Here is a 72,089-nt window from a genome sequence, read left to right as displayed (position 1 = left end):
ATTCAGGCCAGAAGAATATTATACTGAAAAAGAGGTTCTTTAAAAATAGGGGTTTTTTTCTCAAATTCCGTGTGACAGTTCCCTTTGCTATGTGACATATTTTGTCATATTAGGAAGGATGTCCTCTTTTACACGATATCATTCAGCTATGTCTTAAAAATGACTCCTCACGGAAGAACTAAAATTTCTCTGAATTTTGACACACAGTGAGAGATACTTGGAAAGCTTAAGCCATTCTTTGCTTCTAATTCTGTCTATAGTCATTCAATATTGAATAAAAACAAAGGATTACAAGAACCAAGATAATCAAGGTATCCGAAGCCAGAGTTTAAATTTTCATCTGTATGTTCCTGATATTTTCAAGAGTTGGTCTGTTGAGACTTGCACTTCATTTCCAGGGAGTAATTCTTCTCATGCTCATCAAGCATCAAGTGGTGAAGTCTTAACATCCTATCTGACTTATATGGACCCTCACAGAAAAGGTAGAATTTTTGCTATGCACTCTCCACAGTCCAAAATTCTAATTGATATTCTGTAGTAACATAAATAATCTTTTCAGCTGCTAGGGCATTCAACAACAAAAGCTACTGAAAGTTAATTACTGCTATAATGCAGGGCATTTAATAACCCATCTTTCCTTCCACTTAAAACAAAAGGGAAAAACTGATTAAGGAAATCATGTAGTGGTTTAATAAAAAGGATAAAATTATGCCACTTACTAGGATGAGACTGAATGGAGAAGAACTCAGGAAGCCTTCAATTTCATATCCTGGTACTTACATAAAAATGAGACATACTTAGCTTGTAAAAATAGGAGAATGTAAATGGTTGTTGAAAGATGTGGCAAAGTGACAATGTTTGATACTTCATTCTGTGACAGACATCTACCTATTGATTAAACAAGCACAGAGCACTTTCACCTGCCTTGCCCTTCCTTCTCCATTTTTTATTTTTTTTTTTTTTTTTTTTACATTTTGCAGTTCAAGTAATTCACTTTCTATCTTTCTAGAGAAAGAATCAAAGACATTACTGAAATATCCTCAACGAGGGGAACTTTTTGAAGATGATAGATTCAATTTTAGATGGCCCTAATTTCTCACACATAGTGGTACCTAGGTGCACCATCCCTGTAAAGCAAGTAATACTATTTGTTCTGTGGTACCTTTACATGAACTTCTCCCTTATGAGGAGAGGCTGAGGGAGCTGGGTCTCTTTAGCTTGGAGAAGAGGAGACTGAGGGGTGACCTCATCAATGTTTACAAATATGTAAAGGGTAGGTGTCAGGATGATGGAGCTAGGCTTTTTTCAGTGATATCCAGTGATAGGACAAGGGGCAATGGGTGTAAACTGGAACATAGGAAGTTCCACGTTAACATCAGGAAGAACTTCTTTACTATAAGAGTGACAGAGCACTGGAACAGGTTGCCCAGGGGGGTTGTGGAGTCTCCTACACTGGAGATATTCAAGGCCCGCCTGGACAAGTTCCTGTGTGATGTACTGTAGGTTACCCTGCTCTTGCAGGGGGGTTGGACTAGATGATCTTTTTAGGTCCCTTCCAACCCTTGGGATTCTGTGATTCTGTGTGAATGGTTTCCAAGTGGTAACAAAAAATTAGTTTCACACTGCTCCTTTGAAGCAGCAACACGAGAGATGAAAATTTTGGTAAATAAGTTTACCAAGCACAGTGTATGATAAACTGAGCTCATATGACTTGCCCAAGGGTACACAGAAAATCAGCGGCAAAGGTAAAAAAAGCAATTTAGTCTTCTTAACTTTCAGTTTTGTACTATTAGCACAAGATCATCTTCCTCCACTGTAATTAGTATTAATACAGTTCATGCTATCATTTGACTGATTATAGCACCAGTCAATTATTTTTAAGAGATGCTGCGTTGTCTGCCTTCAAAATAATTCTGTCCAGAAAGATAGGGTCCTGATTCCCCTGGGAATCTATGTGCCAAAGTAGTGAAGCAAGCTAGTGAGAAGCCAGTTATTAGTTAAAGTACTTGACCTTCTCATACACATTCTTTTGCCTTGCTTTTATACTGCCTATATAAAAAGCCAGGTTAACAGCTTGTAAATCAGTGTAGCAACAGAGGATTTGGTAAAGCTCTATTCATTTATCTCAGCTGGAAATTTCTTTTTCACTGTTGTGGTGGTGTTGTTTCTGATAATACATTTCAGACATCAGTAATATAACAAAACCTACCTCAGATATCCAAATTTGTGAAAATAAAGAAACATGAGGCCATTTCAGTTTGCCTACCAGTTTAGAATCATAAATGCTTTGACTGACAAGTTGAACAAAACGGTTTTCCCTGATAAGGCATGTAAAGAGTTTTTAGCAAAAAACCAAAATTCTCCCTGTTGCTGAAAACCTTCATTATTAGTTAACAGAAATTTGATCTATTGAACAATGAGAGTTTTGTTATCCCACTGTATACCAGATGGCAGGATGTCCAAATCAGGAGTCCTCAGAGCTAAAAACTGTACTTGGTTTTCCTACTTGCAAGTTCTCATATTTTGTCACTGAATCTTTTCTTTTCTTTTTTTTTATTTTTCCCACCACATCTGGCAACATGCTACTGTGCGTGTCTCTCGTGTATATTGGAATCATCACACAGTTTATCCCACCAATCAAAACAAATTCCTACACATCTGACCATAATTGACTGCAGTATTTTCTCTTCTGTACACTTGCAAATGAAATGAATGTACTGTTCTGAAATCAAATTACAGGAACTCAGATTCTCAGCATGATGTTCTGCTTCACTCAAGTCTCAAGTTCAAAGTGTAAGTAAGTATCTTGATATTTCAGAGGGAGAGACATGTTATGTAGCTCCACTATTTAGGTGAAACCAAATTACTTTGCAGCTTTCATGTAATTGTCTGAGCCTTATGCAACTGGGAGCTTTTCAAATTGTGTTGAAGTGGAGAAGAAAGAGAAAATAAAGAATCTCTCTTAAGCAAAATTATAAAAGATAAAAGTGTTATTAAATTTATCGATTCCTGGTCCATACCTCTCACATGCTCTAAGTTTCTCTTGAGTTATAAATTGCCTGATAAACATAGGCAAACATTGATATCAGGGTTAACAACAGGATACTTAAATGTTAACACAAGATCATGAAATGTCGAATGATATTTATTCCTCATTCACAGCTCTGTCTTACTTATCCTACTGGCAAACCCAAGGGATAGAGAAGAAACCTAGGTGCACAAGAACTGGAAGACACAGCTGAGTAGATATCTACTTACTTTTGATACTTAGGTGATTCAGGTGGAATGTGGACAAAACTACAAAAAGGAGGAGATGAACCAAAGTTTGGAAGAATAAGGCTTCAAAATCCTAAAGTTAAGACCAGTGCAGATCCAAGACCTGGAAAAAAAATGCTTTCATTCACTCCTCCACATATCATGGGGTTTAATATGCCTACAAATACGTGCTTCTATAAAGCTTCTCAACAAATCCCAAGAAAAAACAACAAGGAATAGTTCAGATTTAACATAGGCAGACATGTTAAATATCTGAAGGATAAATAAATAAATAAATGAAACTCTCTGAGTAATGAATTCAGAGAAAAGCAAGCTTGTGTTGCCACTGACTGACTGGAGCTACAGCTGTGGAATTACATTGCTAGTTTAATTATGAAATATTTTGTAAGATATAGAAGATGTAGGCCCTGTGATGTTATAAAATTCACAACTGTTATTTCAGTACATTTACAGTTTAAAACTAAACACATGAAGAATGCAATGAGCTTGAAAAGCATAGCAATGTGACAGGTGATGTTGGGTTCATTTGAGACATACTTTTGTAGGCAATTTAGTGGGTCCTCTTGACTAAATCCAACTGTAAGTTTTAAGATTTCGTGGTTGTTAGCTAAAAAAAAAAGCAAATAGCCACTTATCCCTGGCTTCTGCAGTTCTTATTTAAGTTCTGGGTGTCAGAGCAGAACTGGTTCTTGGAGAGGCGACTTATCCAACAAAGAAGTTACTGTTCTATTTTTCTTGCTTAATTTCATGAACTTCTGGTTTTAGCTGTAGACCTTCACTCAGGAAACTTCCATTTGATAAAATTGTTTGAGCTTGGTCTCTAAGGAACTGGTCACTACAGCCATTTGTTGAAAAGTTTAATGGATGGAATGATTCCTATACCCAGAATCTGCAGAATATTCCAAGTAGCACTGATCTGTTTTTCTTTTCATGCAACCTTCCACCCTCTGTAACATTTGGATATTTGAAGCCACTAGATATTTTTGCAGGTGGGCTAGGAAGAGCTCTAATTGAAGTCCAGTATTAGCTGGAAGTGATAGAAGGAACAATTCTCTAGATTACTAATTCTGATGTTAATGACCCAGATGTTAGTGGTAGCTGCCAGCTGGTAACACAATGGCCAAAAGCTTTTCATGAGTAGTCTAATGCTGATGAGTAAATCGTTTGACCATAGCTAGCATATCTGGTTTGTGTGATTTTTATGCCTTGTAACCTTATTACTTCAGCCTACAGCTTAGTGGAGAAATTATGTGAACCAATAAGACAAAAATGGATGTATGTTAGCTTTTCTGCTATCCTGTGGTTTCTACAAATCACCATTTTGCAGTATGTAACTCAGGATCTTAGATTTAAAAAAAAAATCTTTTCATGTACATAGCAGCGTATTTGTGCAAAGCTGCTGGGTTTTGTGCAAAAGAAAAATTTTCCAAGTCTGTGTATTTTTTATCACCATGTCTAATAAAATTATATATTTATAAGAGAAACACTTTTTAATTATCAGACAGTATTTTGTGAGTCTGATATTTCCAGATTATATAAAAAGAATTATAGCTGGTATATTCTGTGTCATTTCAGTTCTATATGTCAAGTTTAGCACCTTCTGCAATGTCTTTGGATACACAGAATTCCTTGTAAAACAAGAGGGACAAGAGTGCTTGACACTTTCTAGATATTCAGTGGCTTGCAAAACCTATACACTTATACAGGGCAATAGGTTTCCCATTGAATCCTGAAGAATTGCTCTTAGCATATTCATTTAGGCATTTTCATATGTATTAGATTTTTTTCAAATAACATATTTCATGAAGCAAAATGCCTACATGGAGAAACAGTTATAGAAATGAGAACAAAATAGGATGACAATCTCATACTTCTATGGTCCTTTTAATTTAGCTAGCATCATTACATACAGATGATCATGTGGTCGAAAGCAAAACATATGATTACAGACAATAAAAGAAAGGCCAAAACAGTAGCAGAGAGGAAGAGTTGCAATCTAGACAGACTACCATAAACATCTAAGGATTCTACACCTGGTAGTCTTCACTAATATATTTTAATACACTTGCATTTCAACTATGCCTGCAAAAAGCCAGTGTTGAATTCAGGCCTATATTAGCATTATGTGTGAGACTGAACAAATGCAGTCCTCCACTTTCAGGTGTGCTTTCCCCATGCTGTTCCATGGTAACAATTTCTCTGCAGCATGGAGGGAGGTTCCTCCTCGGAGAGGTAAGCGAAAACCCTCACAATCCCTTCCTCCCTCCCAGTTGCCCTTGAATAACAGGTACGAGGTCTTGGAAATTCAGGGCCAGGTGAATGGAGATGGTGAGGCAAATCTATCTAGTGAGTCACCCAGGGCTAGTCACTCACCCACATACCTCAGAACTTCCCCAACCAAGAAGAAAAGAAGAGTAATTGTGGTGGATGACTCCCTTCTGAGGGGAACAGAAGGGCCCATTTGTGGACCGGATCCACCCCACAGGGAGGTCTGCTGCCTGCCTGGGGCTCGGATTAGAGATGTTAAAAAGAAGCTCTCTGAACTGGTGCAGCCGTCTGACTACTACCCACTGCTGGTTTTTCAGGTTGGCAGTGATGAAATTATTACGAGGAACGTAAGGGCAATGAAGAGAGACTACAGGACCCTGGGACGGCTGGTTAAAGGGTCTGGAGCGCAAGTGGTGTTTGCCTCCATACCTGTTGCAAGCGAGGGTGAAGGGATATATAAGAAGACTCTGCAGGTTAATGTATGGCTACGTGACTGGTGCCAAAGGCAGGGGTTTGGGTTTTTCAGTCACGGGCTGCTGTATGGGACACCTGGTTTGCTGGTGACAGGCGGGATACACCAGTCCCAGAGAAAAAAAAGGGTTTTGGGGCAGGAGTTAGCAGGGCTTATTGACAGGGCTTTAAACTAGTTATGAAGGGGGGAGGGGATTTAACTGGGCCTGTTGGGGACAAGCCCAAGAGGAACATGCTAGGGATTGAAGGATGGCGGGCTAAGGAGGACTATCAATCTCTTGTTTCACTTGTGGGAAAGGATAGCTCTTTAGACACTGTCCCGCAGGGGAAAAAGGGTACTAGGACTGGCTCCCTGAAATGCCTGTACACCAATGCACGCAACATGGGGAATAAACAGGAGGAGTTAGAAGTCTGTGTGTGGGCTAAAGGTTATGATCTAGTGGCGATTACAGAGACATGGTGGGACAGTTCACATGACTGGAATGTGGTCATGGATGGCTATGTCCTTTTTAGGAAAGATAGGTCAGCAAAGCGAGGTGGTGGAGTTGCTCTTTACGTGAGAGAGCAACTAGAATGTATTGAGTTCTGTGCGGGGTCGGATGAGGAGCAAGTGGAATGTCTGTGGGTACGAATCAAGGGGCTGACTGGCACGGGTGATACAGTTGTGGGGGTCTATTACAGACCTCCTGATCAGGACGAAGGAGTTGATGAGGCTTTCTACAGGCAACTGGAAGTAGCCTCGCGACTACATGCCTTAGTCGTCGTGGGGGACTTTAATTACCCCGATATTTGCTGGAAGACTCACACAGCCAGTCATTCACAGTCTAGGAGGTTCCTCGAGTGCATTGATGATAATTTCTTAATGCAAATGGTGGACGTACCAACTAGGGGAGCAGCGCTGCTAGATTTAGTACTTGCCAACAAGGAGGGTTTGGTCGAAGTGGTGACGGTCAATGGCAGCCTTGGCTGCAGTGACCATGAGATGGTGGAGTTTAGGATCCTGTGTGGGAGGAATAGAATACCTAGCAAAGCCACAGTTCTGGATTTCCGAAGGGCCAACTTTGGCCTCTTCAGTCAACTGCTAAGGGAAGTCTCATGGGAAAGGGTACTAGGCGGTAAAGGGGCTCAAGATAGTTGGTTAGCATTCAAGGACCGCTTCTTCCAAGCTCAGGATCAGAGCGTCCCAATGAGTAGGAAGTCAAGTAAGGGATCTAGGAGACCGGCGTGGTTAAACAAGGAGCTGCTGGGCAAACTCAAGTGGAAAAGGAGAATCTATGGATTATGGAAGGAGGGGCTGGCCGCTTGGGAGGAATATAGGACAGTTGTTAGAGGATGTAGGGAGGCAATTAGGACAGCTAAGGCCTCCTTGGAACTCAGTCTTGCTAGTCGGGTTAAAGACAATAGAAAGGGCTTCTTCAAATACATAGCAAATAAAACTAAAACAAGAGGCAATATAGGCCCACTGCTGAACGAAGTGGGTACCCTGGAGACAGAGGATATAAAGAAGGCAGAGGTGCTGAATGCCTTCTTTGCCTCTGTCTTTACTCCTGCAGACTCTCCCCGAGGGCCCCGGATTTCTATAGCCCCAGAAGGAGTCAGGACAAAGGAGGAGCTTGCTTTGGTAGATGAGGATTGGGTTAGGGATCAGCTATGCAAACTGGACATCTGTAAATCGATGGGTCCGGATGGAATGCACCCACGGGTGCTGAGGGAGCTGGCGGAGGTCATTGCTAGGCCACTTTCCATCATCTTTGGTAAGTCGTGGGAAACGGGCGAGGTGCCTGAGGATTGGCGGATGGCAAAGGTCACACCAATCTATAAGAAGGGCAAGAAGGAGGACCCGGGTAATTATAGACCGGTCAGCCTTACCTCCATCCCTGGAAAGATGATGGAACAACTTATTCTTGACTCCATCACTAGGCATATCAAGGATGAGGGGGTCATTAAGAACAGCCAACATGGTTTTATGAGGGGGAAGTCATGTATGACCAACCTTATAGCCTTCTATGAGGAAGTGACTAGGTGGAGGGATGATGGTAGAGCGGTAGATGTATTTTTTCTTGATTTCAGTAAGGCATTTGATACTGTCTCCCACAGCATCCTCATAGATAAGCTAAGGAAGTGTGGGCTTGACGATCAAGTAGTGAGGTGGATCGAGAACTGGTTGAAAGGAAGAAGGCAGAGAGTTGTGGTCAATGGCGCAGAATCTAGCTGGAGGTCTGTGACTAGTGGAGTTCCTCAGGGGTCGGTGCTGGGACCGGTGCTGTTTAATATTTTCATCAATGACCTGGATGAGGGAACTGAGTGCACCCTCAGCAAGTTTGCTGATGACACAAAACTGGGAGGAGTGGCTGACACACCAGAGGACTGTGCTGCCATTCAGCGAGACCTGGACAGGCTGGAGAGTTGGGCGGGGAGAAACTTGATGAAATTTAACAAGGGCAAGTGTAGAGTCTTGCATCTGGGGAAGAACAACCCCATGTACCAGTACAGGTTGGGGGTTGACCTGCTGGAAAGTAGTGAAGGGGAAAGGGACCTGGGGGTCCTGGTGGATAGGAGGATGACCATGAGCCAGCAATGTGCTCTTGTGGCCAAGAAGGCAAATGGCATCTTAGGGTGCATTAGAAAGAAGGCAAATGGCATCTTAGGGTGCATTAGAAAGGGAGTGGTTAGTAGGTCAAGAGAGGTTCTCCTCCCCCTCTACTCAGCCTTGGTGAGGCCGCATCTGGAATATTGCGTCCAGTTCTGGGCCCCTCTGTTCAAGAAGGACAGGGAATTGCTTGAAGGAGTCCAGCGCAGAGCCACAAAGATGATTAAGGGAGTGGAACATCTCCCTCATGAGGAGAGGCTGAGGGAGCTGGGTCTCTTTAGCTTGCAAAAGAGGAGACTGAGGGGTGACCTCATCAATGTTTACAAATATGTGAAGGGTAGGTGTCAGGATGATGGAGCTAGGCTTTTTTCAGTGATATCCAGTGATAGGACAAGGGGCAATGGGTGTAAACTGGAACATAGGAAGTTCCACGTTAACATCAGGAAGAACTTCTCTACTGTAAGAGTGACAGAGCACTGGAACAGGTTGCCCAGGGGGGTTGTGGAGTCTCCTACACTGGAGATATTCAAGGCCCGCCTGGACAAGTTCCTGTGTGATGTACTGTAGGTTACCCTGCTCTTGCAGGGGGGTTGGACTAGATGATCTTTTTAGGTCCCTTCCAACCCTTGGGATTCTGTGATTCTGTGATTCTATGTGGCTTGGATGCATAGGAAAGATAATATGTACTGTGGTTCATCTTGAGCAGCTCGTTTTAACTAAATGGACTGTCTACGGTGCTTGGCCAACTAGCTCTTTCCAAGCAGTTTTTATAACCTACAAATACTCACAAGCAAAGATCTACCTGCTATTTCTACCAAAAAAAAAAAAAAAAAAGTAATTTAGTTCTCTTGTCTATTTGGCAACTTCTGGTTTTCATGTTTTTCTGTTTTCAGATTACTTCTCCTTTTTTTTAAGATTTTATCAAAGCTGGCCAATAGTTTAGTTAAAACACAGAAGAGACAAGAAGGGAATAGGAAGACACAAAGCTTGTCTTCTTATGAAATCAAACTGAAAATATGTGGAAAATCGTTTGAATTGATATTGTCATAGTGCTGTAATTATAGTCTAAAAATGGTCATTCTGCCAGCTTGAATGCTGCATATCTCAGCAAAATAATGCTGCTTTGTGTGGGGTTTACCTCATACAATAGAATGTGAGCCGTGTGTACTATGGCATGATGCAATGGGCCTTTCTATTTGCCACTTTATCTTGGCACTAAGACTGCAGGGCATAACTATACATAAAATAAATCACATGTGAAATCAGAGTACTAAAACTAAGAGTTTTGGATTTAGGATCATCTGCAGCTGGAACCAGCAGACTTGAAGCCTGTGAAACCCCCCTGCTCACTCCAGAATGTTTGGTATGTTGTAATGAGCTGTAACATGCTGAGTGAGCAGGAAAATCTGAATGTATGAGTAATATGCTGAACAGATTTTGAAGGAGAGGGTTGCCCTCTAACCAATATGTTTCTGGGAAAAAAAAAAAAAAAAGAAAAACAAAAGACTTGCAATCACATTTAAATTGCTGGTCTCAGCTCATACAAGGGAGAAATCAGTGTCAAAATGTCGTGTTGCAGCTTTTCAACTTCTTAGCACTCTGCATGACCCAAAGTTACACTTTGAGGTCTCTCCATGTCTAGAAAGTAAACTACTTCAGATTGAGAAAATCATACACTAGAAGGACAGAAGGAATCCTCATAAGCACCTCATAAGAAATGCTGAGAAACATTCAATTTTAACTGCACTCCACAAAGTCATTGATAACATTTGGTTAAAAGATAGCAGAAATTGCATCTCTACTTGTGAATCATAGCTGTAGATGCCCTCTGCTTGTCACTTTCTTTAGAAAGTGACTTTCTGAAAGAGATGTTTCTGCTTTTCTTTCTTCCCTTACTCAAGTGCTCATATAAATCTCCTGGGATGAATGTTACTTCAAGTCAGGCTTTTTCCGAATCTTAGACATTTGCATTTATAAGGTTTTGACAGAAGTTATGAAATTACAGTAGTCAACCAGTTGGCATTTACTGGAGAGAAATCTGGTCTGCTCAGTTACTGAAAGCAGAAGACCAAGTCATCTTGCCTCCCAGAAGAGAATTCTAAGCAGCCAACTGTTGAAACATGCTCTGCTCCTGCATGGCTTTTGTTCAAATGCAGATATAGTTTCCATTTTCTTTCCATACCTTTGCTTCCTGGCAATATCATACTACTGAATTCCTTAGTGGTTGAAAGATTGCCAGCATTCAAGCAGTAAAGAATTTTACAGGATATGTCACCATACGTTTGACCTATCTTCTGCAACTGCTTTCTGTTCGTACTTTTTCTCATTAAATTTTTTTGGAGCATTGACTCTGAAAAAAAGTTAAAAAAGAAAGGGAACATAGAAAAAAAGTTCACCCAGAGCTGTTGAGATTCATTTGTACTACAATCTAACCATGTGTATCACCAGTTTCATCCCTCAGTGTCTTTTGTCTAGTGTCAATTGTGTATCTGTCTTATCAAGATGACACATATATGCCATTAAAAATGAAATTATATAATGCACTTAGGCTGAAACTGTTCTACCAATAACTCAGCCCATGAGGTAAAATGGAGGGCAGAATGAGAACTTACATTTATCTAAGAAACAGAGCAGTGATTTAACACTCTACTCCTCGACAAAATCCTTATTTTACCAACCATATTGTGAACCGTGCTTGCAGGTCAGAGGGCAGCACTAAGCTCTGACTGTAAAAGGGTAAGGGACAAATTCTAACTTAGATGGTTTAAGTCATTACTTCTGTCATTTTATCTCACAACCTTGACACTGCATCAGCTTAGTTTAAAACTAAGAGTTAGTCTGGAATGAGGAGTGACTATCTAGCCTATTAGTTTGCCTGAATCACAGTCTTTTCAGGACTATTTGCTCCACAAAGAAGCAGCGTGTATGGCAAAACACAGCACATTTTTTGTTCCTTTTCCATGCATTCCTGATTTCCCATCAAATATTCTTTATTTCTCCATATTCCGGCTGTATATTTCATTGAAAAAGAAAAGCTCTGAAGTAGAACATTTTCAGATTTAAAGTAAGAGCAAAGATTTATTTCAAATTCAAATCAACTTATGCAGTAACTTTCTTTGTCTTTAGTTTCTCTTATCACAATTGCTTTTCATTTGTCTACTGCTAGGTATTATTCCTGAATTAAAGAGATTTAAATAGAAGAAACTCTTAAGAAAATATTTGCTTTTTTCCTCTCCTAGGGAGTGACTTCCAACAAACACATAATTTTGTTAGTGGTAGTTAGTAAAGCAGAATTGGATAAGAATCTTTTTCCTAGACACATTGTTTTTTAAAGTAAAAAATTGAAAGCCAATACACAAAAGAAATAATCTCTGTGTGTATCAGTTTAAACTATGTTACTTTGATGAGGTTTGGGAAAGGGTTGGGAATTCATTCAACTGTCATGTTGTATATTCACTTATGTGCCTTAATTTACACCATTAAACTGATTAAATCAGTCTGTAATGTTTCAACTGTAGACTTAACTTTAACTTTCTTACGCATTTAGAAAAACTGCTGCTCTGGAATTGAAGCCTTACCATGAAAGCAGAGGTTTACATATCTGACAGCTGAACTGGAGAATCCTGTGGAAAGGGTAAGTAACAAGTAACAGTATCTTTAATAACGAGTCAGAAGCAGTACCTAAAAACTCCAGGCACTGAATTAGCCTTGTGTTCTATAGACTTGAGTCTTGTAATGTTTAAGAGCACTTCATTGTGCTGAGACCTAAGCAGAAGCACAAAAGGATCATGGAGATGTTCCCTTACTTGTAAGCAGTCTTTCTGGACATTCCAGATACACAGATCCAGCCACAGATACTTCTTTTGGAGAGAAGTCTTAAGATATTCCCTCTCCATCTGTCTGAAAATATCTAGGAAAAAAAAGCAATCTCTCACTGTCCTTAAAGGGCAGAGAATAGCAGCATTTAGTAGGAGCTCTGGGAGAAAAATGACCTTGGGGCTTTTCCTTGCATGATGTTCCTAATACATAATTAAGACTTTACATGTAACAGGAGAGGTTTGCTTTTTTTTAACTGTCAAATGTGTTATGTTTGTATACATTTCCCTAGTTCCTTTTCAAATCATTACCAGTTAATTCTTGCACATTTACATCATTAGCGTAATTACACCTAATTGCCTGTTTTAGTATAAATACTTCTCCTTGCATAATTAGAATGTAATTGTGACTCTAGTATATGATGTAGAATCACATCATTACAATTTGTGATGATGTCACGAAAATTCCTAGAAACTCAAAATTCATCACACCTTAGTTACATGTTTTAAGTGACACTACACTAAAGGCTGCCCTGAATCCTCTCAAATAACCAAGCTATCAGCATAATTTCTATGCAGGATACTATGCAAGTGACTTATGCCTTCCCCAAAGGTGAGATAATAAAGCATAATTAAAGTTCCCAGACAAATGTATACAGAGAAAATCAACACAATTTTGACTAAAAGCTCATGATGGAAAAACAGGTGATATGCAAAGAAGCATCTAATTGCAAGTTTCAAAACACAGTATGTTAATACATTCTAATGATTTTTTTTTTAATCACATGTCACAATATAGATTCAGCCTTGAACAAGAAATGGAGAAAAACATTAAATATAATAATAATGTAGTGACTTAGATCCTACTCAATTCCTTTATCCTTTGCAAAATAGAACTGAATATAACCTTAAATGTTAAAGGTTTTAATGGTATATTATAGAATTAAAAACCCAGTACATCAGACAAACTCTGAGTCGATATAGTCATAAATGTGTTGGCAATAGGCAAATCCATTCCACAGGTCAGGATAACTCCATGGAGGGAAGCCAGTTTCTCCAGCACACCAATCTTTCCAGGTAATTAAAGAGTGGATATATACAGGAGTCTATTGTGACAGAGTTTTGAGATATGTCCAACTGGACCTTTGTGTGGCTTGCACAGTATTTATTGTACAAGATGTTTCACAGTAGTAAATGTAGTTGTTATGGTTGAAAAATATACATGCAGGAACAGGAGCTGGGGATCAAGGAAGAAACATGGGCTAGGACACCTGCCGCACAACTTCAGAGAGCTTATTTCAGGCTCTAATTCTGAGGTAAAATGAAAAAAAGGCTGTATAACCAGATTGTCATTGCACATGTTCTTGTAGGGTGGGATGTGGAATTTCTCAATAACCTGCTGAAGGTGATCCCTAAGTATTCTTTGTGTTTCTGAAAATCTCTCATCTTAACTTTTAACAGTATCAAGTCCAGCTGATAACTATTTATCAGTGCCTTTCCTTAGGAGTCAGTATTGAGGCCAGTACTGTCTAACACCTCCATTAGTAACCTGGACGATGGGATGGTATTCACCATTTACAAATTCACAGATGATACCTGACTGTGAGGAAGGTTTGTATCCCAGAGCATAGGGCTGGTGTTCAGGAATACTTTAACAGGCTGGAGACATGAGAGAATGGAAACCTTATGAAGTTCAGCAACGCCAATCATGAAGCCCTGTGACTGCCCTAAATGCAGGGCTCAGATAACCAGCTAAAATTTATGAGTTCTGTTTTTTGATTACCTGGACTACGTAATATACAGCAGCTCTTGTCTCACATAATACATACACCTAAGGTGATGTTTCATGACCTCAAGAAAAGTGCAGTGGAGTATTTTTGTTACTCCATAATCCTTTCTATATTGTTAAAGACTGTATACATTTCAGACCAGTCCTAAGAGAGTTGAAGAGAACTGATAAAACCAGTAGAGACTGCTGAGCAAGTATTCATTGCCTGTCAAAATTAGGTCTTTCAGTTTGGGGAATTACAGACTTCTGCCTTCATACATCATCCCTCTACTTTGAGAATGTTGATCTATGTTTATTCCTACCTGGATAATTCTAGATAAATGTGGGAGAAGAATATGCAGCTGAAAACTAGAGTGGAATACTCTTAGTTACAACTGGAGCTGACAGAAACACATAAAATTAAAATGGACTGATGCTTCTCATTAAAAACTTTTGTATTAGGTTGCTTATATCTCTGACAAGTTATGATTGTATGTGTTGAAATTTGTGGTGGCAGGTGTTAGCTTCAGGCTTATTTTTTTTTTCCTTTTTTTTAAAGGTTTAATGATGGGTCAGTTGTTTCCAAATACAGGACTAGGGTTGCTCTACAGGACTAGTTGCTCTACATCAGAGCAAGTCTGACAAGTTTACACTTAGGAAACTTTATGTCGTGGTTTAAACCGATCCACACAGCTCGTTCACTCACTCCCCCCCCCCCCCCCTCCTTCTTCTCTCTTTCTTCACCACCACCACCACCCCCCCCCCCACCCCCCCCGGAGGGATGGGGAGGAGAATCGAGAGAATGTAACTCCCACGGGTTGAGATAAGAGCAGCCCAGTAACTAAGGTGTAACACAAATCACTGCTGCTACCACCAATTATAATAATGATAAGAGAAAATAACAAGAGAAATGAATACCACCGCCGAACGAATTTGACCCCCCCGAAGAGAGCCCATGCCCTTCCGGGTAACTCCCAGTTACCTCCCTGGGCATGACGTGCTGTGGTATGGAATACCTCTTTGGCTAGCTTGGGTCAGGTGTCCTGTCTCTGCTTCCTCCGGCCACCCCTAGTCCCTGGCAGAGCATGAGACTCACAAAGTCCTTGGCCAGAATAAACATTACTTAACAACAATTAAAAACGGTGTTATCAGCTCTCTGCCCAGGCTGGAAGTCGAAACACAGAGCTTGCACCAGTTACTAAGAAGGAGAAAAACGGCTACTGGTGAACCCAGGACACTCTACCACCTTTTTTGTGGAATATGCTTGATTGATAGGACTGTAAAGGATGAACCATCCAGTTGTCTTAAGTATCTGTCTGAATGTGGTTAAGTCCAAGCTCCCTAAAAATTTCACTCTGCATATTTATGATGACTGCTATACTTAGGCAGCCAAAGCCTCTGAGAGCAATTTCTGGGCTGGATCTGCAACATCTTTGCACAATTCTCATGAGCCAGTATTGCGAGCATTCTGCAGTTTACATGTTCTTATCTGTGCCAATCTGATGGAATATACAGGTGTGTTCAGCTGTTATTAGACAACTTTAGAGGTTTATGTCAAAATCAGAAATTTTCTGCTTCTGAAATAAAGATGATCAAAATATATGAAGTTCTACAAGCTTCATGCAGCTTCTCCAGAAAGATGTTTTGATTTTGGCCCCAGGTGTACCTACCTCTGCTTAATTTCTTTTAATTGTGTTTGCACTAAAGCATTTCTGGGGACTTGACATGAAAAGTGGAATATATAAATTCAGTTCAAAAACATCCTAGCCCTCAAAGATATAAATGCATCTGGCATTTTTGGCATCTTAACAGATCTGACTTCCCTTATAGGTGAAGCATGGCACAAACTACTAAGCTTGAAAAATTATGTGATTTCATAGAATCATAGAATAGATAGGGTTGGAAAGGACCTTAAGATCATCTAGTTCCAATCCCCCTACCATGAACAAGTATGTCTCACACTAGACCATGTTGCTTAAGGCTCTGTCCAACCTGGCCTTGAACATTGCCAGGGATGGAGCATTTACAGCTTCTTCGGATAACCCATTCCAGTGCCTCACCGCCCTCACAATAAAGAACTTCCTCCTTATATCTAAACTTCCTCTGTTTAAGTTTGAACCCATTGCCACTTGTCCTGCCACTATAGTCCCTAATGAAGAGCCCCTCCCCAGCATCCTTATAGGCCCCCTTCAGATACTGGAAGGCCTCCACGCAGCCTTCTCTTCTCCAGGCTGAACAGTCCCAACTTTCTCAGCTTGTCTTCATGCAGGAGATGCTCCATTCCAGGGAATGTTTTCCATAGACTTTTGACAGCCAGATCCACTGTGAGGTCTAGGAACTCTTGTGGATATTGTATTTTACTGAGTCACAAAGTTGCCTCCCTTTTCAGCTGGAGCTTTTTCAGAGCTAAAGTATCTCAAAGCGCTTTTTCCTGTGCCCTCTAAGTATTGTGTATGGTGTCTTTACGCATTCTCACAGCTTGTATCTTTTCATTGCTCATTTCAAATGACACCTCAAGTTTTACCATTTGAGTGGTGGGAGGGAAAAACTTGACCTTTGGCTCAGATGCATACAGTACAGCTGGAACAGTATTCAAAAGAACCTCCTCTGCCCTTTGGGGTCTACGTGTTTCTTTTGATTTATTGAACTCATGTTGTGACAATGTAATGAATTTCAGTCCAAGAAAAGCCACAGACATCAGCACGGTCATCTGAGACTCCTACAGTGGATGAGCAGTGATGCTGGTACTCTCATTGTTTGAGCTGCTCAGGCAGAACATGCTGAAAATTATGAGACTGTTGCTTCCAGATACAAGGAAAATTATGGTGAAAGCTGTAATCATTTGCTTTAATAAGAGAAAAAGGAAACTGAAACTTAAAAAAGCCAACACCTTCATAGTCGTGGTTTAAGCCCTGTAGGCAAGTCAGCCACACAGTTTCCCTCTCACCCCGCCCCCCCACCTTCTTGCTCTTCCCCTACTTCCGGAGGGATGGAGAGGAGAATCAAAAAGAATGCAACTCCCACAGGTTGAGATAAGAACAGTTTAGAAACTAAGGTATAACACAAACCACTACTGCTACCACCAATGATAACAATGATAAAGGAAATAACAAGGGAAGAGAATATAACACCTCAACACCAGCCGACTGACAACTCACCCAACCCCATCCAACCGAGCACCGATCGATACCTATTCCAACCGTGCAGTGCACTAGCCCTTCTGGGTAACTCTCCGTTACATCCTGGGCATGACGTGCTGTGGTATGGAATACCTCTTTGGCTAGCTTGGGTCAGGTGCCCTGTCTCTGCTTCCTCCCGGCTTTCCCTCCTCCCTGGCAGAACATGAGGCTCAGAAAGTCCTTCGTCTGACTAAACATTTGAGCAGTAACTAAAAACATTTGTGTTATCAGCTCTGTTCCCAGGCTGAAAGTCAAAAGCACAGCACTGCAGCAGCTACTAAGAAGGATTAAAAATGACTGCTACTGCTGAACCCAGGACAATTGTGAAAAGCATCTGATAGTAGTTTACATTTTGCCATTTGATGTTACCTAGCTAATCATTATGGGCACCTTAACTTCCTTAAGATTTTCTTTCCTCTCTTCATGTAGTCCTTTTACCCTTCCTAATTGACCTGCACCTATGGAATATTTCTTCTTTATTCTAATTTTTTTTTTAATACAGAATACTTTTTTTTTTTTTTTAAACCACGTTCTCAAATCCTCTGAAAGGCATGCAAACTCCTTTTTTTCCCCAGTCTAGTCTGAAGGATAGTGAAGGTGCACTAGCAACTGGATACAAAGAAATCGTGAATAAATTTTAGCCAAAGAGTAAATTTCTGTTTATAATAGGCAGAACAGTATCATTCTAACTCTGCCAGAACCTGAAGCAATGGAAGCAGACAATGTCTATAATTTAGTGATGAGCTTTTTACATTTATGAGGAATTGGCTGCTACTTGTGGTGTCCTTTCAAGTCTTAAGTTCCTACGAAACAAAATAAAAGTGATACTTTAAAATATTCCTCAATATGAGATATCAACCGATTTTGGATTGGTTAAAAAATCTTATATCTATAAACTTGAATATTGCACTCTGATTTTGAGAAACAGTAATATAGTATAATAATGTCTTTTTCTTTAAACAAAATACTTTGATCCTAAATTTTAAATCTGAAAATACTAAATCTAACATGCTGTGGCAAAATATTTTATTTCTGAGTAATTAGTATTTTCTGAGTGTAGAGGATTTTATCATAATTGTTTCCACTCAGCCCTGAATTAGATTGGTCAGTACTGATATATTGGCTCTTCTACCTGAAGGAAGATCTTGGATCATCTAAAGTTCATGCAGTGAGAGGAATGAAGGATTTAATGGCTTATTTTCTGGCTTTTTCATCCTGTGTGATTGTGCTAACTCATATCAGAATTAATGTAATTTTATGCTTTTTTTTCTGGAGAGGATTTTTCCTTTGTCTTATGCATTTAGTGTGTATTTAGTCTGTTCTGCCTTTTCATGAGTACACCTATCACAGCTGCATGTTACTTTGCTTATTCAGGAAATCTATTATCACAGACTGACAGATATGAATGGTTGGCCTAAATGATTTGTTATAGTCTCATTTTAAAGGGAAGTCCTGCTTTTTAGTCCTGAGAGCAGCACTGAAGGAAGAAATGGAATTCTTCATCTCCCTCTCTGTCAGCCAGTCTGAACAAACACAGCTACAGAGATCCTTACTGCATAATCTTGCTGGATTCCCAGTATGAAACTCTGACCTTTGAGAAGCAGGTCACGAGTCTTTCACTTATATTTAATCTTCACTAAAACCGAGGCTCACAGATTATTTGATACTTCTTCATATCTTGTAATCAAAAGGTATCAGCTGCTGCCTTTATTCCCCTTCTCACTTCTGGTAAAAAAAATGCTATCCTGTTCTGTTATTTATATATCAAATAACCCCAAAGACTCTTCCTTTCTTTTTGTTATACCTACCACTGCCTTACAAAGGATTAACAATGCATTTTGTCTGCTTAGGCTGATTGTGCCTTTTAATTTGTTATGAATTTTGAGTAAGACCTTACTGGGATATTTCCCTGTGGAATTCTTTTAATGTAAGAGATCGTCAAATTCAGATTCATTAGCTATTCACTCACTGACCATAATGGATCCATTTGGTAAAAATCTGTCATTCTGACTTACATAACAGAGTAACTATAACTCATCTTAGTTAAACATTTATTAATTTGCAAACATGGTAAGTTGCTAGATTTTGCATAAAGTGAATCCACAATGCTTTTCTGATCTTCAGCTCACTGCATAGGCATATTATCTTTTGTACTAACTTTGAAAACACTAGTTATTAACTTTTAATATGGTATTTTTTGAATGCAATTCGCTATCAATATATTTTTATTCTTGCTCAACAGAAGCAAAAAGGTTTAACTTAACATATCACAGTCAACAGCTGATAAAGCCTGAATCCCTACCTCTGAAATTCAGTTTTACATTAGTAATCCTGTTAAACCTCTGGAAGGGTAAGCTTTGTGGGAGTGTTTAATATGAAAGAATTGCTGTAAAAAAGAAAGTAAATCTCACCACCTAAAAAAGCTAAACAAAGTGTGAGAGATTATTCCTTATGGTTTAATTACTTGGGGTTTGCATTGGGCTTTCTAGTGCTTTAATATCTTATATTTTCCTTCCTTCCTTCCTTCCTTCCTTCCTTCCTTCCTTCCTTCCTTCCTTCCTTCCTTCCTTCCTTCCTTCCTTCCTTCCTCCCTCCCTTCCTCCCTTCCTCCCTCCCTTCCTTCCTTCCTCCCTTCCTCCCTTCCTCCCTCCCTCCCTCCCTCCCTTCCTTCTTCCTTCCTTCCTTCCTTCCTTCCTTCCTTCCTTCCTTCCTTCCTTCCTTCCTTCCTTCCTTCCTTCCTTCCTTCCTTCCTTCCTTCCTTCCTTCCTTCCTTCCTTCCCTCCTCCCTTCCTCCCTTCCTCCCTTCCTCCCTTCCTCCCTTCCTCCCTTCCTTCCTCTCTTTCTTTCTCTCTTTCTCTCTTTCTTTCTATCTTTCTATCTCTCTCTCTTTTTCCCGTTTCCAGGCTTTCATTGATGTTAGGCTTGATGATAGTCTGAATGACACATAATCACAATACACTATTAAAACTGTTATATTTTTCATATAACTTCTCCTGAAAGTCCAGGATTTGTGCTGCAAGTACCATACTCCTTACTGCTCTTTAATAGCTTATATGAATTACAGGTTGTCTTTGTAATAAAGTTTCTCCTTGCCAGTCACAATCCATCCTGACTGAAGAAATACTACAGGCTGATTAAATGCACATTTGCCTGTTCTTTCTAGGTCAGTTCAAGTAAGGAAGGAGATCTTCCAACTCAGTTACATTGTTAAAAAGTGATATCTGAAAATTACGAAGAGTAAGGGAATAAAAGATCTTGTACAGAAACTTCTTTCTAACTCCACAGAGAGAGACCCTCTCATAGTGATACATAAAATAGTCTCTGTTTTCTAAACAGAGCTTAAGTTGCCACAGACACCTGGAAGCACTTCTGTAAGTAACAGCAACTCAGGCTTCATGAGAAATACTGTTTGTGAGAGAAAACAGTGGAAACTATTCAACGAGGCAACAATTACTTAACCAAAAGATCAAGTAAATAACTCTTCTGTGGCAGAGAGATTAATTAATCAGGAGATTTACATGAACAGATTGGAATGGGAAAAGTATGCCATAATATGGGACTGTAAAATGAAAATTCTCCCTCTCCAGTGGTAATGAGCCTTTTGTGGCACATTACTAAAAAGCAATCTATGCTTAAATGTAAGAAGCATGTCAGAGAAAGAAACAGTATTCAGTGAGGTATGAGAGGGAATGCATTTTCAGAAACAAATTCAGATAACCTGTGAGAGTAACCATTCTGTTACAGAAACACAATTCCTCTGCTAAATTACTTTTATTTCAAGTAAAGAGCGTAATAATGGGGTTTTACACCAGGATCTGATTGTATATCCCAAGACATGCTCACATAGGTCCAAAAATGTTTGAAACGTGCGTACTAATTATTCTTTCTTCTCCACAGACCCCAAAGCAGCAGTCATGGAGTTAACAGTGATGATATCTTTTCAGCCTCTCTGTCCCTCATATTGAGAAATCTATTATGAAATCTAATATCAAAAAAGATAGAGAAAAACTTGCCTAAGATGGCAAGACCTTGGAACAGCTAGGAATTAAAAACGTGTCTCTCTTGACCACAGAATCATCCTTATTTATTAAGACCATGGAACTTACATGGTTGAACTGCCAAAGTAGACCAGAGAGAATAATTTTCTGCTGCAAAGAACTTCCATGCTCCTTACCAGGGTGATTACATTTTGAAGTGGAATAGGTCATTGGAGCCTAATCTTTTTCAAGAAAGGTGTGCAGCAGAATGATACTGATTCATCAAGTCATATGCAGACAAAGCTGGGACTAAAGGAAAGATAAACTTGGGCATTATTTTGCTTAGAATTGTATATAATTAGAAAGAGTTTGTATGTTCAGTGGAAGGGGATAGGAATCCATTCAATTATACACTAGGTGGGAAAGCAGAGTCCCTTGGAACTAAGTGTGATGAAAAAGGACAGGTGGTCAATGCAGGTCTGGAAGTATTTCCCAGCTTCTCCAAAACTCAATCTAGCAATCTCTCCTGCAATATTTACATCTTCAGGGCTGGTATTTGATGTTAGTTTCAAATTCATGGACCTGGTTCCTTATTTTGGTCATTTGAGGTATAAGGCTTTGCCCATCCAGTCATTTTTCTACCCAGCACAATATCCTGTAGTACACAATCTGATTTTTGTCAGTTATTTATTATAATGAATATTTATAATTTCAATAATATCAAGGATATTCATGAGACTTTGCAGACAAATCAGATCTCTGCTAGAAGAAGTTATTTAGAACTTACAGTTTGTCATAATATAACAAAAATCATAGTGAGGTTATGGAAAAAGAAAGCAAAAGCCAGATAATAATCTGAGAGAAAATGTGTCAAAGTGACAAGGTACATTAAAACATTCTTAATTTTGCAAAATAATATTTTTTAAAAGATATTAACACTTACTATCAATTATTTAATAATTCAAAAGGATTTCCTACTTGCATTATAGTTCATGTTCGTAGTCTCAATAATCCTTACTCTTAGCTCACCATAATTTCTATGATAAATAATGAGCCCTAATTTATGAAAACTCTCACTGTCTCTGTCAACACTCCTGAAGGCAGCCTTCCCTCAAAACTGTGTTCTCTCTCATGTTTCAGTGAAGCTGATTATCCTCTTTATTATTTCATCTATCTATACACAATATTACATGACAATAGAAGCAAAAGAGCAGAAGCAAATATGATGTTTCATTTGGTATATAGCATTTTTTATAACAGACTTTTTCACCTTTTCCTTCTTAAAGGCTCCTGTACTCATCCCAAATATGTAATTCAAGCAGTGAGTGAAACTAATGTTCAAGAAAAGTACGTAGTATAATTATATCTTATTTATATTCCCTTATATTCTATTTATTGAGATTTTGCTGTGTACTAATGGAAGCCTTTTTCCTTTCTTCAATTTAAAAATATTGCCAATGATAAAATAAATCATTAAAAAAAATAAAATTTAAAATTGAAATATTAGAAAATGGTCAAATGGGACATTTTCCTTTCCCCACATTCTTTCCCCCTTGTAGGCAAATTCTATCAGAATTTTCCTAAATTCCTGTAAAGTTTCAAAGCATCTTCTAAAAAGAAGGTTCATCAGATTCATAGAATCATGGAATCATAGAATAGTTAGGGTTGCAAAAGACCTTAAGATCATCCAGTTCCAACCCCCCTGCCATGGGCAGGGACACCTCACACTAAGCAGTGTCACCCACCCAAGGCTCTGTCCAGCCCAGCCTTGAACACTGACAGGGATGGAGCATTTACAGCCTCCTTGGGCAACCCATTCCAGTGCCTCACCACCCTAACAGGAAAGAATTTCTTCCTTATATCTAACCTAAACTTCCCCTGTTTAAGTTTGACCCCATTACCCCCTGTCCTGTCACTACAGTCCCTGATGAAGAGACCCTCCCCAGCATCCCTACAGGCCCCCTTCAGATACTGGAAGGCTGCTATGAGGTCTCCACGTAGCCTTCTCTTCTCCAGGCTGAACAGCCCCAACTTTCTCAGCCTGTCTTCATACAGGAGGTGCTCTGGTCCCCTGACCATCCTCATGGCCCTCCTCTGGACTTGTTCCAACAGTTCCATGTCCTTTTTATGTTGAGGACACCAAAACTGTACACAATACTCCCAGTCTCATGAGAACCCCTCAAACCTTTATCTCTAGATGTGAACTTTTGAGAGGAAGCATCATTGGCCAGTGCAAAACACAGACAATGCTCAAAAATGCTTATACATTGTGAAATCTTGATATTCCTGAAGTTTGTGGCAAAAATTCTTATTGTTTTTGAATCCAAATATCTGAAAGGATAAACAAAAATATTATATTCAAATATATCTTAACAAAGCCATAAGTGCACACAAACTACTTTTCAGAGTATCTTAAAGCAATACACAGTTAAGTTAATGTTATAAACTGGTTCGTAATGCATACTGCTTTGTTTTTTGTCTTAAAAGACGTATGCTTTCCTTATTGTATGGGACAAGTTCTGTCTTCTATACAGAGATAGTCTGAATGACTGAGCAATTTTCTCATCTCTTTCAGAAATTTCGGATAAATATGGTTTTGAAGAATTAATTTGGAAAAAGGATAGAGGGAGAACTCTTAGTGAGTAGAAAAGTAAGGATGATGACTTCTGTGTTGCTCTTTACTAACATAAGGCATATGTTAATTATGTTAATAATTTTTAAAAATAATTTTTAAAAGGCTATTTTTAAAAGTGGTTTTGAATTTCTTCTAGCAGCTCGGTTTCAGGCTTTAACAATGCAACATATCATCCATGATTTCATCAGCACATTAGGAAATATTCTACCGAAAATGTGAGAAACTCAGAAAATCACAAAGGATGCAGTACACTAAAGCTCTTGACTGAAGTTTTAGGTAGAACCGGTCTTTTTAAAGGTGCAGAAAGATACCCTGCACAGTAAGAGTTAACACAGAACAACAGTAAACCAGTTCTCCAACCATGTGTGCTTCCCTGCGCATTTTGATGTATTTCGTTTGTGGACAAGAAGAAAAACAACCATATATTGCAATTAACCCTTTCTTTACACTTTACAGGCTACAGGAAGTAATAATGTAACTTCATTATTTACCTGTGCTGAAATGAAGCTAAAGGTTGGTAAAGATAACCTGTGAAAGTACTTTTCCCTGTTCTAGAGGTTGTGTTACTCTCCATCCTTTTCTTTTTTCCTTACTATGCTTTCTTACCAATGTATTTAAATCTTATGAAAAGTCTTGCAGTGAAAAAAATTATAAATAAGGCTGGGAGCAGGAAGGAATTTCAGGAATGGCAGACTTAAAATATTCAATGTACATATTGTGGGGGTGTAGAGAAAAGCATAGCCTCATATTAAATATAAGATGGGACATGGAGAGAGCATTTCGTCTGTTAACTTGCTGGAGGGTAGGATCAACTATATTTAAATTATTTCCAATAATTATCTGGCTAATGATAGTGATTCTAAAATCTCCCTAGGCAGCCTATTTTACTGCTTATCTGTCCTTCCCATTAGGATTTTTTTTTTAAATGTATAACTTAAATCTCCCTTGGTAATATTTAAGCCCATTAAGTCTTGTTCTATGCATAGTAGACAACTTTGCAAAAATCTTCACTTATTCGAAGACTGACATCTCCCATCAGTATTGTCCTCTCTAGACTAAACTCTAGGTTCTTAACATTTTCTTTTAACGTTATGCATTCTGAGATTCTGAATATTGCTGTTTCTCCATTAATTCTTTTGTTTCTCTTCAACTGATTATAAGACTTACTGCCAAAATTTGAATGGAACTAGTCCAGCTGAGCACTTACAATTGAAGAATTGCTTTGTGCATCTTATGGAATAGCCTGTCATCAGAATTCAGAAGACTATGGGTACAGCTTGTACTTGACAGCTACTGAGATACACAGTGCCCACTGCATTGTTTATCTGCAGATCAGCTGTATGTTGTATTTGCAGTAACTGTGATATGATTATCACAAAATATAGTATGCTGGCAAATATCCATTAGCTTTTGCTTTCAGTGTAGTGGCTGAAGAACCTGGACTTCTACATCCAAACCTGAAAACTGTTTTTTAAAGAATTACAAAAACCTTCATGCATCACGGTATATCTGCACTTTTTCAGCATTGCGAGACAGTTTTACTCATGCTCAGCCTGATATTTCTTACTATCCTTGTATCCTGCTGTACATGTGTTTAGCCAGGTTATATTTTGCTGTTGGTTATTCTGACATGACAAAATACTTCAGTTGTTTTGCCCAGGTTCATAATATTTTTTGTAATGTTATAAATCCAGTCCTGTCTTCAAACAGGGTATTTATTCCTCTCATCTGTGCACACATTATAGATGTAATTTTTTAATAACGTTAAACCTCGGACATATCCTTGCAGAAACCTACTGAGTGATCTTCCAATGCACCTTTGACAGTGAACCACTGTATTCTCTGAGTACTATTTTTTAACATGTTTCTTCGCCATTTAGGTAAATTTTTTTCTAGGCTCTCTGTCAATTTGCCTGTAAGAATGTCATTGAAAATTGTGCCTTCTAAATAAAAGAGAAATCTTACTAAAATCGAGAAATATAACTACTGCTTCATGATTTATTACTCACTGGAAATAAAAATTAGTCCAATTTAGTCAACATGACTTCTTCCTGACAGTTCTGCATCAGCTGTTACTTCTGCCTTTGTTTCTCTTACATTCATAACAACAGTTTGCGTTGTGAGGTAGTCAACCATTTATTTTGAAACAGTTGTTCTTAGGCTGTTTTGTCTAAAATTCTCTAGTACAATTTTTGTGCTTTTTAACAACAGACTCAATGTTTCACTGCTCCTCAGGTTGTTATAATGCTAATTGTATGCCACTAGCATTCAGAAATTTAGCAAAAGCAGGTGCCAATATCTCCACCCAGGACAAGGTAATTCTGGTTATATGTACAAGTTGGGGGATGAGAGGTTGGAGATGAGCTCTGCAGGAAGAGGTGTAGTGGTTGAGTTGATGGCAAGTTGAATATGAGTCAACAGTGTGCCCTGGCAGCCAAAAGGGCCAACCATGTCCTGAAGTGCATCAAGCATAGCATAGCTTGCTTGGTCAAGGGAGATGATCATCCCACTCTACACTGCACTGTTTTAGGGCCCCGCCTCAAGTACAGTGCGCAGCTTCGGGTGCTTCAATGTAAGAATAGCATCAAAATTAGAGTGTGTCTAGTTGAGAGCAACCAAGGTGGTAAAAGGTCTTGAGGGCAAGACTGCAGAGAATGGCTGAGGTCACTCAGCTTGTTCAGCTTGGAGGAGGCTGAGAGATAACCTCATCACAAAGTCTACAACTTTCTCAAGGGGTGCAGCAAAGGCGAGGTGCTGATCTCCTCTCCTTGGTGATCCGTGATAGTGGATGAGGAAATGGAATGAAGCTGCATCAGTGAAAGTTCAAATTGGACACCAGGAAAAAAATCTTCACTGAGAGGATAGTTGGTCACTGGAACAAGTTTCCTTGGGAAGTGGTCATGGCACCAAGCTTGTCAGAGTTCGAGGAGTGGCTGGACAATGTTTAGTATATGGTTTATTTTTAGGTGGTCCTACGAAGAGCAGGGAGTTGGAATCAATAATCTTTATGGGTCCCTTTTAACTTTAGGTATTTTATGATTCTATGAAATAATTAGTAAAGGTCCTGAGACAGATTCAGACAGCACTCTAAACAGCTCAGTATAAATTTCTTAGAACCTCAGAAATCTGCAACCATAAAATGTACTGCGATTTATTCTAGTTTCCAGGTCTCTGTTGTTGCTATTAACCAATGATCTCTTTATATTTCAGGGAACTGTGAAGCAGTAAAGCATTAAACATTCCAGTTTCCTTGGTTCAGTAAAGGATAAGATATTGCCACAGTTTTCCTCCATCCATTAAGTATCTTATATAATGAATCTTCCATGCCATTTGTGCGACTTGCTAAATATAAATCCTTTTCTCCCTTGTACTTTATGATTTTGATTCCAGGCTTTTCTTTCATATTCATTCCAACTACTTTTTTCTCTGGTTTTCACCTTCTACATTACAGTTCACATGACTGGAATGTGGTCATGGATGGCTATGTCCTTTTTAGGAAAGATAGGTCAGCGAAGCGAGGTGGTGGAGTTGCTCTTTACGTGAGAGAGCAACTAGGATGTATTGAGTTCTGTGCGGGGTCGGATGAGGAGCAAGTGGAATGTCTGTGGGTACGAATCAAGGGGCAGACTGGCACGGGTGATACAGTTGTGGGGGTCTATTACAGACCTCCTGATCAGGACGAAGGAGTTGATGAGGCTTTCTACAGGCAACTGGAAGTAGCCTCGCGACTACATGCCTTAGTCGTCGTGGGGGACTTTAGCTACCCCGATATTTGCTGGAAGACTCACACAGCCAGTCATTCACAGTCTAGGAGGTTCCTCGAGTGCATTGATGATAATTTCTTAATGCAAATGGTGGACGTACCAACTAGGAGAGCAGCGCTGCTAGATTTAGTACTCGCCAACAAGGAGGGTTTGGTCGAAGTGGTGACGGTCAATGGCAGCCTTGGCTGCAGTGACCATGAGATGGTGGAGTTTAGGATCCTGTGTGGGAGGAATAGAATACCTAGCAAAGCCACAGTTCTGGATTTCCGAAGGGCCAACTTTGGCCTCTTCAGTCAACTGCTAAGGGAAGTCTCATGGGAAAGTGTACTAGGCGGTAAAGGGGCTCAAGATAGCTGGTTAGCATTCAAGGACCGCTTCTTCCAAGCTCAGGATCGGAGCGTCCCAATGAGTAGGAAATCAAGTAAGGGATCTAGGAGACCGGCGTGGTTAAACAAGGAACTGCTGGGCAAACTCAAGTGGAAAAGGAGAATCTATGGATTATGGAAGGAGGGGCTGGCCACTTGGGAGGAATATAGGACAGTTGTTAGAGGATGTAGGGAGGCAATTAGGACAGCTAAGGCCTCCTTGGAACTCAATCTTGCTAGTCGGGTTAAAGACAATAGAAAGGGCTTCTTCAAATACATAGCAAATAAAACTAACACAAGAGGCAATATAGGCCCACTGCTGAACGAAGTGGGTGCCCTGGAGACAGAGGATATAAAGAAGGCAGAGGTGCTGAATGCCTTCTTTGCCTCTGTCTTTACTCCTGCAGACTCTCCCCGAGGGCCCCGGATTTCTATAGCCCCAGAAGGAGTCAGGACAAAGGAGGAGTTTGCTTTGGTAGATGAGGATTGGGTTAGGGATCAGCTATGCAATCTGGACATCTGTAAATCGATGGGTCCGGATGGAATGCACCCACGGGTGCTGAGGGAGCTGGCGGAGGTCATTGCTAGGCCACTTTCCATCATCTTTGGTAAGTCGTGGGAAACGGGCGAGGTGCCTGAGGATTGAAGGGGAAAGGGACCTGGGGGTCCTGGTGGATAGGAGGATGACCATGAGCCAGCAATGTGCTCTTGTGGCCAAGAAGGCAAATGGCATCTTAGGGTGCATTAGAAAGGGAGTGGTTAGTAGGTCAAGAGAGGTTCTCCTCCCCCTCTACTCAGCCTTGGTGAGGCCGCATCTGGAATATTGCGTCCAGTTCTGGGCCCCTCTGTTCAAGAAGGACAGGGAATTGCTTGAAGGAGTCCAGCGCAGAGCCACAAAGATGATTAAGGGAGTGGAACATCTCCCTTATGAGGAGAGGCTGAGGGAGCTGGGTCTCTTTAGCTTGGAGAAGAGGAGACTGAGGGGTGACCTCATCAATGTTTACAAATATGTGAAGGGTAGGTGTCAGGATGATGGAGCTAGGCTTTTTTCAGTGATATCCAGTGATAGGACAAGGGGCAATGGGTGTAAACTGGAACATAGGAAGTTCCACGTTAACATCAGGAAGAACTTCTTTACTGTAAGAGTGACAGAGCACTGGAACAGGCTGCCCAGGGGGGTTGTGGAGTCTCCTACACTGGAGATATTCAAGGCCCGCCTGGACAAGTTCCTGTGTGATGTACTGTAGGTTACCCTGCTCTTGCAGGGGGGTTGGACTAGATGATCTTTTTAGGTCCCTTCCAACCCTTGGGATTCTGTGATTCTGTGATTCTGTGATTGGCGGATGGCAAAGGTCACACCAATCTATAAGAAGGGCAAGAAGGAGGACCCGGCTAATTATAGACCTGTCAGCCTTACCTCCATCCCTGGAAAGGTGATGGAACAACTTATTCTTGACTCCATCACTAGGCATATCAAGGATGAGGGGGTCATTAAGAACAGCCAACATGGTTTTATGAGGGGGAAGTCATGTATGACCAACCTCATAGCCTTCTATGAGGAAGTGACTAGGTGGAGGGATGATGGTAGAGCGGTAGATGTAGTTTTTCTTGATTTCAGTAAGGCATTTGATACTGTCTCCCACAGCATCCTCATAGATAAGCTAAAGAAGTGTGGGCTTGACGATCAAGTAGTGAGGTGGATCGAGAACTGGTTGAAAGGAAGAAGGCAGAGAGTTGTGGTCAATGGCGCAGAATCTAGCTGGAGGTCTGTGACTAGTGGAGTCCCTCAGGGGTCGGTGCTGGGACCGGTGCTGTTTAATATTTTCATCAATGACCTGGATGAGGGAACTGAGTGCACCCTCAGCAAGTTTGCTGATGACACAAAACTGGGAGGAGTGGCTGACACACCAGAAGGCTGCGCTGCCATTCAGCGAGACCTGGACAGGCTGGAGAGTTGGGCGGGGAGAAACTTGATGAAATTTAACAGGGGGCAAGTGTAGAGTCTTGCATCTGGGGAAGAACAACCCCATGTACCAGTACAGGTTGGGGGTTGACCTGCTGGAAAGTAGTGAAGGGGAAAGGGACCTGGGGGTCCTGGTGGATAGGAGGATGACCATGAGCCAGCAATGTGCTCTTGCGGCCAAGAAGGCAAATGGCATCTTAGGGTGCATTAGAAAGGGAGTGGTTAGTAGGTCAAGAGAGGTTCTCCTCCCCCTCTACTCAGCCTTGGTGAGGCCGCATCTGGAATATTGCGTCCAGTTCTGGGCCCCTCTGTTCAAGAAGGACAGGGAATTGCTTGAAGGAGTCCAGCGCAGAGCCACAAAGATGATTAAGGGAGTGGAACATCTCCCTTATGAGGAGAGGCTGAGGGAGCTGGGTCTCTTTAGCTTGGAGAAGAGGAGACTGAGGGGTGACCTCATCAATGTTTACAAATATGTAAAGGGTAGGTGTCAGGATGATGGAGCTAGGCTTTTTTCAGTGATATCCAGTGATAGGACAAGGGGCAATGGGTGTAAACTGGAGCATAGGAAGTTCCACGTTAACATCAGGAAGAACTTCTTTACTGTAAGAGTGACAGAGCACTGGAACAGGTTGCCCAGGGGGGTTGTGGAGTCTCCTACACTGGAGATATTCAAGGCCCGCCTGGACAAGTTCCTGTGTGATGTACTGTAGGTTACCCTGCTCTTGCAGGGGGGTTGGACTAGATGATCTTTTGAGGTCCCTTCCAACCCTTGGGATTCTGTGATTCTGTGATTCTACATGCTTGCCTCTTTATTCAGTAAATCGGAGTTCCTGTGCACAGGTATAATATATTGTTCACATAAAAAAAATAAAGAAAACAAAAATACACTGATATCTTTGAAATCCCCTTTAAAAATTTACATAAGCAATATAAAGCCATCTTCTCTATCTTCAAGTATCTGCAGAAGACAGAAAAATTCTGAAGGCAGAAATACAATACTTTTATTGTATGTAATTGTACCCATTATGTCTGTCAAAGATATATGAACAAGACAGATGTTGAGATTAAAGTTCTAAATTAACTTCCTTCAGGTTAAAGAAGAAGCCTACATTTAAACACATATGTATGGATAGGTAAGGTGCTGTTGAGAAAACATAGATGTTAAAAAGAAGCTTATAGAAGGTAAAAAGTGAGGAAAAGTGGCCTGGGAAGAACACAGGGACATTGTCTGGGAAGCCAGGGATCAGGTCAGGAAAGCTAAGGACAGTTAGAAATGAGTCTGGCTAGGGATGTCAAAGATAGCAGGAAGAGCTTCTATATGTATGTTGCTAACAAAAGACAGACAGATAGTGTGGACCCTATCTGGAAGGAAACGGGAGAACTGGCCACCTTGGATTTGGAGAAGGCTGAGGTTCTTAATAACTTCTTTGCCCCAGTCTTCACTGGCAAACACTCTAGCAAAGCTGCTCAAGTCTTGGAATACTGATGCAGGTACTGTGAGAAGGAAGACCTTAGGCCTGCTGTAGGAGAGGATCAGGCTGGAGATCATCTTAGGACCCTGAATGCACACAAGTCTATAGGACCTGATGAAATTCATCCGCGGGTCTTGAAGGAGCTGGTGAATGAAGTTGCTAAGCCACTGGCCATCATATTTGAAAAATCATGGCAGTCAGGTGAAGTTCCCGACGACTGGAAAAAGGGAAATATAACCCCCATTTTCAGGAAGGGGAATATGGAAGACTCAGGGAACTACAGACCAGTCAGTCTCACCTCTGTGCCTGGAAGGATCATGGAGGAGATTCTCCTGGAAACCGTGCTAAAGCACATGAAAAACAACAAGGTACTTGGTGACAGCCAGCATGGCTTCACTAAGGGGAAATCCTGCCTGACCAATTTGGTGGCCTTCTATGATGCGGCTATGGAGTTGATGGATAGGGGCAAAGACATTGATGTCATCTACCCCGACTTGTGCAAAGCATTAGATACTGTCCTGCATGACATCCTGGTCTCTAAATTGGAGAGACATCAATTTGACAGGTGGATCACTCGGTGGTTAAGGAATTGACTGGATGGCTGCATGCAGAGGTGTGGTCAATGGCTCAAATTCTAGCTGGAGACCAATAACGTGGTGTCCCTCAGGGGTCAGTGTCGGGACTGATCCTGTTCAACATTTTTGTCAATGACACGGACAGTGGGATTGAGTGCACCCTCTGCAAGTTTGCTGACAATACTAAGTTATGTGGTTCAGTTGATACGCTGGAGGGAAGAGATGCCATTCAGAAGGACCTTGAAATGCTTGAGAGGTGGCCAGTGCCAACCTCATGAAGTTCAACCAAGACAAGTGCAAGGTCCTATACCTGGGTCAGGGCAATCCCAGGCACAGCTACAGGTTGGACAGAGAAGAGATTCAGAGCAGCCCTGTGGAGAAGGACTTGGGGGTGCTGACTGATAAGAGATTGAACATGAGCCAGCTTTAATGTGTGCTTGCAGCCCAGAAAGCCAGCCGTATCCTGGGCTACATCAAAAGGAACGTGACCAGCAAGTCGAAGGAGGTGATCCTGCCCTCTGCTCTGTGAGACCTCACCTGGAGTATTGTGTGCAGTTCTGGTGTCCTCAACATAAAAAGGACATGGAACTGTTGGAACAAGTCCAGAGGAGGGCCACGAGGATGATCAGGGGACTGGAGCACCTCTTGTATGAAGATAGGCTGAGAAAGTTGGGGCTGTTCAGCATGGAGAAAAGAAGGGACTGTAGTGATAGGACAAGCAGTAACGTGTTTAAACTTGAAGAGGGGAAGTTCAGTTTAGGTGTAAGGAAGAAGTTTTTTACTGTGAGTGAGAGTGGTGAGGCACTGGAAGAGGTTGCCCAAAGAAGTGGTGAATGCTCCATCCCTGGCAGTGTTCAAGGCCAGGTTGGACAGGCCCTTGGTCTAGTGTGAGATATCGCTGCCCATGGCAGGGGGGTTGGAAATAAATGATCTTAAGGTCCTTTCCAACCCTAAACATTCTGTGATTCTATATCCTCATATTTTTCAAAGACCTTCAGTATTTCTAAGGAGCCAGGTTTTGTAACTCAGAATGTGAGCAGATCCAGAAAAACCTAATTATTTCAAATTCTAGGTCAGGGACCAATATAGTTTAAGGCATTGTTAGTTATACAACGACACACTATCAATGTAATGGTGCTGAAAGGTGCTGCTATTTCAAAGCAAATAAAACTGTTAGGTTTTTAGAAACGTAGATGATTCCTGCTGTGCTGTGAATAGAATTTGATCCAATAAACTCAAACAAAATAGGAAAATTATGGATTGATGTGAGGTTATATCTGTATTTCACTTTTCTTTCTAAACCAAAGTAAGACTCTTAATAGAGATTTTTAGGTTCAGAAGGCAAAATAGATATTCTTCAATTATATCCTATAGGAGTTGTCTTTCCACATGTCACATATGTAATGAATGCAAGGTTCAACAGGAAACCATATTTTTTTTTCTTTTATTAACTAGCTCTAATAATTAAATAAGGGCCACATTTTCATACAGTAACATATTTGAAATCAGTACCTTAGTTATACTAATGGGTACTTAAAAAGCTTTGGATTTTATCTCAGAAAGTCAAATTAATGGAATTTTTAATTAGCTGTGAGGATTTGGGGGAGAAAAGAAATATCAGAGGAAGAAACTAGGGTGGTAGAAAACAGGTCCCATGAGAAAACATTTTTTCCTTAAAGAAACCTTGAATGTCAGCAAATACTAAATGTCTGTCTCAGAGAAATCAGATGACTGTCACAATTTGAATGGGAAATTCCTATTATCTTGGAAAATGCCTGCATTCACTATTTGCTCAGGTGGTACATAATCTGCTTGAAACCCATATTATCCAGCAGGTTTTTACTCTTTTCTCCTTCCAGTCTTATAACCTACCTGCAAAACATATTAGAACCATGGTTTTGACCTACCCAGTACATTTGGTAAGACTCCTTTATTTCTTTCCAAGATTTCCTAGACAGAAATGCATATTCATGTACTATTCAGCACATACTCAAAGACTCTGATGTGTTGAAGATGTATTTAAGTGTCTTTTACTTAAAATGCACATGCTTGGACAGCAAATTTGTTGAAAGAGAGATTCACAGTGGCACTAGTTAATGGATTCAAAAAGGTAACATCAAAGAGAGGAAAAAAATGAAACTGAGATCCCACCAAGGATCAATTTACTGTACTTTTAACGCTTGCAAATACGTCTTTACCCTCATAGAAAAGCATTTTCTAGCATCTGTTATGTAAATGGTGCCTGCTGCTGTCTGCACACCTGCCTCAATAGCTACTTTCAAAGGTTCTTTTTGTAAGACTCTGTGCCCTGATGTGCTTTATTGCATTCAAAATCTTATGGGTAGAAAGGACTGTAGCTTATATATGCAGATCCAATAAATTGCTGTAAGTTCAATAAGTCTTTTAATGTTCTAATAAAAATATGAAAAACTTATTGTCAGTCCAGTTACAATGATGCTAACATTTATACACCATATCATCTAATTATTACAGAAAAATCCTGTTAATTATGCTGTTAAGTTTACTGTACATAAATTTCCTGGCACCTAAATCTTTTTCTTAGTTCTTATGCTCCACCTCCCCAAATATTCTCTGGATCTAAAAGTCAGCATCTGAAATCTTCCTCAAGAAGAATGAGCAAGGAAGCTTTAAAAAAAAAAAAGTCAGACTTAGATAAAAGTCAATCCCAGAAAATTCAACTGTTTCCCAAATAGGAGCAAAACTAGAAAGTCAGCTTCTCTTCCCAGAACTATAACATCTAAGTAGAAAAACCTCTTGGTTTTCTTTTTGGTGTGTTTCTGTGTTACAAATGTGGAGCCCTGCAGCTGGATGTCTCAATGTTTTGTGATTATCTTTTCATGAACTAGAAATTTCCCCCTAATAAACTTTTGGATCTTACCCTATTGGTGTTTTGCAAACATTTGAACTTTGTCTCTGCTGCAAAAATATTGCACAGAACCTCATTGCGAAGTTTAATATATGTGTGCCTGAAGAGTTTGCTTGCTATTATCTACTATCTTTATACAATGCAGGACCATTGTTAGAGCTGCAACAAGTTATTTGAAAGCAAACTTCAAGGCCTCTAGGTTATCTGAAATACAAGTTATAGGACTAGGAAGGAAACAGGCCCACTCATATCCGAAATACATATTTCCACAGAATATTGTTTAGATAGTGTATTTTATTTGAAGATGCTACAAAACACCTAATTCGGCATTGCTGCATATACAGAAACTGCTGCCTTCAAGTGGAACTAAAATGTCAGTGTTAGTCATACCAAGCTTCCTCATTTTTCTTTCCCTGAGAGCATTTTTAAGAGAACTAGATCTGTATTTTCTGCCTATTGTAAGATAAGTCATTTACTGTAGCTATAAAATGTGTTATAACAGTTACTTCTAGTTTTCTTAGCTACTGTTAAGTTCTTATGGCCAACTTTTTTTTTTTTTTTTGCAAACTTACACTGTGCTATCTATATACTGAAAGGCTTTGGCCCATTCATGTCACCACAAGCAGCAGTAAAAAGAGTTTTAGTCTGCTGATTCTGCTGCAGTTTAAAAGAATGTCCCTGAAATATGGTCTCGATCAGCAGAAACCAGCTCCTTATTACTCTTTTTGCGCACTCCCACACATATGCCTGTGCACACACAAACACATTCCCTCTTTCCTCTGTTGCAGGTAGGTATTTAAGATGTGTAAATACACATCTCCCTATACAAATTTTAGTAAGGGTAAGTGTCAGGATCCTTTTACCCATTATTCTACCTGCGAGTCTTCTAATGTGTATCTGTCTCATTTGGGAGTATTACCTTTACATGTCCTCATTACCCAGTGGTTTTCAGACTGAGTCATGAGAGATGAGGAGCAGTAGCCTACATCATTGCTGGATCTCATTTGGAATTAATACTCGTTTGCAAGCTGAGGGCAGCTGCCTTCTGCATGGTATGAATTTGTTTGTACTTTATGCTTTGTTCTGTTATTCAGTTGGCTATGGTTTTAAACCCTTATTACCCATATGGCACTATCTTTTAATAATACATCAGTGTGCCTTACTCTAATGATTTACCAGGCTTATGAATAATTTGAAACACTGTTCAGGCTGATGATGTATTTGAGTAATACATCAGTACAAGATGCTGCTGAGATGATATATTACTCTAAAGATGGCGCTGTACAGAAGGGAAACCTGGAGTATATTCACTTATGTACTGTACTAATATTTAAAAGGAGCTGCCACTAATGGAGCTACTCTTACTTCTTGACTGCATGCCAGCCTTTCTCAGAGCAGTTTAACAAAACCTCCTTTACCTTTTCCAGGAGAGAGGTTCTTTGGGATTCTCAGACCCTGTTACAGTTTGATTTATAAAAAATTCTGGGGTTGTTTGTTTTTAAATAAACAAATTAATTTAAATAAACAAATTGTATTTAAATAAATAAATCTGGTTTGGATATTTTCTTTTCAATTTATAAAGTAATTCAAATTTGGATTAGAAAAAAAAGAATATAAAATATATGTCAAAAGTGAAGGAACATGGATAAATACAGAATGGATAATCTTTAGTGTTTATGCTAATGAAAAAGTTAATCAAAACCAAAAAAGTGAGCTGTGGTGAAATCTTGCATGAATACCCAGTAGATAATGGATCATAGAATCATAGAATAGTTAGGGCCAGAAAGGACCTCAAGATCATCCAGTTCCAACCCCCCTGCCATGGACAGGGACACCTCACACTAAAATATGTCACCCAAGGCTTCATCCAACCTGGCCTTGAACACCGCCAGTGATGGAGCACTCACAACCTCCCTGGGCAACCCATTCCAGTGTCTCACCACCTTAACAGGAAAGAACTTCCTCCTTATATCCAATTTAAACTTCCCCTGTTTAAGTTTTAACCCGTTACCCCTCGTCCTGTCACTACAGTCCCTGACAAAGAGTCCCTCCCCAGCATCCCTATAGGCCCCCTTCAGATACTGGAAGGCTGCTATGAGGTCTCCACGCAGCCTTCTCTTCTCCAGGCTGAACAGCCCCAACTTCCTCAGCCTGTCTTCATACGGGAGGTGCTCCAGTCCCCTAATCATCCTCGTGGCCCTCCTCTGGACTTGTTCCAGCAGTTCCATGTCCTTTTTATGTTGAGGACACCAGAACTGCACACAATACTCCAGGTGAGGTCTCACAAGAGCAGAGTAGAGGGGCAGGATCACCTCCTTCGACCTGCTGGTCATGCTCCTTTTGATGCAGCCCAGGATGCGGTTGGCTTTCTGGGCTGCGAGCGCACACTGAAGTAGACTCATGTTCATTTTCTCATCGACCAGAACCCCCAAGTCCTTCTCTGCAGGGCTGCTCTGAATCTCTTCTCTGTCCAACCTGTAGCTGTGCCTGGGATTGCTCCGACCCAGGTGTAGGACCCTGCACTTGTAGTGGTTGAACTTCATAAGGTTGGCATCAGCCCACCTCACAAGCGTGTCAAGGTCCCTCTGGATGCCATCCCTTCCCTCCAGCGTATCAACCTGACCACACAGCTTGGTGTCATCGGCAAACTTGCTGAGGGCGCACTCAATCCCACTGTCCATGTCAGTGACGAAGATGTTAAACAAGACCGGTCCCAACACTGACCCCTGAGGGACACCACTTGTTACCGGTCTCCAGCTGGACATCGAGCCATTGACCACAACTCTTTGTGTGCGGCCGTTCAGCCAGTTCTTTATCCACCGAGTGGTTCATCCATCAAATTGATATCTCTCCAATTTAGAGACAAGGATGTCGTGTGGGACAGTGTCAAACGCTTTGCACAAGTCCAGGTAGATGACGTCAACTGCTTTACCCTTGTCCATCAATTCTGTAGCCCCATCATAGAAGGCCACCAAATTGGTCAGGCAGGATTTCCCCTTAGTGAAGCCATGCTGGCTGTCACCAAGCACCTTGTTGTTTTTCATGTGCCTTAGCATGCCATCCAGGAGAATCTGTTCCAATATTTTGCCAGGCACAGAGGTGAGACTGACTGGTCTGTAATTCCCCGGGTCTTCCATTTTCTCCTTCTTGAAAATGGGGGTTATATTTCCCTTTTTCCAGTCGTCGGGAACTTCACCTGACTGCCATGATTTTTCAAATACGATGGCCAGTGGCTTAGCAACTTCATTTGCCAGCTCCTTCAGGACCCGCGGATGGATTCATCAGGTCCCATGGACTTGTGTGCGTTCAGATTTTGAAGATGCTCTCGAACCAGATCCTCTCCTACAGTGGGCCCAAGGTCTTCATTCTCACAGTCCCTGCGTCTACCTTCCAAGACTTGGGTGGTGCAGTCAGAGCCTTTGCCAGTGAAGACCGAGGCAAAGAAGTCATTCAGAACCTCAGCCTTCTTCAAATCCTGCGTAGCCAGATCTCCCAAAAGCTTCCTCAGGGGGCCTATTTTGTCCCTCGTCTGTTTTTTGTTTGCTACGTACCTGTAGAATCCCTTCCTGTTATCCTTAACATCCCTGGCCAAGTTTAATTCTAACTGGGCCTTAGCCTTCCTAACCTGGTCCCTAGCTTCCCAGACAACATCCCTGTACTCTACCCAGGCCGCCTGTCCTTGCTTCCACTTTTTATAAGCCTCTTTTTTCCTTTGAATTTTTCTCAGCAGCTCCTTATCCATCCAAGGAAGTCTCCTGGCCCTCCTGCTGCACTTCCTTCTAGTTGGGATGCAACACTCCTGAGCTTGTAGCAGGTGATCCTTGAATATCAACCAACAGTCTTGGCCCACCCCCCTGCCCTCCAGGGCTATATCCCATGGAACCTTACTAAGCAGGCTCCTGAAGAGGCCAAAGTCTGCTCTCTTGAAGTCCAGGGCAGTGAGCATGCTACACGCTCTTCTCACTCTCCTGGGGATCTCAAATTCGACCATCTCGTGATCGCTGCATCCAAGGCTGCCCTGGAGCACCACATTCTCAACGAGCCCTTCCCTGTTGGTGAGCACGAGGTCAAGCATGGCACCTCTCCTTGTCGGCTCCTCTATTACTTGCAGAAGGAAGTTGTCTTCCACACAGTCGAGGAACCTCCTGGGTTGCTTGTGCCATGCAGTGCCATCATTCCAACAGATGTCAGGGTGGTTGAAATCCCCCATGAGAACAACGGCCTGCGAGTGTGAGGCTTTTCCTATCTGTCTTAGAGTGCTTCATCCACAGGTTCTCCTTGATCAGGTGGTCTGTAACAGATCCCCACAGTAATGTCTCCCATGGCTGTTTTCCCTTTAACCCTGACCCTCTCTGTTAACTGCTCCCCTACCCCCAGACAGAGTTCCATACTCTCCAGCCTATCCCTAACATAAAGGGCAACTCCCCCTCCCCGCCTGCCAGGCCTGTCCTTTCTGAAGAGCCTGTAGCCTTCCATTCCAACACTCCAGTCATAGGAGCCATCCCACCATGTTTCTGTGATGCCTATTATATCATACCCCTGTAGATGTGCTCACATCTCTAATTCCTCTTGTTTGTTCCCCATGCTACGGGCTTTTGTATAGAGGCATCTGAGCCGAGCTCCAATTGAAGCCGGCTCGTTGGATGGAGCGGCCGGAATATATCTACATTGTTCCGAGCATTTATTATAGGTGCTGGCAACTGACTGGGTGTGTTGGGATGGAATGATGCCCCCCTCCCCCAACACATCTAGTTTAAGGCCTCCTTGCCCAGTCTGGCAAGCCTCCTACCAAAACTGCTCCTTCCCCTTCTTTATCATCAGACCAGCTCCACCAGCCCCCAGTATATCTGGCCTACTAACTTCAGTCCCATGTTCAAGACACCCAAACCCCTGACTATGACACCACCCTTTTAACCATTTATTAACCTGCCCAATCCTCCTGGCTTTTTTTTGGTCCTCCCCTGTGCCCAGGAGAATTGACTAAAATACTATGTGAGCGCCGGAGCCCCTAACCACGTCTCCCAGGGCTCTGTAGTCTTTCTTTATGTTCCCCAGGCTACTACTATCTATATCCCTAGCACCCACATGGATCACCAGGAGTGGGCAATAGTCCATGGAACTTACTAGAGCAGGCAGCCTCTCTGTAACATCCCTGATCCGTGCCCCTGGTAGGCAGCACACCTCCCTCGAGACAGGGTCAGGCCGACAGACAAGTGCTTCCGTCCCTTTCAAAGTAGAGTCCCCTACTACTACGACACGCTGCTTTTTCTTTGTAGCGCCAGTAGAGATCTTAACCCGTGCATAATCCGGGTGTTTGTGGTGCAAGTGCGTTTCCTTGTTAGCCTCCTGCAGGACAGCAAAGCGGTTCTGCGTGGGGACAACAGATTTAGGAGGAAGCCCCTTGCTTCTAATTGTCCTTTTCCTCCTTCTTTTGTTATTTTTCTTTGTCACTAATTCCCAGCTTCCCGGGTTGGTGGCCTCCTTCTTTCCTTCATGAGCTGGAGGGGAAGCTTGAGGCCCCTGCACAGTTTGGGGCTGGAGCAAGCAGCCCTGCTTCCTCTCAGCTTCCCTGACACCTTGCAGCCCGCTAATAGCATCCCGCAGCTCAGCCCCTGCTGCAGGAGGGCCTCCACCAGGGAGCACCGAGCACAGCCCTGCCTGTCGTGCACCTTTCCCTCACAAGCCCAGTGCAGGCACCCTCTACACTCCGAGCTCTGCGCTGCAGCCTCCCCTCTCATCGGCTCTGTCTTGGTGCCTACGCTGGGCACCGCCGGGGCAGCCAGAGCAGAGCTCCCAGAGCGGGCCCTGCCCATAAGGCCAGCGCTCACCATCTCGCACAAACTTTCTCGACCCGCTCTGTTTGCTCGCGCTCCCCGGGGCAGTTTTTTACCCCCTCAGGGCTGGTGCCGCTGCTCCTGGCTCCGCCCCCTGTGAGTCCCTGCTCGCGTCCGCGGAGCTGCCGGCTCCTGGGCAGGTCCTGTCGAGGCCTTGAGGCTCCCTCGGTGGCTCTGGGCGCTCTGAGTTGAGGCTCCTGGACGCTGATGTCCCCCCCGCTCCGGTGTTGAGGGCGTCCTCTCTCGAGCTGCTCACCTCAGCAATTGATCGTCTAAGCTAAAAAATATTCTAAGGTCTCTGTATCAGAACTTTAATTTTCATTCCAGATAGTAAACAAAATAAAGAAACTAGTAGTACAGCTGTTAAGTAATTGGGTCTTAGTTTCATAATTTAAAAATTAAAACAAAGCAAACCAATATTATTTTCTCAAATTGAAAAAAAAAAAAAAAAAGTTAAGTAAAACAGGAAAACCAACCCCAAACGAGTTTGAATGAACTTTTATATTAACCCCAAACGAATTTGAATGAACTTCTATATTTTGGGTTCATCCAAACTAGCATAGTTCATTCAGCTTTTGTAGAGGTTTTCTTATGGTGTTTAAACTTTGATGTAGGCAAATATTAGATTTAAATTAATATTAACAACAAAATATTTCAACATAAATGGAAAAAATGTTTTAAAAACAGTTGGAAATAATTCCATGAGTTCAAAATTTTACTTTTTTCAAATTAAGGTACACTCCTCTTTTGAGTAATGCAGGAAACATTTTGTTCAGAAATGCAGCCAGATCTGCACATCTCATTCCCCAAAGAAAACTGAAGGGCTTATTGCAAGCCTGGTGAAATAGGACTGGCTAGGAAAGTGCTGCTGCTTGTACTTCTGTAGGGCAGACTACTCTGTGTCACAAAGTAGGAAAGAGAAAATTTACAAGAAAAAAATCACAAATTCCTACACTTATGATACATTGGACTAGATATTTGACTTTGATGAAACCCTTCTCAAAAGCTATGCCTTTGAATTATGAGCCCTGCAGTTTGGGCGAATACCTGCATTTATCAAATGGGAAATGAACAAATGTAAAAGCAACTCTATTGAATTAATACAGGTGAAATTATGGAAAGTGATGCAGGGATAAGAGCATCCCTGACAGTTTAAAATTTACAAATAAGAAAATGTATAGATTTTATACTGAAAGAAACTAAGTAACTTTGGGAAAAAAAGAAAATAAGAAGATACAGTAATATAAAGAAACATACAAGCTACAAGAAATTAACAAATTTAATTTACATTACCATTTATTGTGACAAAAAATAAAAAAAGAAAGAAAAAAGAGAAAAAATCAGGTTTTCACTAGATTGCAGAATTTGGCTGAACAGTTTTTTTTAAGATTTTGAATCTGGCTTACCATTAAGAAAGATCTCCAACTGTAATTTATTTAGAAGAGGGATGTGAAAACTAATTATTTGTAGTTCAAACTGTTTTCTATGTATGTTTCTAAATATTTTTGGTTTGTGGGTTTTTTTTTTTTTTTCCAGAAAGGAATTAAGAAGAAGATCAAAGGGTATACTATGACCACTTTATTCTATTATGAGCCAAACAGGCTGAGCAATTCTTTGTGACACAAAGATGGTATGAATGAAAGTGTTTTTCTGATGTGAACTGATCTCAAAGGTCAAAAATTTGATACATGTATGTTCTAACACAGTCAAAAGGTGAAGTTTATTGTAACTGATACAACCCCAGCACAATAGGAGGTTACTGAAGTGTTTCTTTGTTATAGATTAATAAGTGATTTTGATATATGGAAGTTAGTATAAGACATAAAAGTTCAATTAATATGAGAAATGAAAAAAATAATTCATAACCATTATTTTGATGACAGTTTTACCACAAAAAGGCAAAGGGGTTTATTTGTCAAGCTTCTTTAATGTTTTAAAAAACAAATTTTCATAAAAGCAAATAAATCCATTTCTAGTACAAAAATTCTTATACGGGCATGAAAAATACAGCAGCAGTGTAGAAGGAAATATCTGAGCTTATACGTGGGCTCTAAAATTCTGAGTAGCTGATAATATGTATATTTTCATTAGTAGTAAGCCAAAGAAGAATGAAAAGTATTAATTAATATTAATTACTTAAGATAAAAAATAAGTATATAAATTTGATTGATTACAAGTCATAGTTGCTAGAGCAGATTATGATTAAATACCTTTTAGATGAATGGGTGGTAACCATAATTCTGTATGTAACATGCTCTAAGTTCTTTCTGCTCACTGTCCTGTTGTATCCATTCAGGACAGTGATATGGTTGGGGTTTCTTAAATAAAACCATAATGTAAACAAATAATAAATGAGCAACTCTTCCAGTTTTTATCAATAGCTTCCCTCAGAATTAATATGTTTCTTGAAATATATAGGTAGAAAAACATGGGACATTCCACTTATGAGAGTATCAAGATATAATTAGGTAGCAAATGAATTACTGAAATCCTACTGGATCTTTATTGATGTCTGTACAAAAGCCAATAATGATACTGGATCCATCTTCAGCAGCTGTCAACTTACTACATTTCAATCAGGAATAACAGTCGAACCAACACCTAACATTATATCAGTGGAGTGAGATTCTGTGGGAGAGCTACAAATGCAAACAAGCAAGAAAATTTATGAACTGAATGAAGCAATTATCTCTACTGAGAACAGTGGCATTAAGGAACCAATGACTTCACATACTTGATTTTATGTACCTTCCACTGCATTGCTTCAGGAAAAGTAATCTTGTTTCACATTGAAGACAATGAGGCAATTTTTTCCTAACATTCTACATAAAACTATAAAATTTGTGGTTATAATATTTGTGGTTCCTTAAGCAACCAATTTAGCTTACGCAATCTGAGCAACAAGATGCTTAATAAGAAGCAGAAATTCTGGTTTAAGCACTAATTACTCAATAATATGTTGTAGAGAACTGATTTTATTGAATGCATTAGATGTACTTTGCAGGACATTACAAGTACTGGTATTTAATAAGATTCCTTAAAGAGACAATGTATGCATCTTGAAATTCACCCACATCCTTTACTCATTGGCAATATTTCTAGCACATATTTTTATATAACAATGAGTATATGAAAGGTAAAAACTGCTTCAGAAGAATAAAGGCATACTTTCTCAATAGAGCAAAATGATTAGCTTATTAGAGATTTGAGGAGGAGAAAATATATATGTACCCCACTCTGTATCGCTAGAGTGAAACATGCCTTTCAAGAGGTGCCCACACATACTGAATAGTAACATCATTACAGAAAATAATGCTGTTACACCCAGGGTGAACTACGGAAATAAGGGAGATAATGGTTTCCATGAGGAGGAATACTGTTCTTCAGACCATCTGATTTTGCTATGAAAACCAAATAAAATATCAGGTGATGAATCAAAGGTGAAGAAGGATGCATGTAGCTGATAGCTCTAGAAGCCACACACATCAGTAGCTGGACATACTTACAGGAATTCAAAATCTGTTCATGCATAACCTAGTTTACATAGCTACTGAAAGCACTGATGGGTGCTGTCCACAAATGGCCAGGAAATCTACAAAGTCCTTCACAGGAAAATAGCAACATATTTTCTTACTTGTATTGAGTTATTTCTATTAAGCAAAATCCACCTATTGTTTAGCTGTCTTCAAGAGCAATACTGAACATTGTGAAGATCTGATTTGCTCTCAAATTTTATGGAGAAACTATGGGCTAATCATCATGTCATATAAATTACTAAAGTGCCTTTGATTGAGTGTGGGATCTACAAAGGTTGTCAGAAGCAGGATGATTTTTCCTAACACTTGACCTTGGGCTTAGAAAACATAAATCAGGATTGGTAATATGATTGCTCTGTTAAAGGTTTGACATTTATTTTTTTTGTACAATGAGAAAATATCAATAAACAAAAAGTTTAAAGGTGATATTTGTTGTTGAATTTAGACAAGTAGATAAAAGGAGGCTAGAAGTGCTCACATGATTTTTAGAAGTGTGCTCTTTTGCAGTAATTAATGAATCTGCGTGTCTGTTTTTTGGATATGTGCACACATGCATGTATACATATTGTGAAAATACATATTTTCTAAGGAATTTCATTGTTTTTAGTTCGGTTCATCATTTAAATTTCTCCCTAAGTGCACTAATTTTGCAGTTTCCAGAAGGGCATTTCACTTAATTTCCTTTTGGATTAGCTGGTGCTTTGAGTCTGAATTTAAAGTTTAAAGGCACCATTTGATTTTAATAACTTTTATGTGGAGTGCTCCATTGAGATTGGATTTTAGCACATAGAACTACGTTTCCATAAGGTGATTTTTAGCAAATCCCTGTGTGCAAAAGAAAGATAAACACACATCAGTGAGTTTGTTATTGCAATTAAATTATTGGATTTTTACATTTGAATATATTCTGAACACTGAAAAGCATGAAGAGACTGTTTTCTCATGTTGGTCATAGACACTTTTCTCACACTCTAAAACTTGAAAAAAGCCTGTCTGTTTTCTTCAGTCTTGGAGAATATTAAAACACCATGGTTTTCTGAATATATACAGTCAGTTCGGGAAAGCAATGCTTCTTTAAAGACACTGTTAAACCAAACTCTTAAACAGTAACAATCTCCTTAGATTCTACACTCTTAGATAGATATTTATTTATTTACTTGCTCACTTCAATAAAATTCCATATCCTGCTCAATCTTCCTGTCCTCACTAACTTTGCTTCCCTCAGTTCCATGTTTTAACAGCATTGGTAAGTTAAACTAAAACGTACGCTGGGAGCTTGGTTTTGCATGATAGCTGAATTGTGCAATTCAGGAAAATTATGTCAAATCATATAATTTCTTTCAAGGTTAAGAGAATGGAATGAGGAAGAGAAAGCTGCCAATATAATGAAGAGATTTAAATTGTAACTGGCTGATGTGCAACTGTAACAGAACATATTTTGTGCAAGTCACTATTCACAGTGGGATATGCCACAGTTTTCTGTAACAGTTTTTAATGCTACCTTTAAACTCAGTTTCTGGATTCATACCTTCCTTGATCCAGCATTATTTTCAGTCATTTTAGATGACAGAGACAGAAAACCTTATGTGGCTGCGGGAGATGTGAAGGAAATCTTTGTTGAAAAGTAAAGATTTTTCTTTCAAAACATCACTGCTTCTTTCAGTGTCTTACACTTTGGCAGTTAGAAATCTGGTCTGAACTCTAACTTTGGTGTTCTGAGGAATCTGGCAGTTATCTGGGAAGAACAGTTTGCTAAAAGAGCATCTTTGGCTTTGGAAACAAGTTTTGTGCCACATAACAAGGAAGGGCAGTATTTGGCCTCTGATTCCCAGCTTCTGGTTCTAGGCAATTCAGTTCATCATCTAGCTAAAACTTATAGAAGCTCCCTTTGCTTAAAGAACAAATCTTACACAGAAATTATTAAAAACTGATTAAAACTATCTTTGCACATCTTAAATATTGTAATCAAATGAAAATGAACTACCATAATAATAATCTTCATGCAAAACCAGTGGAAAAATTCCATTATCCACTTCAAAAGAAAAGATGACAATTGAAGGCATAGTGATGTAAGATATTTTAAACCAAAATGGGATAGTAGGTCTTGTGGACTCAGAAACTGACTTGTTTTGTCTGAACTTTTTCATAACTCCCAAATGTTCTTTCAACATATTGTCAATAATCTCAGATATTTATATACATATTATTTTATTCCATAAATTTAAAGGAGTTTTAAAGACACTTCTGTATTAATTTCTGCTAATTTCTAAACAACATTCACCTCTAAAATACAATGCATCAGCTCTTTAAGAGTACACTGATACTAATTTTAAGAAAATAAGTATCTGGAGAAAATGAGAAAAATTATCTACCTACTATAGTTATTAATGCAATTCAATGTTAAGCAGGAGAAATACATGACATGAAACAAACCTTAAAATAAAGGGAGAATGAAATTTGAAGAAACAGATAAATAACGTAAATCAAGATCAATCTTACAAATCTTTAATTAAAAGAATGTCTATTCCTGGTCTTATCTCTCAAAAATAGATAAAGGGTAAATAATATTGATTAGATTTGTTTTTCTTTGCAGGACCCTTTGCTAAGCAATTCTCTGATTTTTAAATCTATCTGACTCAGACAGCTGCAAGCTCATTCAAAAATTAATATTGGAAGTAAGATCTAATGAAATTCTGCTTTTTGTTTATCTGATTTCCCACCCCAGGATACTGGGCTACACCTGAATTTCTCTAATTCCCAAATTTAATATAAAAAGGAAGACTAATTGGAAAACTGCTTTTATTTTTCATGTCTTTTTTTTTGTTTGTTTGTTTGTTTTTTGTTTTGACACAGCTACAAAGCATTAAATTGTCCTGATCAACAGTAGAGGTGCTTGAGGCCTAGCATATTGTTCTATAACATATACTGGATCTTTTTGTCTTTCAATGGCACCCATGAGACTCCAAAATGCCGAACAGCAGAGGATATATTTTTTTGGTAGCATCTGTCTTCTTGGCTGACTCCCCAGATAATATTGGCAGCTTTGTGTTTGCTTTCAAAGCTGTCATGTAGTTAAGTTCCTGATAGGCTGTTCACATTATTGTGCCCTTTTAGATGTGATCTTTTGACTCACCCTTGTTTCAGACATATTCTATCAGTAACTTAAAAAAATTTCCACACAAATGCATTCGAGAGCACATGGGGGAGCAGCCCAAGTTGCTATTTGTATAAATGAAGCATTTCCGTTTCTCAAAATAAAAATGTGAATGTGAAAAGAAACCCATTTTTCATGCAATGGGGCTTCATTTTGACACTGGAAATGCAGTTACAAAGTTTATCTGCAAAATCACACATTGAAGCTGGCCCTATGTTGTTTACATCAAAGATTCGGGAAACAACATGAAGGAGAATCCCATGGTGGATCACAGGAAACCCACTATGTCAATGACATGTCCAATTTCTTCCAAGTTCATGCAGAATTGGATCAAAATCACGCTTCAGTATCCTTTGGGCAAAGGCTTGGCACTTAGCTGCTGCCATAATCAGGGTCCCTGTAAGGTCTGCTTTTCTGCTGAATCTGGTATAAATCCAGGCAGTGCCACTTCGAAGGAAGCAAATTCACTGAGAGTCTGTGATCACATCGTAAACAAGAGTCTGTGAATGCCAGCATACCAGAATGTTGTGGGAAAGAAACATATGGGTGGAAATGTTAATTCACTAATGTCAAAGTTTACTGCTCTGACATTTGCAGAATAAACTAATTCTCTTTTTAATGGCTGGTCATTCCATTTTTTATATGTTTTATAGAATAGATACTCTCCCCCTGTCCATCCCCATCCTCCCCCTCAGTGTTAGAGGAATAGTTTCTTTACCAGAAATGGATTGGAGAAAACTAACAGAATAAAACTACTTAATTATCTTGCTTTCAGTCTTAGCCATTTTTAAGAAATATGCTTAAGAAACACCAGCAACTTTGTAATGGTCTCTCTCCTCATTTTAGCACCTGAAATACAATTCTGACTTAGTCTTAGGATAATTCAATCAACAGAAGGAAATAATTTCTCCTCCTCTAACTCTGCAGCAGTATACTGACCCTATATAAAAACCTTTGGAGTCATAGAATCATAGAATAGAATCATTGAATAGTTAGGGTTGGAAAGGACCTCAAGATCATCTAGTTCCAACCCCCCTGCCATGGGCAGGGACACCTTGCACTAAAATATGTCACCCAAGGCTTCGTCCAACCTGGCCTTGAATACCAACAGGGATGGAGCACTCACAACCTCCCTGGGCAACCCATTCCAGTGCCTCACCACCCTAACAGGAAAGAATTTCCTCCTTATATCCAATCTAAACTTCCCCTGTTTAAGTTTTAACCCATTACCCCTTGTCCTGTCACTACAGTCCCTAGTGAAGAGTCCCTCCCCAGCATCCCTACAGGCCCCCTTCAGGTACTGGAAGGCTCCTATGAGGTCCCCACGCAGCCTTCTCTTCTCCAGGCTGAACAGACCCAACTTTCTCAGCCTATCTTCATACGGGAGGTGCTCCAGTCCCCTGATCATCCTCGTGGCCCTCCTCTGGACTTGTTCCAGCACTTCCATGTCCTTTTTATGTTGAGGACACCAGAACTGCACACAATACTCCAGGTGAGGTCTCATGAGAGCAGAGTAGAGGGGCAGGATCACCTCCTTCAACCTGCTGATCACACTCCTTTTGATGCAGCCCAGGATACGGTTGGCATTCTGGGCTGTGAACGCACACTGAAGCCGGCTCATGTTCATTTTCTCATCGACCAGCACCCCCAAGTCCTTCTCTGCACGGCTGCTCTGAATCTCTGTCCAACCTGTAGCTGTGCATGTAGGTTCAAAACTTAATTTGAAATTTTGTTCTTAATAATTCTCTGTCCCAATCTGTTTATTTTAAGTAGATTGACTGATACCTTGTAGACTGGTAATTCACTTGCTGCATTTGGTTTTTCACTGACATTGTGTTAAGTGAAGATCAGGTGATGCTTCATTTGTAAAACAGAATAATGATTAGGTTCTTTAATTTATTATTTTTTTTTCTGTAGCTCTTTGGAATCCTGTCAGTAATTTACCTTACTAAACTTTGCTTTGTTTTATGGCCTAAAATGAAGTGAAATAAATAATGGCATAGTCCATCAGGATGCGCCTCTAGAATTTGTCTTCTAGGTAAAATTCAAAAAATGCAGCTCTGCATTTCATGTGTCAACAACACTGCTCTCAAGTAAAAATGATGCAAAAGCTGCTCCTTCATGCATGAGTCTCTGAAACACCTTAGCTTTTAATGAAAAGCATTTTGTGACTGACCTGTTTTCTGAAAGAAGACTTCCAAAGATTTCAGTTGATTCTCAGTCTACCTGCCTGCTATGACTTGAAATGACTTAGGTAAAATATTAAAGCAGTTTGTGATAGTCTAAAAAACCCCAACATGAAGACCAAGTGTTTATTCATACAAACTTCCTAATCATCTGCAGATTAAAGTTGCTGAGATTATTTTGAGTAGTTATTGGAGTAACCACCATGAAACAAATATACCCCTGAGGAGAATGTATTGATTAGATCATTAGCCAATTTTTATCAAAGATAACATTACTGGAATCCAGATAAACCTTCACTGTTTTACCCTTGAGAATAAAGAATATGACAGCATGGGTGAAGTTGTCCACGAATTGAACTTTGAAGTCTTTAGTCTTAGTTTAGAAGGGACACCTGCTTCTCTATGTCTTTTCTATTAAGTCCTTAAAAATAAACATCAAACCACCACCAAATTAACTAATAAGTTCTTTTGGGGCTGAAAACAGTGCTATTCAATGGTTGTTTCACTTGTCTACTTTGTGTCAGGTCTTCACCTAACAATTTAGAATGAAGTGAAATTATTGAGCACTAAAACGAAATCTCTTAGAATCATAGAATATTAGAATGGTTCGTGTTGGAAAGTACTTTAAGATCATCTAGTTTCAATCCCCCTGCCAAAGGCAGGGACACATCCCACTAACTCAGGTTGCTCAAGGCTCTATCCAACCTTGCCTCTTGGAGCACTCATTTTGATTCATGTCCTAAAATGAGCCTGGAAACTTATTTGTTGGGTGACCTGAAAAAAAATCTACCTTCAAAACACCTTTCTGACAAAGAAGGAAAGGAATAGATGGAAAGAAGCTACCACTGTGCCTTTTAGTTCTCAAGAGTAATATAAAGTAACATTATGTATTTATCTATCTTTTAATTTAGTTTGAAGCCTTTAACCTTTCAATCTGAAGTTTGATTAGTGTTTGCATTCCTGTTTTAATTAAAGCACTAAACTATAAAGCATTATTTATTCTCACAAGTTGCAACAGCTGATGCAAACCTAAAGGCATAGTCAGAGATAAGAAGAAGGTGGAATATTTTTTTTCAGTGCCTCCCTGAAACTCTCATTCCTCAACTAGTAACTTAGGCTGGATTAACTAGAAAAAGGTTTAGCTCTACTTTCATTTCCATCTTGTTTACCTTGTTTGTCCTCAGCAGATTGTTTGCAGTATCACTAGAGTTTCACCAGTGAAAAGTCAGTGTTATCGCTATGAATTCTGAGATGCCACAATATTTTCTTCTATTTAAAAAAGTTCATTTATTTTACTGAACTACAGTGACACAGCTACCTTTCATAAATGCTAATTTTTTAAGGAACCACCATCTTTGCATGTATATGTGTGCTATATACAAGCAAACCACCAAATTCTAAGATTTAATTGATATATAAAGCTGCAAAGGATGATATTCTAAATGATGTATTTATAATTTGATGACTGATCATTTTTCATTCCACTTAGGAAACAAATTATATTCATAATGTCTTCTAACAACATTAAATATAACTTAGAAGTTCTGTAAAATGCTAAAGGGACAATTTGGATATAAACTTTCCCAGATGCACTACAGCAAAAAGGACATTCAGAAAACTAGTATCAACCTGTAGAGTAGCTCTGGTTATAATGTATTTTTAGAGAAACTAACGTCCATTTTTTTTCTTATTGACTCATCTTCAATGTCAGCTTTCAACCCTGAGATTTTTACAGCTATGTTATTAAAAACTGAGTATAGGAGTTTAATATAGAAATATTAACAGATAATAGCTACAGTGTTTCTTGTTGGTGATCCTCTATTATACATTAAAAAAAAACACATCTGAGACAAGGAAAGTTGTGCTATCAACCACTTGCAGTACAGACTAGCTACACGAATGAAATGAAAAACCTTTGAAGATGGAATAAAAAGGCACAATATTGAATACAAAAATGTTCTCATGGGCTACAGAAGTAATGCGGATTGAACACTGATAGCAAACAGCAGGAGACTGACAAAGACTAAGGTGCCTGAAGACCAGAAAAGTTTAGTTATAACTCTATCCAGATTAGCTCCACGAGATTTGTGTGTTATCCATAAAATGTATTGCAAAAACTATTGCAAAACAGTGAAGATCATCAGTTTAAGAAGTGAGGATAAGCTGCACGTCATTGCTTCTGTGTCATATTGATTTATTTTCAGGACTAGGCATCCACTGTCCTGCTTTCTTGCTTTTTTTTTTTTTTTGCTCTTTAATCTGTAAAAATATGTGTACATGCATCTACAGGAGGGTTTGTGAGAGACCTGCCTAGAGACTAGACTGCAACCATATTTACCTTGACTGGGAATGGTAGGGATCTTGCTTTCAGCTGCAATCTGGTAGTGTACATTATTTGGCTCTAAAATTCCTCAAAAATGCAACCTTCTTAATCTTTAACTTTGAATGTAATAATTCTATTGAAAACCAAGGTAAATGTCTCTCAGAATTCACTTATAATATTCATCTAAGCCAAGGCATGTTTTTCAGTGTATCTCTCTTAGCTCCCAATATAACTTTCAATGCATCAGAACTCTAACTAAATATTGCTTCAGTCAAAAAGAAAAAAAATGATTGCTTCAAACTAATAATTTAGATGTATCAGACAGCACGAATGCAGCTACTTGTTCACTAAAGCACTGCTATACAATATTCTGAGTGCAGTCTATTGTTAAGCTATTATTTTGATCATTTTTTTGCACAGCTATGTTAGTCAGGTAATAATTTTTGTAAAAAAAAAACCAAACATGTACAGATAATTTTATGAACTATTTGCACATTCTTCTAGCAACCAAGTTTCTGCATGCAAAAAAAAATCAGACTTTGGCATGGTACTTCAGAATGACTACTTATTGATATGTCTGGTCTGCAAATGCAGGAGAAACATTTGTAAACAAAACATTCACAAAGAAAACATTCTGCAGAAAAATATGGATGGTCACCATAGAAACATATGCAATGTCTTCTGTTGGTTGTGTCTTTATAATAGTCTTTGAGGAATTATTTACAGTGAAATAACAAATGAGAAAAGATCCATGAACTGCCCATGTAGAAGTTTGCATTTCTTCTATTATTTATAGATGCTTAATACCAATTTTGGCCTGAACTAGAATGTTATGCACTTTGAGATAAATTTTGGCTTAATGATCACTAAAATTTCCTTTTTCAGATGAACCAAGATTTGTGGTAGAGGTAAAATTTTATAGGCTAAATAAGAAGCAAACAAGCCATTTTCAAGTCTTCAAGCTAAGTAGATACGGTAGACAATTACTTGGAATTTAATATCATTATGTTAATCTGATAAATGAAGGCAAATATGAATGAATTATTATTTTAATGATGCCTCTGCTATTACTGCTTTTTATTGTCCACATCCTTATTGAGACAGATTTCAAGGTCCATTAACACGAGCAACATCAACTATGTTCTTCCAATGCACATTAATAACTTTGAACCATTTACAGTACTAATGTGTAAGAAGAGACTAACAAAATTTTGGGGGGGCTCCCAGTTATGCTTAATATTCCCTTCATAGCCACTATGAATTTATGTTAGCATTAGAACTGAATAAAAACTTCAATAAATAAACAGAAGTTCAAGCAATTATTATATTTTTCTCTATGAATTTATCAAAACATCTCATTATTTTTCAGGCTGCCCCTCCCTCTGTATTCAGAAGGAAAATCATTATGTGCTCTGCAGCCTCTACTATAACAGCTGAATTTATAATGCTGCCTGAAAAACATCGATAATAGTTAAACAGTGAAGTATTACATTGGCTACTTTCTTTTTGGTATTCTCCTTTATTGTTTTTTTTTGCCTTATCTCATCTCATAGGTTGCTTTAGTAAGCAGGGAGGGTCTTTTTTCTGTACTGGTGAGTATCTGGCATACTACTGCTCCCAATACATGAACTGAGCTCTGAGATACTTTATAATAATAACCAAAATAACAGGAAGAGCGAACACACATGTTAAGGCTATTAGAAAACAGTGATAAGATGAGCATGAGCCAAAAAGGGTTAAATTGATAAAAATCTGTCTAGACCAGGATTGTGAATCACAGCTCTTTCCTAGTGTTCTTCCCCAGTCAGTATTCTTCAATTCTATCACCTCTTGGCTGAACTGAACTTCCACAGATGGATGTTTAATTATTCGTACATTCACTTTATGTAAATAATTTTAATAGCAAAGAAAGAAAGCAATAAAGTTTTCATTTAATTTATGAGTGATTTTTTTATTTTTTATTTAAAAATAAGATTTAAAATGAAATGTTGGAGAAGTTTACGAAGACATTTAACCAATTAGATTTGACCAAGGAACTGGACTGTAGAAGTCAGATTCATTCATTTTCAGAACCAAAATCCAACCAGCATCCCATATGTTCATTTGTACTGCTGATTACATCTTAATTTTAAGCATGGAATATTGCCAGATACTAGACTATTTTTGCATTTTCCTTAACTGGTAAGAAATATGAAGACTGTCTTCATCACATGCTAAAGAAATGAGCATAAGGGCAGTGATACTGAATCCCAGAATCTTGTTTCTGGTTAGCCAGACCCTATACGCTTTTAGAACCTAACTGCCTCTCTCCAGCCTTTGGGCTAGAAGGGGAAATGTGCTGATGAAATACAAATATGAAGCAAGTGCTTATCAGCATATAAGAACCAGACTACATTACAGCTTGTAGACTCTTAGATTTAGACAGATATAAATGTCCCAGAAGTCAGAAGGTGAAAGGAGGAAGTTTTACTCAATTCTGATACTGAAATAGCTCTAAACTACCATACTTATTCCAGTGTTAATTAAGCAAACACATTGAGGCACTGCTAGGAGATTAATGAATTCCTGGGAGAAGCTGATAGCTCAAAGCTACGCTTTGGGCTATAAACCCCAGCCAATGATTAATCCCCAGGAAATGCCCCAGGCTGAGGTTAATATCAGTTTTAAGGAAATTAACTCAGAACTGAATACAAGTGTTAACCATATGTGGTATTCTACCTTAACAGAAGTAACTGCACTTCTGTCCACACTTTTTGTAAGCCTTATTATCCTCTTTCAGTTAATAAACGCCTGATATCCAGCATCCAGTGTAATTTTTTCCATATATATACTTTGCACACAAATACACAGAAGAGATATATAGTACCTCCCTCATCACTCAAAGCCTCTCAGGTTTAAAAAGAAATTAGTATTTCATCTCCAGATTAAGTACCTAATCATTCAGTCCATACAGAATTGAAGAACTTCCTGTTGTACACTATTGATCTCAACTGTAGAGATAGTTAAACTGTAAAGTGCTCAGGGTTGAGTACTTGCATATTAACTTCTTGGTTTTACTTTACACTTCCAGAGTCAATTTCTTTCAATTTGTGCATGTTCATTTCTTTGGAGTTTGTTCAGATAACTGTGAGAACATCAAGCTTTGTAGCCTCGTATTCACACTAGGTAGCAACAGATTTCTATAAAGCCTTATTATACAATAACACTATTGAAGAAGAAAGCATTACCCATGGAGTCAGAATATGAAAAAAATCACTCCCTCTATTGTTTACAGAGTGCCTCAAAAAATTAACATGAAAGCAGATTTTCTGTGAATACTGAAAAGTGAAATTAAAAATAAATATTAACCCCAATAGAAGTTTTTCTCTGGACAGTTTTAAACTAATTTTCTATGAACTTGTATGCTCATAAACAGGAATGCAGAAGTGGTAACTTAGAGCAATGCAAAGCAGAGGAAGCATAAGGAAGGCTAATACAAATTCAGGTCTAAGTAAAAGGCTCTCAGAAATTGCTTTTGTGTGAATTGCCAAGGGAAGTTTTCAAAAGTCTTTATCAAAAAGATTAAAAGAAAAATAAGGAAAGAAAATTCTGTGGCATGTTAGGCTCTAATGCATATTCCTTTTTTTTTTATTATTTTTTATACGTGGCAAATCTGCCTCCAGCTGAGGCACCTGTGTAATCAAGACTCTGCTAAATTTCTTTGAACTCCTCTAATTTGGGTTTCATGCATCACATTTGTTTAAAATGTTTAATAACATATTCACTAATTGCTTGTTTAAACCCACTCTGCCTGCCAAGCGTTCTGTTATAACTGATAAAATATAGATCACTCTGAATATTTATGTGTGATTTGTGTGCAAGTGACATTTATGATTAACGCAAACTTAATTTGGTAGTGGAATCAAATAAGAAATGTCTCTGTGTATTGTACTGGAATGATTAGCAGAGGTCATTAATCAAGAAGTCCCCTTTGTTCTTAATTTTATGCCACATGAATGAGTAAAGATACAAAAGAACTTAGTATTTCATCAAGCTCTGTCTTTCTTTATGTGAAATATTCAATTCTCTCACAAGAAACTGCCACATCCTTAATGTTTTTAATCACCGCTCCTTTGTGTGTGGCCCTCTTTGTGAGTGAGGCCTGTATATAATTCAGGGAAAAAAAACATTTCTGGAGTACATACGTAAGAATTTGACTTCAAATGGCTTTTTCAAATTAATGTTATGAAATTACATCTGAATGCTGAACAAGGCCCAAGTCAGGGTCAAAATCAGGCTCAAATGTCTTCCTATTTTAAGTCTGCAGAGGTCACAGTTTAACTGAAGAACGAATTTTATTTTGAAGTTGCTTTTTTGTTTTTTTTTTTTTTCCTTAAGTTGTTAGCTACCAAGTCCATATTTGGTGTCGAAACTTTGATATACATCAGATAAGCATCATCTAACAACATACACAGGTAAAAGCAGCAGGTTGAGGAGTAAGGTCTATTTTTAAAAAGCAATTCTGAGTTGAAATAATAGAGCATATGATGGTACTATAAAACAACTCCTTAATAATATCAAGCAATATCTCCAGAAGTAACAAAATAAATATGATTAACATTTCCTTAAAATGTAATAAAATATGTTATATCTGAGATAAAAAATTAAGATAAAAAAGGCTTTAAACTGCATGCCACTACCACTAACAAGACAGGGATAGGTAATGAATGGATGGGTAATAAATTTCTGCTAATCACTGTTTTGCTTGAGTTTAAGATTAGCTGGTAATAAAAATTATGTCCCATTGGGAATATAGCAATGTAGCAAAACACACCACTGAGACTGACAGATGCATACCAGATTTAAGTATGCCCAACAGAGTGTTATAAGAGAGATTACACTTATTCTCCAGGCCTACAGTAGCCACTCCAGAAGCCACAGACTTTTGTTTATCTTAAATGGTATTCATCAGGGCACACCAAAGCAACAGAAATGTTTTTACAACCTTACCTACAAGCACAACCCCCATCTCTTACCATCCCAGGTAATTTTCTGTGGAAACCACTGATTTAATTCAGGTTTCCCTGATGGTCGAACTCACAAAAGCAAATAGCACAGAATTACTTAAGCTGTGAAAAAATGAACTGCAAAGCTAGAAGTCTGTACATTTATGAACTTACAGACAAACAGTTGTCAAAAACCAAGCTGGTTTTATGTTTGCAAATTTATACAGTCACAATTAGAAAATAACAAAACATCTGCAGTTGTCAGAAAGAGCGAATACAAGGCAAACAAACTAATGAGCCGCACAATTCACATTTGAAGAGTGCATTGCAAGTTTGTATAGATAAATAAATATACCAATACATCTAATTATTATTGTTAAACTGCTAAAACAATATCTACCAGTTAAGATTGCAATTCTTTTTTTTTTTTAATGTCAGAGCAAAAGGGTTGTTTTTGCCCTACAAACTACAAAAAACTTGCTGAAGGCTCCACAGACAATTAGTCATAAATCTTTGTTTACTATGTTGTTTGACTCAAGATATACAATGTGGTGAAGTTCAGTAAACTAAATGGTGTAAAGGTCTCTGTAGACTATTATACGAAGCCCAGGGTTTAACTTAGGCATATATAGCACAGCTAGTTTGAGTAACTCACTGTTAGAGTGCTAACAGTGGCTAATTTAAGCAAAAACCCCCATATTCTTTCTCTGATATCAGAAAACATAAAATCAGAAGCAACTTCTGTAAGTCAGTCTTGCATTCTTGAAGTTGCAGTACACAGTACATTGTGTTGACATAACCAGTTCTTGTTGAAAATACAGAGGCATGTAACATTTTTACTTTTAATGTTCCTTAATACAGTTTTACAGATGTGGTACATACAGCAGTTTCAGATATCCTCTGATTTCAGATCCTCCTATTTCTGCAAAGTCTGTAAAGAAATCAGTGAATGGTCAATTGAAGGTACTGCACCTTAGAAAACACAAAAAGAAAGCACTAATATTTGCTAGTAATGAAGTTATTTATTTTCTAGCACCTTTCTTTTAAAACACCCTTTTTCTTCTTTTAAGGATTATTTTTCTTTGCCTGCTCATATTTCTAGCATTGTTTTGAGGGACTAATGGAAAACTTGATAAGTGCTGTACTTCATGTCTTTATGATGTAACAGAGGCTTGCGGTAAAATCTCACAACTCTTGTTAAAATTGACATCCATTATTTGCCAAAAACTTCATCTCTCTAGTAGCTTTGAGAAAGAAAAAAGGGAAGTGCAAAATATATTCTTCACAGCAGTATTGTCTGATTCTCAGTTGTGATTTCTCTGCTTGTTTCCCAAAGCAATAGGCACCCAAAGTATTTTCCACTAAAAGAAATGTACTGCCCATTACTTGAATGGCAGTGCTTTTACCCAGTTTGAACACGAGAACCTTCTACAGCATTTCCCATGGAGAAAAATAGGATTTTTGGAACTGATGTCAATTCTTCTCTGAGTTCACAGTTTTAAGCACTCACAGAAAGCAAGTTTTAAATGACCAAGATAATTGTGGAGATTGCTAAGCAAGGTCATTTTCTTAGTGGGTGCAAAATAGTATGCCACCTCGAACAGCAATGCATTGAGCATAAGAGCCGCATATATTCCAAGAACTCTACTAACTTTGGCATTCACCTTGAAAATCTTTCACATGATACTTGCTTTTTGACCAGGCATCAACACCTGCTAATATCAAGAATAAACATCAACAACAAAAGTAAACAAACAAAACCCAAAAAACAACTGAGATTCTGCTAAGAATGAAGCAAATATCCATGACTGAATTAAAATAAATCACAACAAATATATGCCAGTTCTGCTGAATGTTTCTGGCAAATCCTCCATAATGTTTTCTACAGATTAGTTTACTCTAGATGGAAGTCATCTCCAATCTGTGAACATGAAGTCTTTTTTTATGGATGTTGAAATATGGGCATGCAGCCTTAAAGCAGTCAGACATACAAATAGAAACCCTTTAGTCAGGTTCCACTGAAGAGAAATGCAGATAATGTGAGGAATGAAGTACAACCCCAAGCCTGGGAGTGAGCCACAGACCCAGATGTCCATTCAAGTCAATAGGTGCATTAATTAAGCATATAGGAATTTAAGGATTCTCATTTGCTTTTTTCATAAGCATTACAGGGTAAAAGTAGAGACACATACTTTTCTCTGGGTCTCCTCATAGACTTCACCACAAAGCAGATGCTCAGCTCTATAATGATGATATTCGCCACCACTGTATAGTAAAAGAGCTTTGATAGAGTAAATAAATAGCAACTGCAAGTGAGTAAAATAGGTCATACCACTTTCTAGGTAAAAGTCTTTTACTTATAGATGATTGCCCACACACTTATGCTGCTGAAGCAATTTTATTGGGTTCAATTTATTAAGGTCATTGTTTATGTTTTCTGTATAGGGTCAGCCCTTTTTATTGTATGTGTGGATAGTCTCAAGACTAATCATAATTTATGCCAGAAAAAAGACCTCAGATAGTACTTAAAAAGGGGGGCTCTATTTCAAGAAAATAAGAAAAGCTGTTAATAGCAAAAATCTGTCTTAATGAGTTAGCACAGAAATAAACTCACAGGAGGGAGAGAGGAAGGAAGGAAAGTAAGAAGGAAGGAGGGAGAGAGGAAGGAGGGAGAGAGGGAGAAAGGAAGGAAGGGAGGAGGAAAGGAAGGAAGGAAGGAAGGAAGGAAGGAAGGAAGGGAAGGAAGGAAGGAAGGAAAAGACATAACACAGACAAGAAGGCTGCCTGTGTAACTTTTGTTTAAGATCATGCTTTGCTATCAAGATCATTCTCATAACCATAAAAAAATGGTTTAAGAAATATATACAAACAAAATAAGCAATTCCCTCTGGAAGTATAAAAAGTAATAAAAGCGGTGCTGTTATTTTGAAAAAGACAAGTAGCAATAGCTGAAAATATATTCACAATTGTCCTAAGGGAGAAAATATATTAAGGTGTCAGTCTTTTGGCACTGAATAGGTTTTTGTCCTACCTAATATGTAAACTCTTACACAAGCTATGTTTGTAAAACAAATCACTTTTCTCTTGGCAGTAATTTGTCTCTTAACAGTATCAATACTTTATTAACCGTAAGCCATTATGTTATTAATTTCAGTGGCCTGTAGTAAGCAGTATCAGATGGTTAGGTATCCAGCACTAAATTTTTACCACTACTCAAATATTTCAGTGATTTCATGTTGTATTTTCAACCACAATTTTTCTTAGGTATACATAAAAATGGGGTAACAAAACAAAATCTGAAAATTGCAGGTTTTTTAAAGGTATTAAAGAAGATCATATTTTTAAAGATAGTTATTATGAAGTGCATACAAAATTTACCATATGAATGTCAGTTGTTGTGGTTTAAACCCAGCCATGCAGTCACTCTCTCAGTCCCCCACCTTCTTGCCCTCTCCCTACTCCTGGAGGGACAGAGAGGAGAACTGAAAAGAATGCAATTCCCACGGGTTGACATAAGAACAGTTCAGTAACTAAGGTATAACATAAATCACTGCTGCTACCACCAATGATAATAATGATAAAGGAAATAACAAGGGAAGAGAATACAACACCTCAACACCAGCCGACCGATAACTCGCCCCACCCCACCCAACCGAGCACTGACCCTGCAGTTTTATTAAGAGCACCTCGTCCAACCCTGCAGTGAACTAGCCCTTCTGGGTAACCCTCAGTTACATCCTGGGCATGACGTGCTGTGGTATGGAATACCTCTTTGGCTAGTTTGGGTCAGGTGTCCTGTCTCTGCTTCCTCCTGGCCTCCCCTCCTCACTGGCAGAGCATGAGGCTCAGAAAGTCCTTGGTCAGACTAAAACATTTGTGTTATCAGCTCTGTTCCCAGGCTGAAAGTCAAAACACAGCGCTGCACCAGCTACTAAGAAGGAGAAAAATGACTGCTACTGCTGAACCCAGGACAGTATCCACCCCTTATTCCATACCATTCACATCATGTTCAGATCCCACATTTTCAATATACCATCACTCTTATCTCAGTGCACTTTTATCTTAGTGCATGGACCAGTCCCTGTAAAGCTGCTGAGTCCATCTGATCCGTGATGTCTGGCTCCATCTCTTGTAACAGTCTCTCAGAGCAGGAGAGGCTGTGTGCAGTGTTCACACTCGTGAATAACCTGGGCAATAGTGTCCATTGCTAAGTCCACCCCTCGATCATGAGTCCATCTCTATGTTGCATCTCTGCCCTGATGGCCTGAAGTGTCATGGGCCCACCAGGCTCGAAATAACTCACTGCCCCCTTCAGCAGTTTCTGCATCTTGTTGCTGGGGTTTCCATACAGCTGCCTTCCATCTCTGACGCTTCCGAAGCACTGGAGGGGCCCAGTGGACTAAATACTTGCTCATACTGTCCCACACACCCTGCCACCCATGACTGTCCAGCCTTGGGGAAAATCTCCTGCTCCTCCTGTATTGTCATCTAACCCTAGACAAGACCCAAACTCGACTGTGTTTAACTTTTGAGATCAGACAAAATGGTCATGGGTAGAACACACTCTGTGTGTGTGCCGACATGCTGATCCCCATCACAACCAGCAGGCAGGTCCCAAGGGTACCCAAAGGCCATTCAGACCCTTCAGAACCCTCAAACGATGCTGCTGTACTTGTCCCTGGGGCTGGTGCAGCTGCTGTGCCTGCCGGCTCTCCCACCACCAGCTTCTCTCTTCCTGGGTGCAGCTCTTCCTCCTCTGCCTTGCTGGGAAATGCTGCCCGGGCTCCTGCGTCCTCCTGGGGTTCGGCGGGCGGCTGCCGGGGGACGCTCTCGGCCGTCGCAGGGCTGGGCTCGCCCGCAGAGCTCGGCTCCTCCGCGGGGCTCGGCTTCTCCGCGGGGCTCGGCTTCTCCGCGGGGCTCGGCTCCTCCGCCGCCTCCTCCCGCTGCTCAGCAGCCGCTTTCCTCCCGGGCTCGGGCCCCGCTCCTGCCACCGCCTGGTCCCCGGGGCCGCTCTCCCGGGCCGCTTCGGCCGCCGCCGGCTTCGGGGCCGCTCCCCCTCGGCTCCCCGCAGCCTCACGAAGACGGAGGCGAGGACAAGGGCCAGGGCGGTGAAGAGCAGCGGGACGGCCGGGTACAAGTACACGGCCACGGCCACGGCCATCCCACCCTGCTGCTGGAGCCCGCCGGTATTAAAAGTCATTGCCGTAAAGTACAGTGAAACCAGAACCTTAGCCCAAGCCCCACACTTGATAAACACTAACACAGCAAATACCGGCTCTAAGTAATGTACCGCATTCTGAAACTGTGAGATCAAGAGAAACAGCTTTGAGAGCCAATAAATCAGCATTGTGACAAGTGACTATTAATCCGATCATCTCTGTCATTATCTCAACCGTTCGTGACCCACATTGGGTGCCAAAAAAGAACTGTCATGGTTTAATCCCAGCCATGCAGCTCGTTCACTCACTCTCTCCCTTCTTGCCCTCCCCCTAATCCCGGAGGGACAGAGAAGAGATTCAAAAAGAATCTAACTCCCACGGGTTGAGATAAGCACAGTTCAGTAACTAAGGTATAACACAAATCACTACTGCTACCACCAATGATAATAATGATAAAGGAAATAACAAGGGAAGAGAATACAACACCTCAGCACCAGCGGACCAATAACTCGCCCCACCCAACCGAGTGCTGACCGATACCTCGTCCAACCCTGCAGTCCCTAGCCCTTCTGGGTAACTCTCAGTTACATCCTGGGTATGATGTGCTATGGTATGGAATACCTCTTTGGCTAGTTTGGGTCAGGCGTCCTGTCTCTGCTTCCTCCCGGCTTTCCCTCGTCCCTGGCAGAGCATGAGGCTCAGAAAGTCCTTGGTCAGACTAAAACATTTGTGTTATCAGCTCTGTTCCCAGGCCGAAAGTCAAAACACAGTGCTGCACCAGCTACTAAGAAGGAGAAAAATGACTGCTACTGCTGAACCCAGGACATCAGTTTATTGCAAATGATAGTTATTTTCATTTAATTGGTAAAAATAAAGATAATGCCACATAAATTACTATAGATGTAATGCTGAGGCTTCTTAAAGTGCATGTAATTTTCTGTCTTCTGTGTGAACCTGTTTGAATACATGCTGCCATCAGTGATGAAATTCTCATTCCTCGTAATATAGAACATCAGGCAGACATGCTCTCAAGTATTGATCAAGTGTATCTATTTTTACTTTTCTAAACAATAGTTTTCTAAAGGAAAAGAGATCTTTCATTAAATATATAATTTATGTTTACAGTTTCTATAGGAGTTGTTGCCATATATACAAAACTATAAACAATCTTGATCAATTTCATTAATTTTGTTTGAATCTATGTTTTAGATGAGGTCTCTGTATTCTTTCTGTAACAGTATATTTGGAGTAACAGAGTATCCTCTGGTTTGTGATTTAAAGAAATCATATAAATGTGAAAGCTTCCAGTGTGTGAAAGAGATTATTTCCAGGACTATTAGGTTTTGGGGTTTTGTGGGTTTTGTTTTTGTTGTGGGTTTTGGTTTTTTGGGGGTCTGATTTTGGTATTCTTTTTTGTCTGAAACAGGCTTAGATTGGCTTTTAACATGAGGCTATATTGGCAGTCTTCAGTTGATTGCACTGAGATCACTCTTCAGGAAAATCTACACATTAGCTGTCATGTTGGGTCTAAACTGATGCAAGCTATCTGTCTCTCCAGGTCAGAAAACCCAGGAACAGCGCTCAGTGGTTTACATTGATTTCTCCTCCAAAGGATGGCATGGATATAGTGAGCTGTAGTCACTCAAACTGAGAACTTGAGCCTGATCATAAGAGCACTTCTTATGCTGTAACCATATTTACCTGCTTAGACACAGTGAGGCTTAGAGCAAATAAAGTGAGTAAGTAGCTTTTCCTAATTTCTCCTTCCATATTCTTTTGTTATTCACTTTGAAATCAGTGTGTGCAAAATGCTATTTATCATTGCTAATACTCACTGGCATCCTACCCTTGCAGTCAATGGACTGATAGGGGTTAGGGATGTAAAGGGTTATTTATGTTCACATTGAAGACTACTGCCTGGATACTGTGTGGTAAATGTATGAGGTCAAACAACTGTAGCTGAATTAAAGTCTGATGGAAGTCTTGTGAAGGACCCTGAATATGAAGATATAGCAAAAAATAAAAAAGTAGTTATTTCATATATATATACAGTGTCGTTCTCTCTGTATCACAGATTTATTAAGGTTGCTTCTGTTCACTTAATGAAGTGCATTGATGAAGTAGCTATTATTCATACATTTTGGCCTTTTCATGTTTAATAACATCTTCTTTTGACTGAAACTATATAAAAAGAAAAAAAAATGAACACAATCAGAATGGAGAATGTGTGACTGTCAAAATGCAAATATTGTATTAGAAATCTTGCATATTTGCCATCATTTAGTTTCTTTCCAGCAGAATACTTTCTTGATCAGCCCCAGAAAATGAAATTGGAAACATTTCATTAATTTTATAAAAAAGGAGACATCTGAGTGGCATCATAGTTCCTTTGTATTTTTCCCGTGTTCATTTGTGCAGCTATAATTACAGATTCTTTGTGAAATGTTCATGCCAATCCTTATTAATCTCTAATTTCTAATCACAGGCATAAGTAGGTTTAAACTTCATTGCAAACCTTTTGAGAGATCTGTGGGTTTTGAGGGAGAAATGACATGTTGCTCATCTTCATAATGTTTTTGGAGATTCTTGTCAGTAATTTTTCCAAAGGGAGAGAAGTTAGCAGAAAGAGGAGAGGGGAGAATAAAAAATGAAAATGAAATGACAAAGAATATTCCTAGGCAAGAAGCTATGTTCCAGGTTTCTTAACATAATTATGGCTAGATTTATTGGTGGGTGTGACAGTTCCTGTTTACACTGCTTCAGTTAAAAGGAAGATAGATATGACTACAACACCTGAGAGACATGTAGGCAAGATTAGCTGCGAATTAAGAAACTCTTCTGAGATTCAGAAACCTATGAAAAGACCTGGCAGTGTGGAAGTATGACCTCAAGGAACAAATTGCTTGGAAAGAAAGGTTTTTCTTATTTGAAAAAAGAAAGTTTTTTCTTTATTTGGAATCAAACTATGGCAGTGAAGTTAGCAAAAAGAATCAGAATTTAACTTTAAAAAAGGAGTGCAAATCATATGTTCCTCAATACAGTAACTTTTTCAGTATTGATGGATTGCAGCCATTTCTGGCAGTAGTTCGGTAGCTACTAGTTACGTATATAAAAATATACTGTATACTTGGTTTAACTTTGCAAATACTACAATTTTTTTTATCACCTGTTGTATTTACTGTGGGAGTCCTATTTACCAACATGTCAAATTGGACTTGCAGAACTGGAGTTCTTCAGGATGACTTGAGTCATTATCAGCTTCACTTCCTGTGGTCATGATCAAATATTTGGGTTTTTAACTAGAAAATATGTGTCTGATTCCAAGACATTTACAGTTCCAATTATTTCAGTAGTTTTTATATGGGTTCTAATAGCTTATTTCACAGACAGCCTTTAAAACAAAGATGAACAGCACAAGATAGTATAAACCAAAGAGACTATTTGGAAGTAGGGCCTGGAGTGGTCTAAAATGAGATATATCCCTGAAAAATTTGGAATTCATTTTCTTATGTCTCTGGAGGACACCATGTTGCACATTACTACATTTCTGTATGCATGAAACTGCGAAGACAGAATATCTTTCTGTGATCTTCTGGGTCGATATAAATCCATTTACTAATCACAGAATCACAGAATCCCAAGGGTTGGAAGGGACCTCAAAAGATCATCTAGTCCAACCCCCCTGCAAGAGCAGGGTAACCTACAGTACATCACACAGGAACTTGTCCAGGCGGGCCTTGAATATCTCCAGTGTAGGAGACTCCACAACCCCCCTGGGCAACCTGTTCCAGTGCTCTGTCACTCTTACAGTAAAGAAGTTCTTCCTGATGTTAACGTGGAACTTCCTATGCTCCAGTTTACACCCATTGCCCCTTGTCCTATCACTGGATATCACTGAAAAAAGCCTAGCTCCATCATCCTGACACCTACCCTTTACATATTTGTAAACATTGATGAGGTCACCCCTCAGTCTCCTCTTCTCCAAGCTAAAGAGACCCAGCTCCCTCAGCCTCTCCTCATGAGGGAGATGTTCCACTCCCTTAATCATCTTTGTGGCTCTGCGCTGGACTCCTTCAAGCAATTCCCTGTCCTTCTTGAACAGAGGGGCCCAGAACTGGACGCAATATTCCAGATGCGGCCTCACCAAGGCTGAGTAGAGGGGGAGGAGAACCTCTCTTGACCTACTAACCACTCCCTTTCTAATGCACCCTAAGATGCCATTTGCCTTCTTGGCCGCAAGAGCACATTGCTGGCTCATGGTCATCCTCCTATCCACCAGGACCCCCAGGTCCCTTTCCCCTTCGCTACTTTCCAGCAGGTCAACCCCCAACCTGTACTGGTACATGGGGTTGTTCTTCCCCAGATGCAAGACTCTACACTTGCCCTTGTTAAATTTCATCAAGTTTCTCCCCGCCCAACTCTCCAGCCTGTCCACGTCTCGCTGAATGGCAGCACAGCCTTCTGGTGTGTCAGCCACTCCTCCCAGTTTTGTATCATCAGCAAACTTGCTGATGGTGCACTCAGTTCCCTCATCCAGGTCATTGATGAAAATATTAAACAGCACTGGTCCCAGAACCGACCCCTGAGGAACTCCACTAGTCACAGACCTCCAGCTAGATTCTGCGCCATTGACCACAACTCTCTGCCTTCTTCCTTTCAACCAGTTCTCGATCCACCCCACTACTTGATTGTCAAGCCCACACTTCTTTAGCTTATCTATGAGGATGCTGTGGGAGACAGTATCAAATGCCTTACTGAAATCAAGAAAAACTACATCTACCGCTCTACCATCATCCCTCCACCTAGTCACTTGCTCATAGAAGGCTATAAGGTTGGTCATACATGACTTCCCCCTCATAAAACCATGTTGGCTGTTCTTAATGACCCCCTCATCCTTGATATGCCTAGTGATGGAGTCAAGAATAAGTTGTTCCATCACCTTTCCAGGGATGGAGGTAAGGCTGACAGGTCTATAATTACCCGGGTCCTCCTTCTTGCCCTTCTTATAGATTGGTGTGACCTTTGCCATGCGCCAATCCTCAGGCACCTCGCCCGTTTCCCACGACTTACCAAAGATGATGGAAAGTGGCCTAGCAATGACCTCCGCCAGCTCCCTCAGCACCCGTGGGTGCATTCCATCCGGACCCATTGATTTACAGATGTCCAGATTGCATAGCTGATCCCTAACCCAATCTTCATCTACCAAAGCAAACTTCTCCTTTGTCCTGACTCCTTCTGGGGCTATAGAAATCCGGGGCCCTCGGGGAGAGTCTGCAGGAGTAAAGACAGAGGCAAAGAAGGCATTCAGCACCTCTGCCTTCTTTATATCCTCTGTCTCCAGGGCACCCACTTCGTTCAGCAGTGGGCCTATATTGCCTCTTGTGTTAGTTTTATTTGCTATGTATTTGAAGAAGCCCTTTCTATTGTCTTTAACCCGACTAGCAAGATTGAGTTCCAAGGAGGCCTTAGCTGTCCTTATTGCCTCCCTACATCCTCTAACAACTGTCCTATATTCCTCCCAAGCGGCCAGCCCCTCCTTCCATAATCCATAGATTCTCCTTTTCCACTTGAGTTTGCCCAGCAGCTCCTTGTTTAACCACGCCGGTCTCCTAGATCCCTTACTTGATTTCCTACTCATTGGGACGCTCCGATCCTGAGCTTGGAAGAAGCGGTCCTTGAATGCTAACCAACTATCTTGAGCCCCTTTACCGCCTAGTACACTTTCCCATGAGACTTCCCTTAGCAGTTGACTGAAGAGGCCAAAGTTGGCCCTTCGGAAATCCAGAACTGTGGCTTTGCTAGGTATTCTATTCCTCCCACACAGGATCCTAAACTCCACCATCTCATGGTCACTGCAGCCAAGGCTGCCATTGACCGTCACCACTTCGACCAAACCCTCCTTGTTGGCGAGTACTAAATCTAGCAGTGCTGCTCTCCTAGTTGGTACGTCCACCATTTGCATTAAGAAATTATCATCAGTGCACTCGAGGAACCTCCTAGACTGTGAATGACTGGCTGTGTGAGTCTTCCAGCAAATATCGGGGTAGTTAAAGTCCCCCACGACGACTAAGGCATGTAGTCGCGAGGCTACTTCCAGTTGCCTGTAGAAAGCCTCATCAACTCCTTCGTCCTGATCAGGAGGTCTGTAATAGACCCCCACAACTGTATCACCCGTGCCAGTCTGCCCCTTGATTCGTACCCACAGACATTCCACTTGCTCCTCATCCGACCCCGCACAGAACTCAATACATTCTAGTTGCTCTCTCACGTAAAGAGCAACTCCACCACCTCGCTTCGCTGACCTATCTTTCCTAAAAAGGACATAGCCATCCATGACCACATTCCAGTCATGTGAACTGTCCCACCATGTCTCTGTAATTGCCACTAGATCATAACCTTTAGCCTGCACACAGACTTCTAACTCCTCCTGTTTATTCCCCATGCTGCGTGCATTGGTGTACAGGCATTTCAGGGAGCCAGTCCTAGTACCCTTTTTCCCCTGCGGGGCAGGGTCTAAAAAGCTATCCTTTCCCACAAGTGAAACAAGAGATTGATAGTCCTCCTTAGCCCGCCATCCTTCAATCCCTAGCATGTTCCTCTTGGGCTTGTCCCCAACAGGCCCAGTTAAATCCCCTCCCCCCTTCATAACTAGTTTAAAGCCCTGTCAATAAGCCCTGCTAACTCCTGCCCCAAAACCCTTTTTCTTCTCTGGGACTGGTGTATCCCGCCTGTCACCAGCAAACCAGGTGTCACATACAGCAGCCTGTGACTGAAAAACCCAAACCCCTGCCTTTGGCACCAGTCACGTAGCCATACATTAACCTGCAGAGTCTTCTTATATATCCCTTCACCCTTGCTTGCAACAGGTATGGAGGCAAACACCACTTGCGCTCCAGACCCTTTAACCAGCCGTCCCAGGGCCCTGAAGTCTCTCTTCATTGCCCTTACGTTCTTCGTAATAATTTCGTCACTGCCAACCTGAAAAACCAGCAGTGGGTAGTAGTCAGACGGCTGCACCAGTTCAGAGAGCTTCTTTTTAACATCTCTAATCCGAGCCCCAGGCAGGCAGCAGACCTCCCTGTGGGGTGCATCCGGTCGACAAATGGGTCCTTCTGTTCCCCTCAGAAGGGAGTCACCCACCACAATTACTCTTCTTTTCTTCTTGGTTGGGGAAGTTCTGAGGCACGGGGGTGAGTGACAAGCCCTGGGTGACTCACTAGATAGATTTGCCTCTCCATCTCCATTCACCTGGCCCTGAATTTCCAAGACCTCGTACCTGTTATTCAAGGGCAACTGGGAGGGAGGAAGGGATTGTGAGGGTTTTCGCTTACCTCTCCGAGGAGGAACCTCCCTCCATCCATCCTTGTCCATTAAGCTCTCTCCTTCTGTCTGATGGTAGGAGGGAAGGGGATCCATAACTTGTTGAACCACTTCCCTCTGCCCTTGCCTTAGGGTGTGGCTCCACCAATCTATTTCACTTTCACACTCTCTAATGGCTCTCAACCTTTCAACATCCTCCCTCAGGTCAGTAATCTGTGGCTTTAACAACAGCTTAGCCTTTTGAAAGTGTGCATGTAATATAATAAAGTTATTTTGTTATTTGCTTTTATTTCTAAATGCATTTTTGTATATCTAATAATCCATTAAAATTTTTCAGTATCAAAAATTGTAACATTTTTCAAAAAGTTTATCCAGACTTTATATGGCCTTTGAAAACACAGTTATATGGCATATTTTTTAAGAATAGGGTCTCTATTTTTTTATTTTATATTTCTAGTACTTATAGTTTCAGACAGGGAAAAATGGGGAAATAATAAGTTCTGTGTTTTATTTCTTTCAGCTAAATTTCTCAGTCAAACACTGGGCACAAAATGGGATAGACTTCCCATGAAGTCTGCAAATGAATGTCAAACTTGAGCTGTTTAGGTCTATGTCTAAGAGGCACAGAAAAGCTCAAGAAAAAGTGTGGGGGAAAAGTCATTAACAGTAATGCTGGCAGCTTTTAGAAAACAGGCATGTATTATGGCCTGGGCTTTCAAGGGCGTTGAGTATCTGCTGCTGTCATAGACTATATATCTGACTAGAACTTATATAAAAATCACAAAATAGGCAGGAAATACTGGTGGTGGGACTGCTAATTTTAGGGTATAAGAAAAAGGTTTGATCCTGTGTTGACTAACTCTGAGTATGGACCTTACTTGAGATATTCAGATGAATGTACTCAGGATCTGGTGCAGATTTAAAGGGATCTTTCACTTCATATTTTCTGTCAGTCTAGATATATTTAATGACTGCTACTTTAGATCTTAATTCAAGAACCCTGAACAAGTAATGAATATTTTCTTACTTCCATCTGGCCTTTCAATAAGTTCAAACATGAACAGAAGGTTTAACTTCTCACAGCTTCGAATGAAAAATATATCAAGCAATAAAATTGTTCTTAAAAACAACGTAAATTTGTGATAAAGAGTGCACATGGAAAATAATCCATTTCTGTCTACACAGTGCACTGTTCCCAGTTATGTATTCACACACCAAACAGATATATTTTATTCTTCTCAGTTTTCATCAGGAATTAAAAAAAAAAAAAGAAGAAAAAAAAAAGGTAGAATACATTATGAATTAATAGGGAAAAATTAGAGAACAAAATTGAAAACATAACTGTAGCATAAGCATTCAAACATCCTCAACACAATGGAAATACAGTTCCCCCTATTCAAAAAAAGGATTAGAATTGCAAAAGGTGAAAGACAACAAATGTAATCAAGTGATGGGATTCATTTAATCTCCTTCCCTCAGAGAAGAGGTTAACTGACCTATCATCTTTAGTTTGAACAACAGGCAGCTGAGGGGAATATGAAACAGGTTGTAATATAGGGAAAAGCATGAAGAAGGTCAAGAAGTGGAACAATTTAAGAAATAAAGGGCATCAGGTGGAATCCTTAGTAGATTTAAACAAAATTAGTTAAATTGGGAAACACATTGAGAAAATCTGCTTGGACTAAAAGAATGGTTACAGAAAGTAGTAGGTAAAAAATAATGAGCTATAATACAGATAGTATCTTTCCTCAGAAATTCCCAGAAACATTGATTTCTGGAAGCTGAGGAGATCATTTGTTCACTTTGCTCTTCTCATGGTGTTCCTTTGCAATTGGCCACTGTCAGATGTAGGATATAGAAGGCTAGCTTTTAGTCTGAATCAATATGGTTATTTCTATGTTCTTATAAATGATATTTGTCTACAACAGAATTAAAAATGGGTTAACATATTACAGACAATACACAGGAAATTGAACATTTCTCTCTCCTACTGTAAAATCCAGAGTTGTATTGAGAAAAGATACGCCACAAGATGCATAAGGGAAAGAATGCAGGAAAAAGAATTCAGCAGGCTGTCCAAAAGTTTTCAGAAACCAGCCACATAAGAGGAAAGCAGAAGGCAAGAAAATCGATGGTATACTCAGTTTCTAAAATGTGACTAAAAAGCATACCAAGCAAATTTGTAGGCCTTGGCCAAATATATAATTACTATCTTAACTAGCAGTGAGATAGAATAGATAGAGCTTTCACAGGTTTTGCCCAAACATTTCAAACGCAAATTGAGTTATAGTATTTATTCAAGAGCTGATGCATTTGTTTAATGATCTAAAAGGAACATGGTTTAGGATGTTTTGGGTTATCTTATTTCTTAGTGTGGTGAAGAATGAGCACAGAGAGAAGTCTTTCTTCAGAAGAACACAAGCAAAGTGATGTGATGAGGTGGCATAACTTGAAGTGTTTTATCGCCCAATTATGACATTTGCAGTGTAATTCCCACTACTGTACTGAAGTGGGAAATACCCAAAAATCATGGCTGAGTACAAAAGTGATTTTATGCAACTTTCATGTCTTTTTAGGTCTTCTAGTT

The sequence above is a fragment of the Lathamus discolor genome, chromosome 2 (genome assembly GCF_037157495.1).
Source record: "Lathamus discolor isolate bLatDis1 chromosome 2, bLatDis1.hap1, whole genome shotgun sequence".
Taxonomy (NCBI): domain Eukaryota; kingdom Metazoa; phylum Chordata; class Aves; order Psittaciformes; family Psittacidae; genus Lathamus; species Lathamus discolor.
The sequence above is the reverse complement of the archived record's forward strand: the minus strand, read 5'-3'. Positions refer to the sequence as shown.